This window comes from Primulina huaijiensis, chromosome 7 (genome assembly GCF_012295235.1).
Source record: "Primulina huaijiensis isolate GDHJ02 chromosome 7, ASM1229523v2, whole genome shotgun sequence".
Lineage (NCBI taxonomy): Eukaryota > Viridiplantae > Streptophyta > Magnoliopsida > Lamiales > Gesneriaceae > Primulina > Primulina huaijiensis.
Window position 1 is genome coordinate 16,066,632 of NC_133312.1, and position 72,089 is coordinate 16,138,720.

Consider the following 72,089-nt stretch of genomic DNA (forward strand, 5'->3'; position numbering starts at 1 on the left):
AATATAGTTCTCACTATAAAAAATATCGAATTAAACGATATTTTATATATGGTACCTATGATAATATATATAACTATGTAAATATAAAATTACATAAAATAAATGTTAAATTAAATCATTATATTTCATTTAGAACAACCGACAGAGCCACGCTATTGTCTAAATGAAATATATGATTTAATAAGTTAGTTGCCGTGAAGTAAAAGTTAGTTGCCGTAAATTAAAAGTTAGATACGAAAAATAAAAGTTAGTTGCGGGAAAGTAAAAGTTAGTTGCAGTAAAGTAAAAGTTAGATGAGGGAAAGTAAATGTTAGATTGTTTGATGTTGGTATTAAATCATAATATTTCATTTGGAACAACCGACAGAGCCACGCTATCGTCTAAATGAAATATATGATANGTTAGCTAAACGAAAAAATATAGAAAGAATATACAAAATATAAACAATCTTACTTCACCAAGAATTCATCCTCTTCACCTTGACATAGTAGATTTAGCTTGTCATGAGCTTACTTTTGATTCACACTAAAATCCTCACTCATAGTTGGGAAAGAAAATATATTAAACTTAGAAATTTTATACACATAAACTATATTTTACAATGGGATATGATGATTTTCAAGCTAGCACAAGGCCTCTATTTATAGGCCAAATGAGAGAAAATGTCAAAAATTTCATTAATGCCATGTAGTTGTAATAGTAGTTTTTGTCTCCTCTAACTTTAATTCTTTGGCCCTTCTTTGAATGTTATGTTCCACGACTTTAATCTCCGAATTGGACTTTGCTCTAAACAGCAAACATGTAGGGCATTGTCTGTAGATGAATATGGTTATTTGGTTCACCTCATTTGGTTGAGTATTGAATTTTTTATGATTTTTTTACTATAAGCTGGTCATAGTAAAAATTAATCTGTCCTCTATTTGATATTTGCACAATTTGATAATCTTAATAAACTTTTTAGGCAATCATGTCTTCTGCAAAGTTGTAGATAATTTTTAAAGATTCCAAATATGTTTGAATCACCTCCATTTGAATTTTGTAGCTTGAGTTATCATTATTTTACCAACACGTAGAAAACCTGAAAATAAAACATATTTAGTAAGACATTTAAATATAAACAAACAATACTAAAATAACATAATTTTATAATTTTAATGAAACTTAAAATTTTAAAATACATGATTTGACATATAATAAATTATTAATTTTAAGTTTCATCATTGAGTATGATATTTTTCACTGCTGTATGCTATGTATAGGTATTTGTTATTTATGGTACAGGTGTGTTGAGTCTTTAGACTAACTAGGTGTGTGTGATGCTGGTGAGTTCGATGTCGAGGGGACTGGAGGTGCTGAACTCTGAGTCGGCAGACCTGGTGGGCGACACGACCCGAGGACCTCATGATTTTCCGCACATTCAAGATTTGATGTTATTGAGAGGATGTGAGCATTTTTACGCTGTTTTATTTATTGTTTGATGTTAGGATTTTTACTCGTTTTGCTCCGTTATATTTTTATTGGTAATTACCTTTGATTATTTTGAAATGATATTTTTAAGTAGGACTGCATGCATGTAATTTATTTAAATGTTTATTTTCAAAATGTGAGCTTTATAAAAAAAATATATATTTCTGCACTTTTAAAACGGTAGACGTCAAAGTTGGTATTAGAGCAAGAGTCCTGTATATGGTTGTGCCGCCGCCAGCTTCTGCAGCTCAGTCTTCAAAGCCTCAAGTCTTTAAGTTTACATGTTTTAAATGTTTTGAAAGTTTTAATGCTATCACCTGTATGTTTACACGATACATGTTTTACAGCAATTTACGGTACATGTTTATCTGTCGTTATGTTTTGAGAATAGATGCTTTAAAATTTTTATGCATGTTACGACATGAAATGAGAAATTATATGATTTTCATGCATGCTGGCTTTGTGGTGGAATTGGACATGAATAAGAGTTTTGCTATTGGGCATTAGGAAAGATTGGAAATGTAACGTACCGTACTTTTTATTACTTAAATTTGCAGAAAAATTTAAAATTTTATTAAATACGAAAATGAACCATCAATTCGGTTAACTACTTGTTGTTCAACCAAACTATTTGAAATAAAAGATCACCAATAAAAATTTTGCTAAGATAAATGCTTCTTCAAAACATCATAACCAAAACATCAAATAAAAGTATTTTAAGCATTGCATGAAAACTTCAAAACATGGCGGTCCTCGGGTTTAGCCTCCCGCTCAGTCCAAGCCTGCTCCTGGGTCACCACCCCTAGTCTCCTCGAAATCATGCTCACCTGCATCGATCAAGTCTAGTGAGTCTAAAGACTCAACACGTATAAACTATAAGTAACGAGTAATACATAATAAAACCATATGCAACTTTAAAATAGGGCGTACATACTGAAAACTGAACATACATCAAAACTTGAACGTACATACATAGACGTGCCATCAACGTAGAACCTTTCATAAACATGATTGCTTCGTACATGCATGAGCATACATAACATAATTTTGCGTAGAGGCATGTTTCAAAACAAGTGACCCATACGTAATCGTCTGATCAGACTAAACCACAATACTGGGCTGACAGGGACGAATCCACTGCCACATACATGAGATCCCCGTTCATGCTTTAACGGGTGGATTGGTCCCCGTTCATGCTTTAACGCTTTCCAATCCTGATCTAAACCCGTTCATGCTTTAACGGGGTGGGTTGTTCCCCGTTCATGCTTTAACGCTTTCCAACTCCACACATAAATAGGTCACAAGACATTTAGCATACCTCAAAAACTTAAAAATATTTTCTTTGCACGTCAACATACTTACTTGGCGTCGTGGGATTCGTTGGATCTCGCTTGGGGCCATTGCTGCAATATACTAACATGGATTCAATACTTAACTTGCATAACTTAGACGTTGGTATTCGTGCTCACCATCGAAGTGTATAAATAGCTTATGACATTCTAGTTCGCTTGGGACTTGACCTCTTTTAATCATCGTACTAAACCATGAAGTAGAACTCCAAAACAATCAATATAATTTTCCCAAAAATGAGAGTACACAGACCCCGTGCACCCCTCCGGGTCAGGGTACGTGTAGGTACTGTAAAAGCCTACTCGAAAAGAAGTGAGGACACGGACCCTGTGCCTGGATCCGTGTGAGGGCCCGTGTAGACTCTGCAAATTGACACTCCGAAGAAAACAAAGGCACGGACCCCATGTGAGGGTCCGGCCCCAGGTCCGTGTACCTGCGGGAGGAACGCACCAACGAGAAATCCCATGCTTGTGACTTAATTTTTCTAACTCGATCATCCCGACCATGAAACGATTCCTCGAGACCTATCCTAGGACGCTATGGCAATGACTCAAGCCCCCACAAACACCCCAAAACAACTACGCCTTACAAACACCGCCACCCAAATCCGTGAATACGACATTCGACACCAAAACAAGTTTTACGACTTTTAATTCAATCAAAAGCCTAACGACACGAAATGAAAACCAATAATCACCCCCAACATCATTTTAGATATACCTAAACGCAGCAGCAATCACCCGTCAATCCCCAACGAAGCTTGCAACAATAAAACTTCAAAAACCTATCAATAACATATTTTCAGAAAACGCAGTTTGAGCAGCCCCACAAAAACAATCATAACTCACTCAATATTTATCCAAAAATTTTGAATTTTATATCAAATCGAAGATATCAAAAAGTTCTACGATTTTTATGTTGAACGTTTTCTCAAAATCACGACGGAAAAATCGCAGTTTTCAAAAGAACAGCAAAATTTTAGATCTAAAAACGTTTCAAAATTGATCCAACTTGTTTCTGCTCAAACTTCGTACATCACACATGGATTTTTTACGCATAAAACAATGCAACACATACTATGACATGATCGGCGCAGAAAAAAACATAATATACGTGCTTTTTGATAATTAAAAACTTACGATACGGCGATACCGAAGCGGAGATGATGCGAGAGACGATCCCAGATGATTTGGCTCGATTTTCTTTGAAGAAAACCAACGAAATTTTGCTGGAAATACAGAGGAGTGCGGCGGCTGCTACTAGAGACAAGAACCCTAGATTTCTTCTCTCTCAAAAATAAAAATCTGAATTGTGATGGTGTGTGTGTGTTTTACGTGGGTGTGTGAGTGTTTGAAAGTAATTAAAGGAAAAATATTACTTAAATGATAATTAGTCCCTAATTAAAAGTTAATTAAACACTAACCAAAATACTAACTACTCACAAAATAATAGCATTTTAAATTTTGAAATAAAATACACAAATGCTAACTTTAAAAGTTTCAAAATTCTAAAATCACTTAACAAAAAATTTAGGCTTTAAAATGCTAAACTTAATAAATTATTTAAAATGCCCCATCCTAACTTAAAATAAAATACCATCTTTTAAAATTGCCAAAAATCGTCGCCGGTCTTTTCTCCTCGATCCAGCATCGAATAATCGCCTGAAACATGAAACTTGAAAAACATTTTAACGTGCATCACACATATACCTAATTAATTTAAAATAATGCATTTAAATAAATCATACATGGCTAAAACTCATTTTAAATTTAAATAAATGAATTAACAATTAAATAAATGCATGGTTTTTACGTGTACTGAATTTTGGGCTCTACAGGAAATGATTTGTCTATATTGATTTTTGGTGAGTAAGTACTGATGTTCTACTCTTTGGGTCACAAGTTAGTCATGAAGATTATGGGTGCTTTTGGGACTTGTAGGTTTTCTGAGAAATTACAGATGGTTTGTGGTTACTAGTTGAGTTAATTTTTAGGATTCCATGTAAGGAATAATGATTCGAAGACTACGACGATCTTTGAAGTATAAAAAAAAAATAGTATTTATTTAGGATGCATGCTCTACCCGTTGGACTTAAGGATTGAATTGCATGAATTAAGAATTTTAAGGACCTAATTGTAATAACCAATAAATTGAGAACCTAAGTGAAAAAATAAAATTCTAAAGGACTGTTTTCGAATTTATCAAACTTTGGGATTAAATTCTGAGTTTCGGGAATTTTAAGGTTTAAGGAGGCTAAGTCGAAAATTTTATTGGGACAAAAAATGCAAATTTTGAAGAGTTATAAGGCCAAAATTGTAATCTTCGAGAATTTTAATGACCAAATTGCAAATTTCAAAATTTTTAAGGAAATTCGAACTTTTGAGGAACACTTAGGGTAAAATCAGCAATTTTTCGAGGTTATGACAATTGATTTTGGGTTTAATAAGCTTAAAATTATTGAAATTTATGTTACGGGAGACCTATAAATGGAATTAGGAACGCCAAGAACTTATGGGTAATTGTGGAATTTTCGAGGTTAAGGACAAATTGGATAATATTCGTGAAAAGTAAGAAGTAATGTTGCAATTTTAAGAAATTTAGGGAGCTAGTTTTGCAGTATGTGAGAATTGAATGGTTTAATCACCTCTTTCCTATTACGCATTTAATGATGTATCACCATCAGTGTTAAATGATCCACGTAAATTGCCGAAAAATTGTTTTGGTTGCCAGCAATCTCTTCTAAATCCAGGTAGTTACTCTTACCTACTTTCCACTTTAATCTTGTTTGTCACATTTAAAGCTGCTCTAAGTATGATAATGCACAAATGCTATCAGATGACTGGTTTGTCGAGTTGTCATGTTTTTCTTTTTCAATCTAGGCTCAATACGTTTTTTCTGTTCATGCATATGAGTTACGTGTTGGGTAAATTATTGGAACAGTATGCCTCCTAGACGCTTGATTAACCGGGAAGCAAGGGATGAGGACAGAGAGGCCCGAGATGAAGAGAGGGTCACTCCTCCTCGCCCACCCCCAGATAAGCAAGCACAGATGCTTGCATGTATGACGCAGTTCTTCGCACATTTTGTAAGGAACCAGGCTGTAGCGAATGCAAGGGCGAGGCCCTGACCAGAGGCAGTGTACGAGAGGTTCAGAAGGATGGATCCAAAAGAGTTCTCGGGGACGACTGATCCGATGGTGGCTGAGGGATGGATTAAATCCATCGAAGTGATCTTTGATTTTATGGAGCTGCAGGATGCGGACCGGGTCAGATGTGCCACATTCTTTCTATCAGGGGACGCCAGGCTGTGGTGGGAGAGTACGTCCGTATCGGTAAATGTGAAGACTTTGACTTGGAATGGGTTCAAAGAGGTGTTCTACTCCAAGTACTTCACTGAAGAAGTACGATCCATGCTAACCAGGGAATTCATGGCGCTGCGACAGGGAGACAGCAGCGTAGCAGAGTTTGTGAGGAAGTTTGAGAGGGGGTGTTATTTTGTACCCCTGATAGCTAATGATGTCCGGGAGAAACTGAGGCATTTCATGGATGGGTTGCGGCCGGTCTTGCGCCGTGACGTTCGAGTTGCTGGTCCTACTACTTACGCAGTTTCCGTGTCAAAAGCTTTGGCGGCAGAGCAGGATCAGAGAGACATTGAGAATGACAGACAGGGCAAGAAGCCCTATCAGGCTCCGTAGCAGCAGCAACAGCAGCGACCTCAGTTTAAGAGGCCGTACCAGGGGCCGCCAGAGAAGAAGCCATACCAGGGACCACCGAAAGGCAAGGGTCCTATGCCACAACAGAAGGCAACACAGAGGCCAGGTGAGCACCCAGTGTGCCCGAAGTGCAACCGCCAGCATCCGAGGCAGTGTTTATACGGATTAGGCAAATGCTTTAAATGTCGAACCAGTGACCACATGCTTAATGACTGCCCACAGTGGGTGCAGCCTACCCAGGGAAGAGTGTTCGCCATGCATGCTCAGGAAGCGAACCCAGACACGACATTATTGACCGGTAAACCTATTTAATTAATCATCGTGTTATTTTGCCATGCATGTCTTGATTTTAATTGGGATTATCAGTGTGTTAGTTAATATTTTGGTGACTTGGAATAGAATTTTCTGCTTGAGGGTAATATTAGAGTATTTGGGTTAATTTTTGTGTGTTGTGCCAACGTCTCTCAGGAAATATTTTCATAAAGAGATCAGCCACGAAGGCCCTGATAGATTCGGGAGCCATTCACTCCTTTATCTCGGAGACATTCGCTAATCATTTGGACATCAAGTCCATCGGCCTTGACGTGAATTATTCTGTAACAGTCCCCTCAGAGGAAGAGCTATTAGCTACTAGTGTGGTCAGAGCTATTGATCTAGAACTGCAGGGCCACCTAGTGTATGCAGATCTGATTGTATTGCCAATGCCGGAATTTGATATTATTTTGGGAATGGACTGGCTGACGAAGAACAGAGTTCTCATCGATTTACAGAAAAGGTCAGTGTTGGTAAGATCTTTGGGCATGGAACAGTTTCTCTTTGAGTTAGATAGATGGAGAAGTTTCCCTCGCATGATCTCATGCATGCAGGCACAGAGACTTATTCACACGGGTTGTCAGGCTTTCTTGGCCAGCATTGTTTCAGCGCCTGACACACCCACTCCGTCTATATTTGAGGTACCAGTAGTCCGAGATTTTCCTGACGTTTTTCCAGATGACGTCACGGGTCTTCCACCAGAGAGAGAGGTGGAGTGTGCAATCGATCTTATGCCAGGCACTGTGCCAATCTCTAAGGCACCATACCGATTAGCTCCAGCTGAGATGTTAGAGCTCAAACAGCAGATTCAGGAGCTTCTGGACAAAGAATTCATCCGCTCTATTTTCTCACATTGGGGCGCACCAGTGCTATTTGTGAAGAAGAAAGACGGGAGCATGAGACTGTGCATCGATTAACGATAGTTGAACAAGGTAACGATCAAGAACAAGTACCCACTACCAAGGATCGAGGATTTGTTTGATCAGTTGCAGGGAGCTACAGTGTTCTCTAAGATAGATCTTCGATCAGGGTATCACCTGCTGAAGGTAAAAGATGCAGATGTTTGTAAGACAGCCTTCAGAACCAGGTATGGGCATTACGAATTCTTAGTGATGCCGTTTGGACTGAAGAATGCTCCAGCAATATTCATGGACCTCATGAATCGAGTATTTCAGCCTTATCTTGATCAATTCGTCATAGTATTCATTGACGATATTCTTATTTACTTGAAGAGCCATGAGGAGCACAGCCAGCATTTGAGTACAGTCTTACAGGTCTTGCAGATTCGCAAGTTATTTGCGAAATTCAGTAAGTGTGAATTCTGGTTGGAGAAGGTAGCGTTTTTGGGACACATAGTATCTAGCAGTGGTATTGATGTGGATCTTGCAAAGGTGGCAGCCTTTAAAGAATGGGTTGAGCCGAAGAATGCATCAGAGATCCGCAGTTTTCTGGGTTTAGATGGTTACTACCGTAAGTTCATTCAGGGGTTTTCGTCGATAGCAGTGCCGCTCACTTCACTGACCAACAAGAATGCAAAATTTGTGTGGAGTGATGAATGTCAGAAGAGCTTTGACACTTTGAAGCAAGCTCTTATTACAGCGACAGTTTTAGCCATGCCATCAGGGCAAGGCAACTTTGTGTTATACACCGATGCATCTAAGCTCGGACTAGGCGCAGTATTAATGCAGCATGGTCGGGTATAGCTTATGCTTCCAAGCATTTGAAGGTGCATGAGAAGAACTACCCGACTCACGATCTGGAATTAGCCGCTGTTGTTTTTGCGTTGAAGATATGGAGACATTACTTGTACGGCGAGAAATGCCAGATATTCACATATCACAAGAGTCTCAAATATTTCTTAACGCAGAAAGAGCTGAATATGAGACAGAGACGGTGGTTAGAGCTGGTAAAAGAATACGACTGCGAAATTAGCTACCATCCGGGGAAAGCTAATGTTGTGGCAGATGCCTTGAGCAGAAAAGTTGTAGTCATAGCCCAGTTGTCAGTACAGAGAACCCTCCAGTCTGAGATTCTGAGGTTTGGTCTAGAGGTTTACCGTAAGGACAGAGCTCCTAAGCTGTCTAATATGACAGTCAAGTCTGAATTGCTAGACCGTATCCGTCAAGGACAGTCTTCAGATGAGCAACTGCAAAAATGGAGATTGAAGGATGAAGCCAAGGGCAGTGTACTTTATACAGTGTCTGATGGCATTGCGAGATACAGAGGTAGAATGTGGGTGCCTAGTGTGGATTCGATCAGAGAGGATATTCTGACAGAGGCACATGCATCTCCGTATTCTATTCATCCAGAAGGTACCAAAATGTACAAGGATCTGCAAATTTTGTATTGGTGGCCAGGGATGAAGCGAGACATCCGCAAATTTGTGTCTGAATTCCTCACTTGTCAGCAGGTGAAGGCAGAGCATCAGAGCCCAGCAGGGATGCTTAAGCCACTCCCTATCCCTGAGTGGAAATGGGTAAATATCACCATGGACTTCGTTGTTGGGTTGCCGAGGTCAGTCAAAGGATCCAATGCTATTTGGGTTATAGTGGATCGACTTACTAAGTCGGCACATTTCTCGCCAGTGAAGACGACTTTCTCCATGACGTAGTATGCGGAGCTCTATATCAAAGAGATAGTCCGAGTGCACGGAATCCCAGTTTCTATCGTGTCCGACAGGGACCCGAGGTTTACATCGTCCTTTTGGGAGAGTTTGCATGCAATCATGGGGACGAAGTTGCTATTCAGTACAACTTTTCACTCTCAGACAGATAGCCAGTCTGAGAGCGAGTGATTTAGATTTTGAAGGATTTATTGCGAGCCTGTATGATTGATTTCCATGGGACTTGGGAATCAAAGCTACCTCTAGTGGATTTTACCTACAACAACAATTTCCAAACATCTATAAGTATGGCTTCCTATGAGGCACTGTATGGAAGGAAGTGCAGATCACCAATTCATTGGGATGAGGTTGGTGAGAGAGCAGAACTTGGTCCAGATATAGTTCAGCAGACTGCAGACTGAAGTTGCACAGTAATTTGGTTATTTGAAGTTTCTTTGTTTTTTACATCGTTCTGTGCTTTATGCTTCGTTCATTGAATCTGTACAAGCAGGAAACTTGCCAGCTCCTTGTGTTTCTTGTCCAAAATGCAAGCAACATTTTTGCTTCAAATGTGATATTTATATTCATGAGAGCCTGCACAATTGTCCGGGTTGTGAGGGCTTCCGGCACTCCAAGTCCATGGATGCTATGCAAGGATGATAGAACTTGAAACTGTCATGGCAAGGACTTTCCTGGTGGAAACAGTTATTGTCTCGCATGGGTCTTCTCTTCATTCTTCAGGAAACAGAAAAATCACATGAGGCAGCATAAGAGGATTGCAGGATTCATTCGTACGCAGGAAGAGTGCGTTGTGTTTGGACGTATTTATAATGCAAGTTAGTGGAGGGGCAGCAGTATCGAGTGTTTCTATCAGTTCTTGAGACTGCAAATTTTGAAATTTTGGTTCATTTCACTGGGAGCATTTCAATGTGAGCATTTGATTATATAAATTCCATACTTTGTCCAATGATTTATGAATGAGAACATCTCAAACGACAGTGTTTAATTTCACCCAAGGCCTGTTCATGGGCATCCAAAAATCAAAGAAGGTCCAGAGTATTTGGTGGATGGAATTTGGATTCATTTTTGTAAAGGTTTGTTATACTTGAAAATTTGAGTAAAATTCTCATTTATCATTCCAAATCGAATTGAGTCGAATATTAAGAAAATTTTATGGTTTGAATTTGACTTGAATTAGATATATCCGATTTAAATTCGGTTTGATTTAAGACTCGAGTTCGCTCAAAATATTCAAATAATTTGGCGAGATACTCGAAATAAAAGTCGAAATATATTTATTTAGTATATAATTATATTATATTATATTAATAAAATATTAAAAATCACGAGCGGTTTGTGAACTTTCTAAAAAATAATATAGGCTCGAGTTCGATTAGAAAAAATGTTCAAATTCAACTCAAATTCGATAATTTCAAACACAAGTAAAATATTTTTCTAGTCGACTAATTTATTAACAAACACCTCAAAGTAAGGATATATAATATGTTGTGATAAGACATGTTTTGTTTGGTAAGATTTTAATGAGTATGATAAATTTTATATTTTATGTTGTTGAGACAAAATACCCTAAATTGGCATTTATGACAATTTGGTATATAAATTGATATTTGTAGCAGTGTTTTCAAAACAGTGTGTTCAGCTGTTAATAAATAAATATTTTATAAAATTTTAAAATTATAGATTATGTATTTATCTGACAATTTATTTTTTTTAATAAAAATTATTATGATTTTGCATTTTATCTCATTTTTTATATTGAGCCCAATTTCAAAACCCGACTTTAAAGCCCAAGTGCCCGAAAAAACATGAATTTTAATTTCAAAATATACAAAAAATAAAAGCAAAATAAATTAAATCCCAAGTACCAGAGAAAACACTCTTCTTAAAATTCTAGATCTCGCTTGTAGATACTTTCGGGGCTAAATTAGTAATTTATGTTATATTTTAGGAATTAGATTGGCAATCCTTCCAAAACAATGTGATGTTTTTTCACCCAAATAGGTTTTTTTTATCATGGACTTCTTAATTAATTGAGTCCATAAAAAAATGAGACAAACATGGGTTTATCAATCTATCATTTGCTTATCTCTCATACCAAACATACCCTTGATATACTATCATTGGCATACACCACAAAATAAAGTAAACCCTTGACTTTTAAAGATGTCATCACCCCTGAGCAATGGTTGTACAATTTTTTTTTTTTTTTAGCAACGATTGAATTTGCTAAAGTACACCCGGCCATCTTCGCCTACTTTAGTATAATTTCTTGAGAATTTTTATTCCATTCACACTTCGATTAAAAAATGTTTCTTGAAACAATTCCTTATTTACCGATATTGTAATTAATTATTTCCACATTTGAAAGCAACTGCTCAAAAAATAAGCATTTTATAATCATATTTTTATTTGTATCCTTGACTTTTCTCGATTTGATTTGATATTAAATTAAAATTTTGAATTTCAACGGGTTGAAATTTTATTTATAATTTTTAAAAAACTTGTTACGTCTTTGGTGGACCATATAACACCAATGCTCTATATAAAATTTTGGTTCGTCTATCCGAATCGAGAACATGCCTTCAGACAATCTATTGTCAGATAGATTGAAACGTCTGTTTATTCGTTTTCTTAAAAAGTACTAGAAATTTTTTTTTCCTCAAACTTTCGGCCATACATATACATATACATAAATTACCTTTGCACCATTTTAAAATAAAACCTCCAACTAGTATTTGAAAATCCCAAAGAAAATAGTCAAAACATGAAGTCGTTAATCATTTTACCAAACCTAAAAAGCCATAAATGTTGAAAAGTGTAGCCCATACTAAACCTCTCAAAAATCTCTCAAAAGCGTAAATAAACGTCGTAAAATATTTAATGTAAAATCATAAACTTAAATGCGGAAAATAGAAGCGCCGGTCCTCGGGTTATGTACACCGACAGTCCAGCAAGGTCACCCATCAAGTCCTCCAACATCATAATTATTAATATCACCTACATCATACACATCTAGTGAGTCTAAAGACTCAACACATCATATCCTTGATAACAACTAATACGTAATACAGTTCACTTACAACCGTGAAAAATATTTGTACTTAAAATAATATTTTCATCATGATGCATCAACTTTAATCATAAACATTTTCTTAAATATTTTTATATCAACATATTCATATCAACATTTTAACATATTCATATTCATATTCATATTCATATTCATATTCGTGTTTGTTGAATTCAGATCGAGATTGTGACTCGTATTCTAAATAGTATTGGGCGATGGATCCATCTATAAAAAAGTCAGTACTGGGCGTCGGAGACACCAGCGACACTCTCACCGGTCAACTGGGCCTTGGCCAAAGTATTAACATATTCGTATTCGTATTCGTATCCGTATCCAAGAAAACACGATCGTCGGGCTCCCACTGAGACCATAACCCTCACGATATCTCCAACATGTAGTAGTCACAATCCCTTCACATCATTCGACATGTTATCATCACTTAATAAAAATCATGCATATACATATCGTTTTATTTTTGAAACCAAGCATGCAACATATCTTTTAAATGTACAATTTAAAACTTAATAATTCATGAACATTTAAAAATCATATTTCCACATATAAAAATTCATAAACATTTATAATCATTGAAAATAATCATATTAGCATATAAAATAGCATTTAGAACACTGCCATGACGTTTACAGATTTGTCGGTGTAAAAAGACTGTTTTACCCCTGGACGTGACATTTTATTTTTTTGACTTTTCTTAGATTTCTTTGACTCTAACATGTCCCAAATAATTATTTAAGCTTAAATTAAAATTCTCATAATTTTATTTAGCTTAAAAACTAGGCTTTTTAATTAATTCGTAATTAATCGTTTTGAGGCATTTTAATCCCGAAAAATTCTAAACTTTAATATAAAATTCCTAAATTCCAAATTTAGCCTTTTCATATTATTTTAGCCCCCATGAACCCCGATTAGACCCCCCCCCCCCTCGTGAGCCGTTTTTCAATTATTTAAGTTTAGAAACCCTAATATGACACCTAAACTTTGACCCCGAGCCATCTTTCGATTTTCTCAAGTGACCCCCAAACCATGTTGATCCAAACTCTGACCAACACACTAGAGTACCCTACTGGACCCTTGGATCCCATAGAAACCAGACCAAATAAAAAAACGAAACCCCCAACTCCAACCCCATGCTTGGCCGAGAACTTTTCTAGTTTTAGGACTCTTCTTTAGTTGAGCTTAGGGCCAAGAACCGTGACCTAGCCCTTGAACCCGACCCATGTGTACTCACCTAGGACTCTAAGGACTCACTCAAACCCAACCCAGGCCCCGTGGACCAAGCCCACAAGCCTTCGCAAAACACAGAACCTGCGCGTCCCTCCCTAGCATCTCTTGGGTAGGAGTCCTTGCTGTCAAGGACTCCTCCCAAGATCCTTAGCTCGAGTCCTAGCATGGCTAGGACTCTTCCCTTGACTCCTCCACAGGCCCTGGCTAGCCCTAGAACCAAGCCAACACTAAGCCCAGCCGTGAAGACAAAAACCAAACCCCTTGTTTTCCCATGACAGCAACATGCTTCAAGCTTTGTGTGTTCGGTTTTGTGCTTTGTTTGTGGCTTATTTTAGGACTCTAAACTCCTGTAAAACAATTTCTAAACCTGTCTTGATCATGTCAGCCCTTTTAACACATACAAAACATGGTTTTGGAAATTACAAACACCGATTTAGAACACATAAGCATGTAGTTACGAAAATTTAACTTGTGCTATGTTTTTCCTTAAAAATCATGCATAAACAAATAATATGGTGTGATGATGTTTTGAAAGAAAGAATAGGCGTGCCTTTGCGTATTTAACGCACGATTATTCGTTGACGACGTCGAAGAACGGGGCAAGACCTTTAGCGTTGAATTCTCCTTAAGCTTTGCTCGATTTTCTTCTTCCAATTTTTTTTTTTGGTGTGTTGGGTGCCGTGTATGAAGTGTTTTGGGAGGACAAAATTCAGAAAAGTAGGCGTGTACAAGTGATGGTGTGGGGAGGGTTTTATGTATAATCAATACTAATTAAACACTAACAAGGCTTTAGGCCTATTAGGCCAAAAATTTAGGTCCATTAGTCTTAATTATGATTTAATTAAAATATTTAAATAGTTTTAGTAAAAATAAGTTTGTGAATTTAATATCCGGATTGCCAAAAGTTCATATTTTTTTTGAAAAACCAACACCGATAAAATTTATGTCCTGGCGTATAAAATCACCTCAAAACTCATTATTTTCAAAAATAAGAAAAACCATAAATAATATTTTAAACAATTAAAAATAATTATTTAATAAAAATATTATACGTTTTTCAGCCCTCGGTCTCCGTTCTTCGGCCGCAACTTGAATAATCCTTAAAAATAATGTTTTATGCATCATGACAATTAAATCCTATTTAACATATAATCATGCATGTCACATAATCAATTAAGCAATTAAATCATTTAATTACTTATTTTTCATATTTCTTAGATTTGCATGTTGTTGGGTTACGTCGTCCTAATTTTGGACCTTACAATTCCTCCCCCCTTAAATAAAATTTCGTCCTCGAAATTAGAACTTACCGAATTGTTATGGATAGCGATTCTTCAAGTATCTCGGTTTCCCAAGTGGCTTCTTCTTTCGAGTGATTCAGCCACTTGACCTTGACCATTGAAATGACTTTGTTTCGGAGTCTTCTTTCTTGCCTTGCCAGGATTTGAACAGGTCTTTCTTCATATGTCATATTTGGAGTCAATTGTAGAGGTTCATAGTTTAGCACATGTGACGGGTTTGACATGTACTTCCGCAGCATCGAAATATGAAACATATCGTGAACTGCTGATAGCATTGGTGGCAATGCCACTCTATAAGCTAGTGTCCCAATCCTCTCTAAAATCTCGAATGAACCAATAAATCTTGGACTAAGCTTGTCTTTCTTGCCAAAACGCATAACACCTTTCATAGGTGCTATTTTCACAAACACATGGTCTACCACTGCAAACTCTAAGTCCCGTCGTCTTTTATCCGCATAACTTTTTTGTCTGCTTTGCGTCGTCTTCATTCGGTCACGAATTTTGACCACGAGCTCGGTAGTCTCTTCAATCACATCTGGACCAATCTCTCTTCTTTCACCAACCTCGTCCCAATGAATAGGAGATCTACATTTTCTTCCATAAAGTTCCTTGAAAGGAGCCATCCCAATAGATGATTGGAAGCTATTGTTGTAGGTAAACTCCACTAGAGGTAATTTCGGTTCCCAACTGCCTTGGAACACAATAACACAAGCTCGCAATAGATCTTCTAGAATCTGTATAACTCTCTCAGACTGACCATCGGTTTGATGATGAAATGTTGTACTGAATAATAACTTGGTCCCCATTGCTGCATGTAAGTTCTTCCAAAAAGATGATGTGAATCTCGGATCTCTGTCAGACACAATAGATACAGGAATTCCATGTAGACGTACTATCTCTCGAATATATAAGTCAGCGTACTGAATCATGGTGAATGTCGTCTTAATAGGTAGAAAATGGGCTGATTTCGTAAGACGATCAACTATCACCCATATAGCATTGAATCCCTAAATAGTCTTTGGTAATCCCACAACAAAGTCCATAGTGATGTTTTCCCATTTCCACCCGGGGATGGGAAGTGGCTTAAGTTTTCCCGCTGGTCTTTGATGCTCTGCTTTAACTTGTTGACATGTCAAACACTCGGATACAAATTTCAGAATGTCTCTCTTCATGCCTGGCCACCAATATAACAACTGCAAATCTTTGTATATTTTCGTTCTACCCTGGTGAATGGAATAAGGTGTGTCATGAGCTTCCTTCATAATAAGATATCTCAAAGAATCGTCACTAGGAACCCGTAACCAATCTCGATAACGAACTATATCATCCACCTCTAAATATAATTTCTGCCCCTTGGCTTCATCTCTGGCTTTCCACTTTTGCAATTGCTCATTGGTAGACTGTCCATCACGAATTCTGTCTCTCAAAGTCGACTGTACTGATAATGTGGAAAGATTAGGGGCCTCGCCCCTATCATAGACTGTAAGCTCAAACCGCTGTATTTCGGACTGCAACGGTCTTTGAAGTGATAACTGCTGCTTTTCTACTTAGTGCGTCTGCCACAATATTAGCTTTCCCCGGATGATAGCTAATATCACAGTCGTAGTCCTTTACTAACTCAAGTCATCTGCGTTGTCTCATATTCAGTTCTTTTTGGGTGAAGAAGTATTTCAGACTTTTATGATCGGTGAATATTTTGCACTTCTCCCCATAAAGATAGTGTCTTCAAATCTTCAATGTAAAAACTACTGCTGCAAGCTCAAGATCATGAGTAGAGTAGTTTTTCTCGTGAATTTTCAACTGTCTCGACGCATAAGCTATAACTCGGTCATTTTGCATCAGAACTGCGCCCAAACCAAGTTTACAAGCGTCGCTATATAGAACATATTCCCCTTTCTCTGATGGCATAGATAAAACTGGCGCTGATATCAAGGCCTGTTTCAATTTGTCAAAACTGTCTTGACACTCAGATCCCCAAATAAACTTTGCATTCTTCTTAGTCAAGGATGTCAATGGTACTGCAATGGATGAGAATCCCTTGATAAATTTGCAATAATAGCAAGCTAGTCCCAAGAAACTGCGAATCTCGGTAACACTCTTCGGTACTGGCCACTCTTTCACTGCCTCTACTTTACTTGGATCAACTTCGACGTCATCACTAGAAATTATGTGGCCTAAGAAATCCACTCTATCAAGCCAAAACTCGCACGTGCTGAACTTTGCATATAGTTTCTGTCTTGTAGTACTTGCAGTGCTGTCTTCAAATGACGGCTATGCTCCTCTTTGCTCTTGGAATAGATCAATATATCATCAATGAAGACTATAATAAACTTATCCAGATACGACTGAAATACACTATTCATGAGATCCATGAACATCGCTGGCGCATTGGTCAACCCAAATGGCATGACCATAAACTCATAGTGTCCATATCTCGTACGAATTGCCGTCTTGTGAACATCCGACTCTCTCACTTTTAACTGATGGTACCCGGATCGAAGATCAATCTTAGAAAATATCGACGCTCCTTGCAACTGATCAAATAAATATTCAATTCTAGGCAGTTGATACTTATTTTTTATAGTGACCTTGTTAAGTTCTCGATAATAAATGCATAGACGCATACTACCATCTTTCTTTTTCACAAATAATACCGGTGCGCCCCATGGAAAATAACTATGGTGAATGAAACCTTTGTCCAACAACTCTTGGATTTGATCTTTTAATTCTTTCATTTCAGCGGGTGCTAGACGATAGGGTGCTTTAGATATAGGAACAGTGCTCGGCATTATATCAATTGAGAATTCTACTTCACGATCGGGTGGGACTCCGAAAACGTCTTCGAGAAAGACGCTAGGAAAATCTCTAACAATATCTACATCTTCCAACTTCTGACTGATAGGTGCCTGTCCAGTGGTAACACACGCTAGAAAAGCTTGGCATTCGTGTTTAATAAGCTTCCTCGCATGTAGACAAGAGATAACATGCGGCATTTGCTTGTTTCTCGCCGCCTCAAAAACAAAAGATTTACCACTAGGCGGTCGAATAGACATTGATCTCTGATGAAAATCAATCGTAGCTCCATTTGCTGATAACCAATCCATCCCAAGTATGATATCAAATTCGGGCATAGGAAGCACAATAAGATCTGCCCGAACCACATCTTTGCAGAAACGAAGCTTCAGATCTTTGACAATTCTAGATGTGAGCATTTGATCACCGGAAGGAATAGAAATTTTGAAACCCAAACCCATATCTTGAGGAGTAATATTCAGTCTTTTGATGAAGGTTTCAGATATGAGTGAATGTGTAGCTCCGGAATCTAGCAAAGCATACGTAGCTACTCCTTGAATGATGATTCCTGCGGTGAAAATATCTTTTAAATCTTTTCATGATGAAGCTTAAGGATTTACTATCATTAGTTTTCCAAAGGCTAGGTGAAGATTTCATGTTGAACTTAAGCATTTCTTGAAAAATTGCATTTTAGCCCTTTAATTTTTCGAAACTCACATTCTAGTCCTTTTTTTAATATTTACAATTTAACCCTTATATTATTTCGAAAATTCTGATTTTAGCCCCTTATGTTCCGAGAATTACATTTTTGACCCTTAAAAATTCAGAAATTGCACTTAGGTCCCTTATATTTCGAATGATTGCATTTCGGTCTCTTAAATTTTTGAAATTGCCTAATTTACCCCTCATAAATTCGAAACCCTCAAAAGATTCCCTAATTATGATTCTCTTTTAATATTTTTTTTTTGACCCCAAGCTTTTTATTTGAAATTATTTCGTCCTTTACATAATTTAAGGCTCCAAATTAAATATCGTTCTAGGGTTTTCTAAATTCGTAACTTAAATCAAACTAGGGTAGAACATGTAACCTAAATTCCACTAGTTTAGATCTTGTTCTCAATTTAATTCTGATAACCAATTTAACATTTCATGCAAATAAAAGCATTATAAAAATGTTAAATATCTAGGTTACCCGTGATGAGCGTAGTGTCTGCCTCCTCTTCAGCTTCCTCGGCATTCATAACGTATGCTCGTCCCATAGTAGGTGCATTCTTCTTTGGGCAGTCAGCTGCTTTGTGCCCTTCTTCCTTGCATATGAAAAACCTAGAAGTGGGGACACATGGTCCATAGTGTAGTCGATTGCACTTCTTACATGGTTGTCCTTCTGACGTCTTTGGGGATGCAGGTGGTGGCTTTGACGGTGCTTGCTTCTTGACTTGACCTTGGGGTTTTTGAGGCCCTTGAGGTCTAGGAGGACCCGTATATGACTTCTTATTTGGTTTATTGTTGTTCTGATGTTGCTGCATCTTGCGCTGTAACTCAAACTCAATGTCCTTCAAGGATTGCTCAGACTGGAATGCATAAGTGACTGCATTGGCATAATCCGAAAGACGCATCATCATAACATTATTCCGTATGGTAGGTCGTAGGCCATCCATGAAGTGTCTAAGCTTTTCTTCGGTATCCCTAGCAATAAGGGGTACAAAGTGACAACCCCTATCGAATTTCTTCACAAATTCCGCAACAGTAGCGTCTCCCTGATGGAGAGTCATAAATTCCCTCTTTAATCGGGTTCTAACATCAGCAGTAAAATATTTATCGTAAAATATAGTTTTGAATTGATGCCAAGTAAGTGTGGCAAGGTTAACACCCTGCTCTGCTCCTTCCCACCATAAAGAAGCGTCATCCCTAAACAGATAAGTAGTACACCTCACACGGTCAGCATCCCCCATATCCAGATAGCGAAAGTGTACCTCAAGTGAACGAATCCAACCCTCCGCAGAAAAAGGATCGGTAGTGCCAGAAAATTCCTTCGGCGCTAGCCTCCGAAACTGATCATATATATCATGTTGTGGCCTCGGTGCCTGCTGCATCTGCTATAACTGCTGTCGCTGTTGTAACTGTTGCTCAAAGAGACGAGCCATCCTCTCTAAAGCACGAGCAGCAGCATCCCCTGGAGGAGGTGGTATTGGTGGTGCATTCCCTTGATGATTCACGCTGTTCTCGGCTTGATTCTCATTAACAGGGGCACGTCTAGGAGGCATTTTATCTGAATGTTTTTCAAATTCTAACGTAACCAACATGCATTTAAATCTAATTTTTCTAATCATGTGACATATCCTACTTCATTTTTAGCAATGTAAGCACGCAAAGCATAAATACTCAGAAAGCTAGTAAACATGTAACGTAAACATATTATTCATGTCAATATGCCGGTAACATCATATCAAATCATATAAAGCATGTAAAACTTACAAATTGAGGCTTGACGACTGATCTTTCCGGCGCTGATGGTGGCACAACCCTTTACAGGACCTTTGCTCTGATACCAACTGAAACGTCTGCTTATTCGTTTTCTTAAAAAGTACTAGAAATTTTTTTTCCTCAAACTTTCGGCCTATACATATACATAAATTAACTTTGCACCATTTTAAAATAAAACCTCCAACTAATATTTGAAAATCCCAAAGAAAATAGTCAAAACATGAAGTTGTTAATCATTTTACCAAACCTAAAAAGCCATAAATGTTGAAAAGTGTAGCTCATACTAAACCTCTTAAAAATCTCTCAAAAGCGTAAATAAACTTCGTAAAAATCTTTAATGTAAAATCATGAACTTACATGCGGAAAATAGAAGCGCCGGTCCTCGGGTTATGTACACCGACAGTCCAGCAAGGTCACCCATCAAGTCCTCCAACATCATAATTATTAATATCACCTGCATCATACACATCTAGTGAGTCTAAAGACTTAACACATCCTATCCTTGATAACAAGTAATACGTAATACAGTTCACATACAACCGTGAAAAATACTTGTACTTAAAATAATATTTTTATCATGATGAATAAACTTTAATCATAAACATTTTTTTAAATATTTTCATATCAACATATTCATATCAACATTTAATTTTAACATATTTATATTCATATTCATATTCGTATACGTGTTTGTTGAATTCAGGTCGTGATTGTGACTCGTATTCTTAATCGTATTGGGCGATGGATCCATCTATAAAAACCACAGTACTAGGCGACGGGGACACCAGCGACACTCTCACTGGTCAACTGGTCCTTGGCCAACGTATTAACATATTCGTATCCGTATCCGTATCCGTATCCAAGGAAACACGATCGTCGGGCTCCCACTGAGACCATAATCCTCACGATATCTCCAACAAGTAGTAGTCACAATCCCTTCACATCCTTCGACATGTTATCATCAATTAATAAAAATCATGCATATACATATCTTTTTATTTTTCAAACCAAGCATGCAACATATCTTTTAAATATTCAATTTAAAACTTAATAATTCATGAACATTTAAAAATCATATTTCAACATATAAAAATTCATAAACATCCATAATCATTGAAAATAATCATATTAGCATATAAAATAGCATTTAGGACACTGCCATGACGTTTACAGATTTCTCGGTATAAAAAGACCGTTTTACCCCTGGACGTGACATTTTACTTTTTTGACTTTTCTTAGATTTCTTTGACTCTAACATGTCCCAAATAATTATTTAAGCTTAAATTAAAATTCTCATAATTTTATTTAGCTTAAAAACTAGGCTTTTTAATTAATTCGTAATTAATCGTTTTGATGGCGTTTTAATCCTGAAAAATTCCAAACTTTAATATAAAATTCCTAAATTCCAAATTTAGCCTTTTATATTATTTTAGCCCCCATGAACCCCGACTCGACCCCCCCGTGAGCTGTTTTTCAATTATTTAAGTTTAGAAACCCTAATATGACACCTAAACTTCGACCCCGAGCCATCTTTCGATTTTCTCGAGTCACCCCCGAACCATGTTGATCCAAACTCTGACCAACACACTAGAGTACCCTACTGGACCCTTGGACCCCATAGATACCAGCCCAAATAAAAAAACGAAACCCCCAACTCCAACCCCATGCTTGGCCGAGAACTTTTCTAGTTTTAGGACTCTTCTTTAGTTGAGCTTAGGGCCAAGAACCGTGACCCAGCCCTTGAACCCAACCCATGTGTACTCACCTAGGACCCTAAGGACTCACTCAAACCCAGCCCAGGCCCCCTGGACCGAGCCCACAAGCCTGCGCAAAACACAGAACTTGCGCCCCTCCCTAGCATCTCTCGGGTAGGAGTCCTTGTTGTCAAGGACTCCTCCCAAGCCCCTTAACTCGAGTCCTAGCATGGCTAGGACTCTTCCCTTGACTCTCCCACGGCCCTGTCTAGCCCTGGAGCCAAGCCAACACTAAGCCCAACCGTGAAGACAAAAACAGAACCCCTTGTTTTCCCATGACAGCAACATGCTTCAAGCTTTGTGTGTTCGGTTTTGTGCTTTGTTTGTGGCTTATTTTAGGACTCTAAACTCCTGTAAAACAATTTCTAAACCTGTCTTGATCATGTCAGCCCTTTTAACACATACAAAACATGGTTTTGGAAATTACAAACACCGATTTAGAACACATAAGCATGTAGTTACGAAAATTTAACTTGTGCTATGTTTTTCCTTAAAAATCATGCATTAACAAATAATATGGTGTGATGATGTTTTGAAAGAAAGAATAGCCATGCCTTTGCGTATTTAATGCACGATTATTCGTTGACGACGTTGAAGAACGGGGGCAAGACCTTTAGCTTTGAATTCTCCTTAAGCTTTGCTCGATTTTCTTCTTCCATTTTTTTTTTTTGGTGTGTTGTGTGCCGTGTATGAAGTGTTTTGGGAGGACAAAATTCAGAAAAGTAGGCGTGTACAAGTGATGGTGTGGGGAGGGTTTTATGTATAATCAATACTAATTAAACACTAACAAGGCTTTAGGCCTATTAGGCCAACAATTTAGGTCCATTAGTCTTAATTATGATTTAATTAAAATATTTAAATAGTTTTAGTAAAAATAAGTTTGTGAATTTAATATCCGGATTGCCAAAAGTTCATATTTTTTTTTGAAAAACCAACACCGATAAAATTTATGTCCCGGCGTTTAAAATCACCTCAAAACCCCTTATTTTCAAAAATAAGAAAAACCATCAATCATATTTTAAACAATTAAAAATAATTATTTAATAAAAATATTTTACGTTTTTCAGCCCTCGGTCTCCGTTCTTCGGCCGCAACTTGAATAATCCTTAAAAATAACGTTTTATGCATCATGACAATTAAATCCTATTTAACATATAATCATGTATGTCACATAATCAATTAAGCAATTAAATCATTTAATTACTTATTTTTCATATTTCTTAGATTTGCATGCCGTTGCGTTACGTCGTCTTAATTTTGGACCTTACATAGATAATCCAATTGGTCCTTGTCACTTAACAATGCTATAGCGTTCTTCAGCGATTTTTGTACTAACATTTTTTCGTATTAATTTCGTAGATTTGCTCGTCGGTGTGATCTTCCAGCGTTACGTGGATCTGCATATCTTCGTGCACGTCAGGTTTTTAAAGCGTTTTCTTTATAGAAAATTTAATATTTAATTTTAATTTTTGCGTAGTAGTTTATTTATGAATTTTAACGTAGTATTTTATTTATGAATTTTAGCGTAATAGATTATTTATTTTGTAAATCATGCATGAGTTTTTTTACTAGATAATTAAGTAATGTTATTTTTGTAGTTACTTATTTAACTTTTCGTTTTATAGTTTTTCATAATAGATTTTAAATAAATTAATATTTAAACACTTGTAGGCTTCAATGGATAATACATATAGAAATTGGATGTATCGTAGGTTGGAGAATGTGTTCTTAAGTAGTGAATTTTGTGTTGGTGTTGAGACATTTGTGTCATTTGCACTAAGTCATCATGAGTTTTTATTGGATGGGAAATTACGATGTCCATGCAACCATAAGAAGTGTCGAAACAAATGTTTTGAGGATGTCGAGACTGTAAAGTTTCATTAAGGTAGATATAGTTTTGTACCGAACTATTATTGTTGGCAGTTTCACGGTGATCAGTACGTCCCTCCTATGTTTCCAAACTTCAATATGTAGGCTCCTTCTTCATCTACTTGTTTCGTAAACAGATCAACTCAACAAAAATTCATTGAACCGATTTAATCTGATCAATACTTCTGTAATACTGAACATGGAAACCAATACTTCGATGACACATTAAACGACCTCGATTTTTTTTTCTAATCATAAATCATAAGTTCTAAAATACTAACCTAAATAAAATAACTTAACATAATCAACAATCATAATAATTTAGCATATGAATCTCAAGAGCATAAAATAAATATTAGATCATCACCTAACCAAAACTTCCTAAATTGACCTTTAAAAATATCAACTAACAATAAATAAAGCATAAAAATATCTCTAATAAAAATCCTTAACATAATCTTTAAATCTTAAATATATCTAGCTAGTGCGGAAACATAAATGCTCTTGGGTGTGTATTGCTGCACTTGATCGACTCAATCGTCACTGTCTCCAAAAATCATCAAATCCTGCATCATACAAACCTAGGGAGTCTAAAGACTCAGCACGTTCTAAACATGGATAGCAAATAATACATATACATCAACATGCATTAAAATCATATTTTTATTTAAAACAATCTTTTGAACATAAATAAACCATTTAAAAATCATTTAAGCATAAATAAATCATACTTAGTAAAATCATTTTAAAAATAACTTTAAGCATAAATAAATCATTTTAAAAATCATTTAAAAATAGCTTTAATCATCATCATAAAACAAATATCATAAAAATCATTTTTATCATAAGCTTTCAATCATATATCATTTTGGGTGAAGTTTGATCATTGAAAGTGACTAGTTTTTATCATTTGGTCGACTGCAGTCTTAGCCCCACATGGTCCATGGGGGTGTGCACTTGGTTCCACCGTGAAAATACGATCGTCGAGGTCCCTCTGGGACCTTTTCCCATACACGGGGTCCCTCTGGGGCCTTGGCCCTCACGTCATTCCCACAAAAATCATATATCATATCTTTTGTCATAGTCAATTCACATCCCTCATTTTCTTCAATTCATCATTGGGATAAAATGGATCAATTAAATAAACTAGGTCGAAATATTTTTTTTAAAACTGTGCACCTCATAAACAAGTGTCCAAAATACTACAACAAGTTATGCTCCATCTTATTCAATTTACAAGATCAAGTTCAATATCTACAACATGATCAAAGATGCAAAACTTGTTCAAAATAAAGTCATAACAAACTAGTGCTTATCAACCACATAGCAATTGGTGAACAACTAGATCTATGTCTAAGCCCGGATCACCACTCTAATCTCGATCTTTCATCCTCTTCTCGACCCTGATCATGTCCCACCTGTTGTCATGCACATATACAAACACAACAACAGCCGGATAACTCCGGTAAGAAATATATTTCCGAGTATAAACAATGTATACATGCATTTCATACAAGCATATACAAAGGCATAAACCATTTGTCAAACAACATGTATCATAATATAAGAAAACATAAATCGATACACAGTTTTAAATCAAACTTTTAACTCTTAATCTTTGACTCGACTTTTATCTAGGGATCTCGGTTTGAATAAAAACGTAACAAGTCTCCTACCTACTCTCCCCGGACTCCAGGTAGCTTCTTCTATGCCATGACGACTCCACTACACTTTCACAAGCGGAATAGTCTTCGTTCTGAGCTGCTTTTCTTTACGATCGAGAATCTGAAGTGGTTTTTCAAAATAACTCAGAGTTTCATCGGGTTCGGCCTCATCAGGCTGAAGAACATGAGAAGCATCAGGAAGATATTTCCGCAGTATGGATACATGAAAGATGTCATGTATTCCAGATAGAGACGGAGGAAGAACGAGTCGATATGCACGATTACCTATCTTCTCAAGAATCTCATACGGACCGATATAACGTGGAGACAACTCCCTCATTTGCCAAATTTGACTACGCCTCTAAAAGGAGAAATCTTCAGAAATACTCTGTCTCCTTGCTCAAATTTTAAAGGTCGACGTCGAATATTTGCATATTTGGCCTGTCTATCCTGAGCTGTCTTCATTCTTTGCTGAATCAGCTTTACTTTTTCAGTCATATCTCGAATCATGGCAGGCCCAAATTCAGGTACCTCTGAGATATCATCCCATTAGAGAGGAGATCTGCACTTCTTGCCATACAATGCTTCAAACGGTGCCATCTCTATACTCGTCTGATAGCTGTTGTTGTATGAGAATTCACAAAGTGGTAAGGAATCTTGCCAACTAGTGCCAAAATCTAGCACTACAGCTCTATGCATATCTTCCAATGTCTGGATAGTTCTTTCTGATTGTCCGTCTGTCTGAAGATTGATATGCAGTACTCAGGTGTAATTTTGTACCTAGAGCTTGTTGCAAACTGTGCCAAAAGTGCGAAGTAAATCGAGGGTCACGATCTGATACGATAGACTTTGGCACGCCATGCAATCTAACCACTTCTCTAACATAAATTTCTGCCATCTGATCGTGTCTGTACGTAATTTGGTATGGAATGAAACACGCTGATTTTGTTAATGTGTCAATAAAGACCCAAATCGCATCACAACCTCGGGAAGATCGTGGTAGCTTCGTAACAAAATCCATGGAAATGTGATCCCATTTCCATTCTGGAATAGATAAACTATGCAGTAGACCTTCTGGTTTCTTATTTTCGGCTTTCACCTATTGGCAATTCAAACATCCAAACACAAAATCGGCGATATCTGATTTCATCTGTTTCCACCAAAACTATTTCTTCAGATCATTGTACATCGTTCTGCCACCAGGATGAATACTAAAACGACTACAGTGTGCTTCTGTCAAAATCTATTGTCTCAACTCTGAAACATCTGGCACAACAAGACGATTATGCACATATAACACATTATCACGAACCTGATATTCTGATTGATGCCCTGATCTGACCATCGCAATCGAATTCTGAATATTCTGATCGACTTTCTGTGTTTCTTTGATTTTTAAAATCAGCTCTGATTCAACTTGAATGGTGCAAAGTCTCAGAGGTTTACAATCTGTCTCAAATATCAATCCAGAAAGACATCAATATTCAATCAAATTTGAGACACCAATCGTCGATAGGGATAAAGAACATACCTTTCGACTCAGTGCATCAGCTGCTGCATTTGATTTTCCTGGGTAATATTTGATTTCACAATCAAAATCTTTCAGCAAATCAAGCCATCTCTGTTGCCTCATATTCAGTTCAGACTGTGAAAATAGATATTTCAAACTCTTGTGAAGAATAAATTTCAAACTTCTCACCATAGAGATAGTGTCGCCAGATTTTCAATGCAAACACGATGGCAGCTAATTCAAGATCATGAATCGGATAGCGCGTCTCATGTGGTTTTAATTGTCTCGAGGCATAAGCAATAACATGTCCTCGTTGCATCAAAACACAACCTAGTCCCCTGTGAGAAGCATTACAATAAACAAAAAAATAACCAGTACATGACAGAATAGTCAACACCAGAGCACTGATTAATCTCTTTTTCAACTCCAGAAAATTGGATTCACATGTCTCTGACCAAACAAAAAGGCATTCTTCTGGGTCAACTGGGTAATCGGCTTAGCAATACTAGAGAAATCTTTGATGAATCGACGATAATAGCCCGCTAAACCCATAAAACTGCGTATCTCTGGCACTGATGTCGGTCTAGGCCAATTGATCACAGCTTCAACTTTTCTAGGATCAACAGAAATACCATCTCTTGATATAATGTGCCCCAGAAATACAACTTGTTTCAGCCAAAATTCACATTTCGATAGATTTGCATATAGTTTCTCAGCTCTCAGAGTCTTTAATACAATTCTCAGATGCTCAGCATGATCAATCAGATTCTTTGAATAAATCAGAATATCGTCAATAAAGATAATGACAAAATCATCAAGATATTTCTGAAATATACGATTCATCAAACCCATAAATACAACTGGAGTATTCGTTAAACCAAACGGCATGACTATAAACTCATAGTGGCAATACCTGGTTCTGAAGCTGTCTTTGATATATCAGAATCTTTAACTCTCAACTGATGATATCCAGATCTCAGATCGATCTTGGAATAAACAGAAAAACCCCATAACTGATCAAATTGGTCATCAATATGAGGCAAAGGGTATTTATTCTTTATCATAGCTTTGTTCAATTGCCGATAGTCAATGCAGAGTCTCATTGAACCGTCTTTCTTTCTGACAAACAGTACTGGAGCGTCCCAAGGAGAAACACTTGGTCTGATGTAACCCTTGGCTTGTAAATCCTCTAGTTGATCTTTCAATTCTTTCAGTTCAACTGGTGTTATTATGTATGGAGCTTTAGAAATATGTATTGTACCTGGTATCAATTCAATGCTGAAGTCTATTTCTCGGATTGGAGGCAAACTCGGAATCTCATCTGAGAAGATGTTAGCAAACTCACATACCACTGGCAAATCTGCCAATGAAGGGCTCGACTTCAATACATCTACTGAATACACAAGGAATCCCTATGCTCTCTTCTGCAATAATCGAGTCATAGACAAAGCAGATACTAAAAGAATTCGAGCTCTGGAACCCTTATCGTAAAATTTCCATTCATCAGCCATCTCAGGCCTGAATCTTACAATTTTCTGAAAACAGTCTACGGTAGCTCTGTACTTGGTCAGCATACCAATACCAATAATGCAGTCAAAATCAGACAAACCGAGTACAATACAATTTAATTCTATCTCATTACCGTCATACTGCAGCATACAATGTCTAACAGAATTCACTGATATAAGACCTCTCCTCAAAGTTGAACAGACAGATACTACAGTAGATAAAGACTCAACAGGCAAAACATGTATCAATGCAAATTGCTCAGAGATAAAAGTATGGGGTGCACCAGTATCTATCAACACATAAGCATGATAACCACAAAGAGAACAGTTACCTGCAACCACATCATCAGGTGCTTCTTGGGCCTGTTTCTCGGTCAAGGCAAACACTCTGGCCTGCTGTCTCGGAGGCTGGCTAACAGTCGGGCTTCCTCCTGACCTCAGCTGTGACTGGGTAGGTGGTGGCTAGAAAGAGTGAACAGAAGATGGTCGTCTATCAGCCTGAGCCACTGATCCAGATGATCCTGCTCCCTGGGATCGTTGAAAACCTCGCTGTGGACAGACTTTGGCAAAGTGTCCTGGCTGTCGACAGATGTTGCAACTACCAAACACTCCTTGTCATTGCTCTGTTGGATGTCTTCCTCAACTTGTTCTGCAATAAACCCCAGTATAATTGGAACTCTGGCCAGAACCAGTCTGTCGTGAGCCACTGGAGCTAGATGAACTACTTCTAGATTTATTAAACTGTTTCCCTCGGGCTTTCAGATTATCCTTCTTCCCACTGCTGCTACCGCCACTATCAAATCTGGGAGGTGGTTGGTGGAACTGGGCTGGAGGTTGTTGCTGTTTTTGTGTTTGAGCAACATAGGAAGTTCCTCGCTGCTTGATCAAGCCCGCTTCAACTCTTTTTGCTCTGTTTAAGGAATCAGCAAAATTATTTGGTCGCCCCATATTTACCAGTGTAAAAATATCAGGATTCAGCCCATTGATGAACCGATCAGCCACGGCTTCATCATTATCAGCAACATGAGGAGTAAAACGTAGCAAAGTAGAGAATTTGGCCACGTATTCTTCAATATTCAAACGACCCTATTTCAGGTTAGTAAACTCTACACCCTTGTCCTTTCTGTACGATACTGGGAAAAATCATCGATAAAATTCGGCCTTAAAGATCTTCCAAGTAATCACCGTACCTCGATGCTCCAAAGCTCTCTTTGTTGTGAGCCACCAACTTTTTACAACATCATGTAACTGGTGCCCAATCAGTCTGACTCTATGCTCATCTGTATAGTCAAGTGAATCAAACAACATCTCAGTATCATCAAGACAGCTCTCGCAGTCGATAGACGTCTCAGTGCCTTTCAAAGTCGAAGGTTTGAATGACTGAAATCTCTTTAACAGTGTTTCCATGGGTGTCACTGTAACATCCATCGGATTATTTGAAATACTACCCTGTTCTGGGGCTCTTCGAGGAGGCATATTTGATTATCAAAATGGTTAGTAATCAAATCTAGCAAATCTGTCGTAGTCCTCCTCTAATCATCAGACTTCTGATCAAGAATCGGTTCTGATTCATTCTCCAATAATACATGTTTCCAATCAAATCAGATAATCAGGTAAACATGTAAGTTCGAAAGCAGTAAAACAGGCTGTTATACTAGCATATAACGTTTTAATAAATCTCATGCTAGTACCACAGAAGCAAGAAAAAAGACTCAATGTACCCCGCTCACTCACTTCTATTTCAGTCTAAGGAACATACAGCTCTGACACCACCTGTTGTGGGGACCCGGACGCTAACTCATTTTCTTCAATTCATCATTAGGATTAAATGGATCAATTAAATAAACTAGATCGAAATTTTTCTTTTAAATCGCGCACCTCAGAAACAAGTGTCCAAAAGACTACAACAAGTTATGCTCAATCTTATTCAATTTACAAGATCAAGTTCAATGTCTACAACATGATCAAAGATGCAAAACTTGTTCAAAATAAAGTCATAACAAACTAGTGTTTATCAACCACATAGCAATTGGTGAACAACTAGATCTATGTCTAAGCCCGGATCATCACTCTAATCTCGATCTTTCATCCTCTTCTCGACCCTGATCATGTCCCACCTATTGTCATGCACACACACAAACACAACAACAGCTGGATAACTCCGGTGAGAAATATATTTCCCAGTATAAACAATGTATACATGCATTTCATACAAGCATATACAAAGGCATAAACCATTTGTCAAACAACATGTATCATAATATAAGAAAACATAATCGATACACAGTTTTAAATCAAACTTTTAACTCTTAATCTTTGACTCGACTTTTATCTAGGGATCCCGGTTTGAATAAGAACGTAACAAGTCTCCCACCTACTCTCCCATTCGAGGTGGTGGTACGTCCCTATTCTCGGACTTCGGCACAATATATCGAGTGTTTGCAATAGGTGTCGATCTTTCTCCTAAGTGCATCGATATAAACCAAACGTCCAGTGACTTGGCACCTCTACCAAAGACTCATCCAAGATGTCTATCTCATAATATATGCTTTTCTATAACTCAATAGACTAAGCATATTAATCTCAAGAATTTCAAACACATCAAAGCAATAACAATTTAGTATGTGGTTTTGGGAACTCAAGTTATATCCTACTCGAGTTATCTATCCCGATTAAACATTGATTTATACCTTTCTTTTTCGTAGTTCTTGGTTGTGTCAAATTGATCTAAGTCGTGCTCAACAACCTCGCACTCTTCAAGGTATAAAAGCTTGGCAACTTTGATCTTTCTTCTATCAGTTTCGAAGTTGAATTCTCGAGTTCGAAGCCTTCAATACCAAATCTGGAATGACATATTCGAGAGGCATAACATCAATATACAGCTCAAAGCAAGACATGGTAAGATCAATCTCAATCTAATTACGTTTCGACGGCATAACGGCGTAATTTCGAGATTCCCTGCAACTCAAACTTCAATAGATACAAACCACAACTCATAACCAATAACAATTACAGCCCACAATTTCAAAAATCTGCACAGCCCCATTCGAACATAAGCTGGAAAAACTATAATAATTGCATACGTTGTCCGTTATTCGATCCGGTTGCGATTATATGCTTACCATAATCTCAAGAACACATAATATCGCTCAAAGTATGATTTCTCCAACACCAAATTTTCGAACCATGCAGGAAAGAAATAAAACTTACATCCCTTCGAAGCTCTTGACGAGAGAAGCACAGAATTATGCTCGGATCGAAAATTGGATGGCCGGATCTTGCACAATCAAATTGCTAAAATATGAAAAGCTTGAGAATTTCCATGGAAGTCTCGGTTCTTGGCTGAAAATTCTGAATGGAATGGAGGTTGGTTACATGTTAATATGCATGGCAAGACATGTGTCACATTTTTCATTTAGCACTTCTCGCGCATATGCGCGTCCAATGCTCGCGCATATGCGCGAGACTTCCTGTCTCGGCGCTTAGAAATACACCTGCTCGCGCATATGCGCGCCTGCGCGAGACTTTCTGTCTCGGCGTTTGGCTGCTCGCGCATATGCGCGTCTCGTCTCCGCGCATGTGCGCGACATCTTCTGGCCTCCACACGTATCCCATGCTTTCCCATGTCTTCCTCGGAGCTTGTCCTTCCATGATAACATCAATTCATCAATTAAATAAGGTGAGTACAATGATATAATCTCGGGCCTTACAAGCCACCACCAAGCCCAGCCGACCCTAACCAGCCCAGACCCAGCCCAGACTAGACCAGGCCCTTGAACCCCCCACGCGAGCCACCTGAATCATGATACACAAGTTTTTGTTATTTAACATGACTGCTAAATCTGACGTCCGGACAAAACCAACAAAATTTTATTATCGTGTAGATAAATATAATGATTATATGGAGATAATTCTACATTTCGCTTTTCCTTTTATACCACGTGTCAATTTAGAGTATACTTTCGAATTGGTTCTCTATTTTTCGTTTATTTCTCAGATTTGGTGTTTAACATTCACTCTAGTTAAAATGTTGAGATTCGGTCTATTTTATTTCCAAAAATAAAATATTTGGCCTTTTTTTTGTTCTTTTCCGATTACTATAATTATATAAAATTAAGAAAGACCAACCCTAGCTTCAGCGCAGGGGAGCTTCAAGCCTGGAAAGGGGCTTGGAAGGGTGTATATTATCGTTTATTCCGGAAAATGAGCTGTTCTAGAAATAATCATACATACTATTTTGGACACAATCAATTGCAGATTTGTGTGAAATTGTAATCTTTCTGCATATACCCTGATTTCCTTTTGTTTTGTTTTGTAAAAATAAAGCAGCATGTCGCACAATGAAACAAATGGTGAAGATATACGATTTAACAGGGAAGAGGACGATGATGATGAAGAAGAAGGAGATGGTAGGGGGCTTGATGCATGGGAAAGGGCATATGCAGATGAGAGATCTTGGGAGTTTCTTCAAGAGGATGAATCTGGGCTTCTCCGCCCTATTGACAACAAAACCCTTCAACATGCTCAATATCGTCGACGTCTTCGCGCTGCGACATCTGTCCGAATTCAGAAAGGCCTGATTCGTTATTTGTACATTGTTCTTGATCTATCTCGGGTATGTTATTTTAACAGTTTTCCATCATGAAAGTAATCTCTTCTTGATAGTTTGCTGTAAACCCACATTTTATCATCCAATTGAGGTTGTGGAGTGTGTTGCGCTCGGGAAAAAGATCACCCACCCTCTTTTGATAGTGTAATTGAAATTAACTGTTATGTTGGAGTTTGTCTTTTAATTAGCTAGTCAGAGTGGGAATTGTTCACAGAAGAGACTTGTGGATGCAGGATAAAGAATTTCCTTGAATGCGCATGAGTAGTTCCTATGTGTTAATTTTTATGAAATGTTGGTTTGCTTGTTGAACTTAAATTAATGTGTTTGGCAACATGTATATCTTGCGAGTTTGATCGGCTGTTAGGCCTGCCTTGCACATCTGGTGGCACTGGTTAAAATTTTATTTTAAGTGTATCATTTTTAAAACCATATGCAGTTGCCCAAAATTATAGAAGTCGACTTCTGTCTTTGAATAAAATATGAATAACATGCAGTGGAGTTATCTGAGAAAGCAGAGCCCGATGTGATCATTTTCTGTTTGTATCTTATTCATCTTTTAAAAAATTATTTTTTATTAAGCTTTAGACCGTTTTAACAGCACTAGTGAGATAAGAAATCTCTTGAAGTATTTCCCTGTATACGTGCATATAATTTTTTTAGTTGTTCTGTAGCAGCAATGATTAAATTAGAATTTGACACGCAGGCCGCGTCAGAGATGGATTATAAACCAAGTCGAATGGTTGTTGTTGCTCGACAAGTGGAGGCTTTCATCAGGGAGTTCTTCGACCAAAATCCTTTAAGTCAAATTGGTTTAGTGACATTAAAAGATGGAGTTGCACATAGTCTTACAGATCTTGGCGGAAGTCCTGAGTCCCATATCAAAGTGTTGATGGGTAAGTTGGAATGCTCTGGCGACGCGTCTCTCCAAAATGGTCTTGATCTTGTACACAGCCTCTTGAATCAAATCCCAACATACGGTCACCGTGAAGTTCTTATTTTGTATTCTGCTCTTAGCACTTGTGATCCTGGTGATGTAAATGAAGCCATCGAAAAGTGCAAGAGTTCTAAAATCAGGTGCTCAGTTATTGGTCTCTCTGCGGAGCTTTACGTGTGCAAATGTCTTTGCCAAAAAACTGGTGGATCATATTACGTTGCCCTAGATGAGGTGCGTTTCATTTGATAATGAATTTTTGAACATGCGAGAGTGGCAGTGAAAAGCTAGATTTTCTTAAAAAGAATCCTAAAGGTGTTGTTCTTTATGATTGATACGGTAAGGAAAAATCACACCCTCGAAAGTACGGGTAATATTTATCTTCAATGTTATTACTGATTTCTGAATTGCTTCCATGACAGGCTCACTTAAAAGAGTTAATCCTTGAGCATGCACCGCCGCCCCCAGCTATAGCGGAATTTGCGATTCCAAATCTGATCAAGATGGGTTTTCCACAAAGAGCGGCAGAAGGTGTGATCTCAATTTGTTCTTGTCATAAGGAGGCTAAGAGTGGTGGGGGATATATTTGCCCGAGATGCAGAGCACGCATCTGTGAACTTCCAAGTGAATGTCGAATATGTGGACTGACACTTGTTTCATCACCCCATTTGGCAAGATCTTACCATCACCTCTTTCCTATTACGCCATTTAATGATGTATCACCATCAGTGTTAAATGATCCACGCAAATTGCCGAAAAATTGTTTTGGTTGCCAGCAATCTCTTCTGAATCCAGGTAGTTACTCTTACCTACTTTCCACTTTAATCTTGTTTGTCAAATTTAAAGCTGCTCTAAGTATGATAATGCACAAATGCTATCAGATGACTGGTTTGTCGAGTTGTCATGTTTTTCTTTTTCATCTAAGCTCAATCCGTTTTTCCGAGTATCATTTTTCTGTTTCTATCCCCAGTGTTAAGCAAGGCGATTCTAATGGAGCTTTATATGAAATATGTCTTCCCTTGACAAATATTTCTGGTTCGTGATAACGGAAACCATAATATTGTCTGAATAATGTTTCTGAAGTTGCACAGTAATTTGGTTATTTGAAGTTTCTCTGTTGTTTACATCGTTCTGTGCTTTATGCTTCGTTCATTGAATCTGTACAAGCAGGAAACTTGCCAGCTCCTTGTGTTTCTTGTCCAAAATGCAAGCAACATTTTTGCTTCGAATGTGATATTTATATTCACGAGAGCCTGCACAATTGCCCAGGTTGTGAGGGCTTCCGGCACTCCAAGTCCATGGATGCTATGCAAGGATGATAGAACTGGAAACTGTCATGGCAAGGACTTTCCCGGTGGAAGCAGTTATTGTCTCGCATGGTTCTTCTCTTCATTCTTCAGGAAACTGAAAAATCACATGAGGAAGCATCAGAGGATTGCAGGATTCATTCGTACGCAGGAAGATTGCGTTGTGTTTGGACGTTTTTATAATGCAAGTTAGTGGAGGGGCAGCAGTATCGAGTGTTTCTATCAGTTCTTGAGACTGCAAATTTTGAAATTTTGGTTCATTTCACTGTGAGCATTTCAATGTGAGCATTTGATTGTATAAATTCCATACTTTGTCCAATGATTTATGAATGAGAACATCTCAAACGACAGTGTTGAATTTCACCCAAGGCCTGTTCATGGGCATCCAAAAATCAAAGAAGGTCCATAGTATTTGGTGGATGGAATTTGGATTCATTTTAAGGTTTGTTATACTTGAAAATTTGAGTAAAATTCTCATCTATCATTCTAAATCGAATTGAGTCGAATATTAAGAAAATTTTATGGTTTGAATTCGACTTGAATTAGATATATCCGAGTTCGAATTCGGTTTGAATTAAGACTCGAGTTCGCTTAAAATATTCAAACAAGTTGGCGAGATACTCGAAATAAAAGTCGAAATATATTTATTTAGTATATAATTATATTATATTAATAAAATATTAAAAATAACGAGCGGTTTGTGAACTTTCTAAAAAATAATATGGGCTCAAGTTCGACTAGAAAAAATGTTCGAATTCAACTCAAATTCGATAATTTCAAACACAAGTAAAATATTTTTCTAGTCGACTAATTTATTGACAAACACCTCAAGTTCTCAACAACGTCCATATTAGTGTGTCGTTCTAGTCGACTAATTTATTAACAAACACCTCAAGTTTTCAACCACGAAAAGCCAACAGAATTCGAGTTTTAGATCCAAAAATTATTTCAAAACCAATCCAAAAAATTTTTTGCTCAAACTTTGTACATCAAACATGGATTTTTACGCATAATAAACAACAAAACATATAATATGGCGAGATTGATGCAGAAACAATAGATTATACATGCCTTTTGATAATTAAAATTACCGAACCGACGATACCGAAGCGGAAACGGTGCGAGGATTGATCCGGGATGATCGTGGAACGATTTTCTTGCAACTAAAATCAACGAAAACTTGCTGGAAAATGACGGGAAAGGGGCGACTGCTCTTTCTTCTATGAACCCTAGAATTTGCTCTCAAAAATGAAATGAAGGTGAAATGAAAATTGTGTGTGTGTGTAACTGTGTAAGTGTGTGTGAGGAGGTGTGTGTGTGTGTGCGTGTGTTTTGATTATTAGGGAGAGAGAAATTATTTAATTACATAATTAACAAGGTAATTAAAATACTAACTCCCCACTAACCTATAATAAAAGTTTCTAATTTAAAATAAAATGCACAAGTGCTAAATCTTTAAAAGTTTAAAATCATGAAAATCACCTAATAAATAAATTAGGCTTTTAAAAAAAATGCGAACAACTTAATAAATCATTTAAAATGCTCCATCCTTAACTTAAAATAAAATACCACATTTTAAAATCGTCAAAATCGTCGCCGGTCTCTTTTCCTCGATCTCGCATCGAATAATCGCCTGAAACATGAAACTCGAGAAAATATTTTAACGTGCGTCACGTAAACATAAATAATTTAAAATAATGTAAATAAATAAATCATGCCTCGCTAAACAAATCGTTTTAAACTTGAATAAATAATTTAAATAAATGCATGGGTTTTACGTGTACTGATTTTATGCTCTACAAAACCTATCATTGAGATAGAAAGAGTGACGTAGGAGTATTTGAAGTCTCCAAATATCCAGAAAAATACTTGTGTTCATTTTTCCTATTTACTATTTCGTAACTATCTTTCAAACCTTCAGTTTTACAGTATCCAAGCCAAAATATTCAAATCTATCACTTAGTTTATTTCTGCATTATTTTTAGTTAACTAATTGATATTGACATATAAGATTTCGAGATCAGTTCCTCAAATAACTGACCCACATTCGAAAAAAACTTAACAAGTATAAAGTGTTTATTCAACCCCATGCTAAACACTTTACCTATTTAACTGATCCTAACACCTTTGCTCATGTGGACTGAGTCATATGAGAATTAAATTGTATCAAATAGATAAGAAAAGCGTGTTTTTGAATGACATATTGAATGAAGAAACTTATATAAATCAACCAAAAGCATTTGAGGATCCACATCACTTGGACTATGTTTACAAGCTAAAGAAAGCTATCTATGGACTGAAACAAGCTCCACGAACATGGTATGATAGGTTGACAAAATATTTGCATAACATTGGCTTCAAACGAGGTAAGATTGATAAAAACCTTTTTATTCAAAGGTTAAAGCATAATATTTTGATTTGACAAATTTATGTGAATGATATAATATTTTTTTCTTATTCACAAAAGCTTGTGGATAATTTTGTTGAATGCATGTCTTCACAATTTGAAACGAGCATGGTAGATGAATTAAGTTTTTTCTTGGATTGAAAAATAAATAGTTGAATGATCGTATCTTTATGTGTTAATCAAAGTATGCCAAGAATTTGGTCAAAATTTTTTCAAATGAGAACACTAAGTACATGAAAACTCCCATGAGGTCTAGTGAAAAGCTGTATAGGGATGATATTGTCGAAGGTGTTGACAACACCTTGTCCTGCATCATCATTGGTAGTCTTCTTTATTTGAGTGCTAGTCGCCTTGATATAATGTTCATTGTATGTTTTATGCTAGATATCAAGCTGATTCTAGGATCACTCACCTAAAAGCTGTCAAGCAAATTCTGAGAAATATTGTAGGGATTGTTGATATAGGTTTATGGTACACCAAAGAAACAAATACCAATTTAGTGAGATTTAGTGACGCTGGCTAGGCTGGTGACCTTGATGATAAGAAGGGTACAACTGGAGGGTGTTTCTATCTAGGAAATAATCCGGTGTCATTGTACAATAGAAAACAAAATTGTGTGTTTTTTTCTACTGCTGAATCTGAATATGTGACAACTGGTAGTTGCTGTTAACAATTTTCATAGTGAGACCTTGATTGTTTACTGTGACAACTCAAGTGCTATTGATAATTGAAAAAATCCAGTACAACACTGTTGAACAAAACACATTGACATAACACATCATTTTATTCGAGATTTGGTTGAGAGGAGTATAATTCAAGTAAAATTTGTTGGAACTGAGAACCAAATGACTGATATTCAGGGATTGGCCGGTTACTACCATAAGTTTATTCAGGGGTTACTACCGTAAGTTTATTCAGGGGTTTTCGTCGATAGCAGTGCCGCTCACTTCACTGACCAAGAAGAATGCTAAATTCGTGTGGAGTGATGAATGTCAAAAGAGCTTTGACACTTTGAAGCAAGCTCTCATTTCAGCGCTAGTGTTAGCCATGCCATCAGGTCAAGGGAACTTTGTGCTATACACCGATGCATCTAAGCTCGGGTTAGACGCAGTGTTGATGCAGCATGGTCTGGTTATAGCTTATGCTTCCAGGCAGTTGAAGGTGCAAGAGAAGAACTACCCGACTCATGATCTTGAGTTGGCCGCCGTTGTCTTTGCATTGAAGATTTGGAGACATTACTTGTACGGCGAGAAATGTCAGATATTTACGGATCACAAGAGTCTCAAGTATTTCTTTCACGCAGAAAGAGTTGAATATGAGACAGAGGCGGTGGTTTGAGTTAATGAAAGACTATGACTGCGAAATTAGCTACCATCCGGGAAAGGCTAATGTTGTCGCAGACGCCTTGAGTAGAAAAGTGGCAGTTGTAGAACAGTTGTCAGTACAAAGACCTCTTCAGTCTGAGATTTAGAGGTTTGGTTTAGAAGTTTATCGTAAGGGCAGAGCTCCTAGGCTGTCTAATCTGACAGTCCAATCTTCGTTGTTTGACCGAATCCGTAAAAGTCAGTCTTCAGATGAGCAGTTGCAGAAATGGAGACTGAAGGATGAGGCCAAGGGCAGTTTACTCTACACAGTGTCTGATGGTATTATGAGATACAGATGTAGAATGTGGGTGCCTAGCGTTGATTCGATCAATGAGGATATTCTGACTGAGGCACATGCATCTCCGTATTCCATTCACCCAGGAGCTACTAAGATGTACGCAAGGGGTGTCAGGCTTTCTTGGCCAGCATTATTTCAACACACGATGTGCCCACTCCATCTATATCTGATGTACCAGTAGTCAGGGATTTTCCTGACGTATTTCCAGATGACGTCACAGACATTCCACCAGAGAGATTGGTGGAGTTTGCGATTGATCTCATGCCAAGCACAGTGCCAATCTCTAAGGCACCGTACCGATTGGCTCCAGCTGAGATGTTGGAACTCAAACTGCAGATTCAGGAGCTTCTTGACAAGGAATTCATTCGCCCTAGTTTCTCATCATGGGGCGCACCAGTACTCTTCGTAAAGAAGAAGGATGGGAGCATGAGGCTTTGTATCGATTACCGAGAATTGAACAAGGTAAAGATCAAGAATAAATACCCACTTCCAAGGATCGAGGACTTGTTTGATCAGTTGCAAGGAGCCACAGTGTTCTCAAAAATAGATCTTCGCTCGGGGTATCATCAGTTGAAGGTGAAGGACGCGGATGTGCACAAGATAGCCTTCAGAACCAGGTATGGGCATTATGAGTTTCTAGTGATGCCGTTTGGACTGACGAATGATCCAGCAATTTTCATGGACCTCATGAATCGAGTATTTCAGCCTTACCTAGATCAGTTCGTCATAGTGTTCATTGACGACATTTTCATATACTCGAAGAACCATGAAGAGCACCGTCAGCATTTGGGGACCGTTTTACAGATCTTGCAGAGTCGCAAGTTATTTGCGAAGTTCAGTAAATGTGAGTTTTGGTTGGAGAAGGTAGCCTTCTTGGGGCACATAGTATCTAGCAGTGGTATTGAGGTGGATCCAGCTAAAGTAACAGCAGTGAAGGAATGGGTTGAACCGAAGAATGCGTCAGAGATCCGCAGTTTCCTAGGCTTTACCGGTTACTACCGTATGTTTATTCAGGGATTTTCGTCGATAGCAGTGCCACTCACTTCACTGACCAAAAAGAATGCTAAATTCGTGTGGAGTGATGAATGTCAAAAGAGCTTTGACACTTTGAAGCAAGCTCTCATTTCAGCGCCAGTGTTAGCCATGCCATCAGGGCAAGGGAACTTTGTGCTATACATCGATGCATCTAATCTCGGGTTAGACGCAGTGTTGATGCAGCATGGTCGGGTTATAGCTTATGCTTCCAGGCAGTTGAAGGTGCACGAGAAGAACTACCCGACTCATGATCTTGAGTTGGCCGCCGTTGTCTTTGCATTGAAGATTTGAAGACATTACTTGTACGGCGAGAAATGTAAGATATTTACGGATCACAAGAGTCTCAAGTATTTCTTCACGCAGAAAGAGTTGAATATGAGACAGAGACGGTGGTTGGAGTTAGTGAAAGACTATGACTGAGCTACCATCTGAGAAAGGCTAATGTTGTCGCAGACGCCTTGACCAGAAAAGTGGCAGTTGTAGCACAGTTGTCAGCGCAGAGACCTATTCAGTTTGAGATTCAGAGGTTTGGTTTAGAAGTTTATCGTAAGGGCAGAGCACCTAGGCTGTCTAATCTGGCAGTCCAGTCTTCGTTGTTTGTCCGAATCCATAAAAGTCAGTCTTCAGATGAGCAGTTGCAGAAATGGAGACTGAAGGATGAGGCCAAGGGCAGCGTACTCTACACAGTGTCTGATGGTATTGTGAGAAACAGAGGTAGAATGTGGGTGCCTAGCATTGATTCGATCAAAGAGGATATTCTGACTGAGGCATATGCATTTCCGTACTCCATTCACCCAGGAGGTACTAAGATGTACAAAGACCTGCAGATTTTGTATTGGTGGCCAGAGATGAAGCGAGACATCCGCCGATTCGTGTCTGAATGTCTCACTTGTCAACAGGTGAAGGCAGAGCATCAGAGGCCAGCAGGATTGCTTAAGCCGCTCCCTATTCCCGAGTGGAAATGGGAGAATATTACCATGGATTTTGTCATTGGGTTGCCAAAGTCAGTCAGAGGGTTCAACGCCATTTGGGTTATAATTGATCGACTCACTAAATCAGCGCATTTCTTGCCAGTGAAGACGACTTTCTCCATGACGCAGTATGCGTAGCTCTATATCAGGGAGATAGTCTGGTTTCACGGAATCCCAGTTTCTATTGTGTCCGACAGGGACCCGAGGTTGACATCGTCCTTCTGGAAGAGCCTACATGCAGCCATGAGGACGAAGTTGCTTTTCAGTACATCATTTCACCCGCAGACAGATGGCCAGTCTGAGCGAGTGATTTAGATTTTGGAGGATTTATTGCGAGCCTGTATAATAGATTTCCATGGGACTTGGGAATCTAAGCTACCTCTTGTGGAGTTTACCTACAACAACAGTTTTCAATTGTCCATAGGTATGGTTTCCTACGAGGCATTGTATGGAAGGAAGTGCAGATCGCCGATTCATTGGGATAAAGTTAGTGAGAGATCAGAACTTGGTCCAGAGATAGTTCAGCAGACTGCAGATGTGGTGGTCAAGATTCGAGACAGAATGAAAACCGCCCAGAGTCGTCAGAAGAGCTATGATGATAAGAGGAGAAGGGATCTAGATTTTGCCGTAAGTGATCACGTTTTTATAAAGATAGCACCTATGAAAGGTGTTATGAGATTAGGGAAGAGAGGCAAGCTGAGTCCGAGATTCATTGGACAGTTCGAAATTCTTGACAGAGTTGGGACACTAGCTTATCGTGTAGCCTTACCGCTGAATCTGGCCGGGGTACACTATGTGTTCCACTCGATGTTGAGGAAGTACCTTGCTAATCCTTCGCACGTTTTGAGTTATGAGCCGTTACAGCTTGCTCCAGATCTGTCATATGAGGAAAGACCTGTCCAAATCCTAGACAGACAGGAGCGCAGACTTCGGAACAAGGTGACGAAGCTAGTCAAAGTCCGGTGGCTAAACCAATCAGTGGAAGAGGCCACTTGGGAGACTGAAGCAGATATGAAGATTCGCTACCCGGAGTTGTGTGGTAAGATTTAATTTCGAGGACGAAATTTATATAAGTGCAGGAGGAACTGTAGAGCCCAAAAATCAGTACACGTATAACCCATACAATCATTTAATTGTCAAAGCATTTATTTAATTTTAAAATGAGTCTTAGTGGTGCATGAATTATTTAAATGCATTATTTTAAATTATTTATGTTATGGATGCACGTTAAAGTGTTTTCTCGAGTTTCATGTTTCAGACCATTATTCGAGGCGGGATCGAAGAAAAGAGACCGAAGACGAGTTTGGCAATTTAAAAACGTGGTATTTTACATTAAGTTGAGATTGGGGCATTTCAAATGATTTATAATTTTTTAGTATTTTTAAAAGCCTAATTTGTTTATTAAGTGATTTTAAAGTTTCAGAATTTTAAAAGGTTTATCAATTGTGTGTGTTATTTCAATTTTAAAGATGCTAGTATCTTGAGGGGAATTAGTGTTTTAGTTAGAATATTAAGTGCTTATTAATATTTTAATCAGAATGCTAATTATCATTTAAGAAATATTTTTCCCTTAATTACTATCTAAACTCACACTAAACACACACACACTTACACGTTTTACACACACTGAAACCGTTCAAGACACACACACTTATTCCAATTCAGATTTATTTATTTTTTTGAGAGATCAAACCTTAGGGTTCTTGAGAGGAAAGCAGCCGCCCCTTGCCCTCATCTTTTCCAGCAAATTTTCGTTGGTTTTATTGCAAGGAAATCGCGCCACGTTCGTCCCGGATCGTCTCTCGCATCCTTCCCGCGTCGGTATCGTCGTTTCGGTATTTTTAATTATCAAAAGGCACAGATATTCTTTCGTTTACGCATCGATCTCATCATATTATGCGTTGTGTTATTTATTATGCGTAAAAATACATGTGATGTGTAAAGTTTGAGCAGAAATTGTTTAGATCTCATTTTGAGCGTTTTTGGATCTAAAAATCTCGTTTTTGCTGTTCTTTTAAAAACTGCGATTTTTTGATCGTGATTTTTAGAAAACTTTCAACATTAAAATCATAGAACTTTTTGATACCTGCGATTTGACAGTAAATTCAAAATATTTTGATAAGAAATGAGTGAGTTATGATTGTTTTAGTGGGACTGCTCAAACTGCGTTTTTCTGAAAAATGCGTTTTTGAAGTTTTATTGTTGCAGGCTTCGTTGGGGATTAACAGGTAGTCGCTGCTGCGGTTAAGTATGTTGTTAATAATGTTGGGATGGTCATTGACGTTTTGTTTTGCGTCGTTAGGCACTTGGGAGAACGAGTAGTCGTAAAAACTATTTTGGTGTCAAAATTTGAGTTTATGGGTTTTATTGCGTTGCGTGTGGTGCGTCGTTTCTTTGGGAACATTTGGGACGTTTTTATGGGATCGAGTCAGTGTCATAGTTTCTTAGGATGAGTCTCGATGGATTGGTTCACGAATCGTGTAGGAGTATTAAGCTTTTAAGTCGCGGAGTCCAGAAGACTCGGCGCCCAAGCGGTAATGTTTTACCGCCTGAGCGCCTCTCCTTCTGTCCGAGGGTAGGCTTCCAGTAGACATGGCGATCGAACGATAATATATTACCGCCCGAGCGCGGCCCCATCTGTGAGATTATTTTGGTTTCCACTTACTTTCAAGTTCAAATAGTGAGTTCATATCTTTTACTGTTTGGGAAATGTTCGCACGTCATTTTAGATTTTGTTTCGGGGTTTGATGTCATAGTTAGTATGATTAAATGAGATCAAGTCCCGGGAGATTTAGAATGTCATAAGCTATTTAATTGATTCGGTGGTGAGCACAAATACCTACGTCTAAATTATGCTAGTTAAATGTTGAAATTCATGTTAGTATGTGCAGCATTGGCCCCAAAGCGATATCCAACGAATCCCTCCACGCCAAGTAAGTATGTTCGACGTGCAAAGAAAATACTTTTAAGTTTTGGAGGTATGCTAAATGTCTTGTGACCAATTTATGTATGTGTTTGGAAGTCGGTGAACGTGGCCGAGGACCTCTCCACCCCGTTAAAGAATGACGGGTTTAGATCAGGATTGGAAAGCGGTAAAGCATGACCAGGAACCAATCCACCCGTTAAAGCATGAACAGGGATCTCATGTACGTGGCAGTGGATTTTCCCTGTCAGCCCAGTACTATGGTTTAGTCTTATCAGGCGTATTTATGTATGGGTCACTCGCTTTGAAACATGCATCTACGCAAAATTATAATATGTATGCTCATGTATGTACGATGCAAGTATGTTTACGAAAGTTTTATGACCACGGCACGTCTATGTTACGCTATTATGTTCATGTTCCAAGTATGTTCAAGTTCATGTTTCCATTATGTACACTCTACTTTGAAGATGCATGTGGTTTTATTACGTAGTACTTGTTATCTCAAGTTTATACGTGTTGAGTCTTTAGACTCACTAGACTTGATCGATGCAGGTGAGGATGATGTTGAGGAGACGAGAGATGTGGACCAGTGAGCTGGCTTGGACTGAGCGGGAGGCTAAACCCGAGGACCGCTATGTTTTAAGTTTTATGAATGTTTAAAAATACTTTGAGTTACGTTACGGGTTTTGAGATTTTAAGCAAATATTTTGGTAAACTTTACTTTGGAGATCTTTTGTTTCAATGGTTGTGGGATGAACAGTTTACTTTATCAAAATTTTGAAGGTTCATTTCTTATTTAAGAAAATTTTTAATTTTTCCGCAAATTTTAAATAGTTAAAATATACGGTGCGTTACAAGAAGAGTCATATGAAAACCGTTTTTCTAGTGTGGGAGCTATCACTTCTAAAAGAAAATACAAATGAAAAAAACTATCTAGAAGAGTCTATTGGAGACCATTCTTCTAGTGTGAAGCTAACATTTCTGAATCAAAAGAAAGTTCATGAAAATTTGACTCAAAATCAAGAGTGTTGCCAGGAGATGTTATCGACACCAATTACAGACAGACTACAATTTGATCATTGTCTGACACTTTCTTATTATATCATATTTGAGGCATAATTGGAAGATGTATTCTAATTGTTTTGTGACTTTATCTTGCTCAGTGAGCTATCAACTTTTAGCCTATAACATTTGAAGAAATCCCTAATCTTCTTGATTTTTATACTAAGTGAGTTAAATCTACGTGGCATTAAACATTGATGTTTTCTTGAAATAAAGATTGCACTGATTCAGATTTTTTTAAAATGTTGGATGAGGGAGTAATCTTTATCGGTAAGAAACATTTGTTACCGTTGGAAGAAATCACATTTAAATTATTGCCTTAATTACTCAGTTGTGTTGCTTCCAATCGAGTTATCATCCCGCTCGATTTCTCTTTGCTCTTATTGCACTTGATTTTCTGCGCGACATCTTACTGTGTTCATCGCAATTTCTCTATGTATTCAAATTCTTTACAATTTACTTCTTGTGACGATATTACAGATGGCTGGAAATGGATACGATCCATTGAATATTCGAAGCGAGATGACTGCTAGTGCAGGTGTTGCGACCCCAGAGACAACACCACCCAGAGCTGATGCAAAAATAGGTAAGTCTGGCGATCATGATGGCGATACTATTGGAGATGCTCCATAGTTTGTCTAGTTTTTCTTTGATCGTGTTATCTCTGCATTTTTAGTACTGTTTTCTTAGTTGTCTTGTTCTGTTAATGAAATTTCTGAGTCTTCAGATTTACGTGTTACAACACCTATTTCACAACACTGAACTAACATGCTTGAATTCATGAGAGATAACTATCTAACTCAGGGGCAGTTATTATACAAGTTGAGATAATGCATATAAGATGAATGTTTTAACCAGTAAGACAAAAATAAGGAGATTTAAAGGAATATTTTATTCCTTAATTAAATTTTTTTGCCTATAATATTGTGATATTAACATATGTTGTTTTGCTTTTCTAGACTAATAAGATTTTTCTAGAATATCTATATTTATCTCTAGATATCATACTATTATTCAAAAAAGTTTATTTTCTAATGAAATTTTTGTTTTCATATTTGTGTAACACTCTATACAAAAAAAACTATATCACAAATGAAGTCTATATGACAAATGAAGTCTATAAATAAGTGATCATCAGTACTGTGTGCGACGATTTTTTGAGTTGAAAGAGAACAATAAACACATCACGAAGAGTAAGGAATTACGTCACTGAATTAATAAAAACCTCAAGCCAAGGCGTATTGAAACGTTACAAAAAACATATAAATCACAACACATAATCACTATTTTGATTAACGTGTCAATATTTGAGAAGTTCGGCTTCACGTTTGCTGCATCCGTAATTTTGGTTATAAGGTTTGATATATATGTTTTGAATACACTTTGTTACCTCACTTGTTAAGGGAGTTAGCATTTATTTGTTTACTAATATTTATTTTTGTAAATTGATAATTTTTCTAATGAATCGTTTTACCCTGAAGCACCGTACAATTTTTTATACTTGTACATGAATTATTCTATCTTATTTTTTTAATTAAAATTTATTTGTATGTTTAATTAATATATTTCACTGCATGTTATAAATATGTGTTACAACACATGCACACAACACCTAAATCTACCTAAATCAAATACACACAATCTTAGTATTTTTATATTTTTATGTTAAAACAGCAAAAGCAACTTTGACAGAAACCAAGTTTGTAAAATTTAAAAATTTTGAGCCGCAAAATTCGCTTCATTAGCAATAAAAATAATTTCTATATCACAAGTGTTTCTACCCTTACGTGGTGAAATTTTAGCTCTTGGTTCACGACACATTAATGTCGATTTAGGTTAATTTTCATTAAAATGTGAAAAACTTACGTGATCTAATGATGATGGATACGGGGAGAATTCCTCCGGTGTGAAGGATATACCAACTCTAAGAAAAATTCCACTTGTAATGTGATGAAAGCATACGTTACCTTAAAATATTAAATGAAATGCCAATTACAACAAAATATTTCGCACCTAACATGGACAACACAACCATGGCAGGAAAATGATCCAAGTAAAGAATACAATTCCAAGAACATATATGGAGTAAGAAGGTGAGCTACCTTATTAATGATTCATGCTTCCACAAAGTAGGCTCTGAGACCGTTTTCGTGGTCGAAAATTACCTGAAGGAAATTCCTTATCCTCTGCATGAGGAGAAACTGCATGCAACAGGGACTTGGAGAAAGGTTCACTTATGGTCCGCATGAAGAGGTTCAGATTTCGTTGATACTTCTCAATTAGAAGATCGTTTTTGTTTGATTTATCTCCTGAAATTTGCGAAATTGCATGGTTGAAGAAATTCGATTTGTTAAACTCCACATCTTCGTCAGACATGTATAGACTCTCTGGAAAATTTTGCATAGCAAGATCATCATATTCCTCATCCGACTTGGTGAATTCCTCGTCCACAGATCCTTCGATCTGCCAGTCAGCAAACAAACCTTAATCCCAAACTAGTAAGGTACATACAATGGAAATTTTGTGCGCTTTTGTTGTTACTTGAGATCTGATTTTAACATTTAGAGGCACACAATACCGAAAGAAAATATATTCAACTGGTTAATTATCAAGTATGGATGTAAACCACCCACACGGACAAACTTTGAAAGCATGTCGTGGCATGTTATATGAAATTTTTCCAACTGTACCACGTGTTTGTACCTCTTCTTCGAGATGTTCCTTTCCATCACTAAGATCCTCATCACTGTCCCCCTCAGGAGGATCAACCTCTTCATCACTGCCTTGTACAGATCGGTCTTCCTTAGGCTGAAAAAAGAAGCGGCATATGGTAAAAGGGACCCCAAATAGATAAAAAAAAATTAAAAAAAATACCTTAGTTTTCCGAAGACGTACTGAAGCTTAAAGTTTCAGTACAATTTAACCCAATTTTCTCATTAATTTCCTAAACCAGTGTATGTAGATGGGGTAGATGGTTTTGTAACTCACCTCCTTAGAAGGTCCATTGGAGATCCTAGGAGAGCTACAGTATGATGAAAAGTGTCTACTACTATTTTCAGTTAGGAAACCTCTTGATTCATCCATGCTGCTGGCGCTACTCGTGCATCCGGTGTCATTGGGCCAAGAGCTAATTCCGAAGTGACCAAACTGCAAATTGACCGGTTCAGCTTTACCTATCTGCAATGGCCCATACATAGGTGTTCCTACTCTGTTTCCCTTTGCATGACACGCAGTGGGGTTGCCATTATCATCCGTTACTCCAACAGGCCATGCCTTTGCCACAGAACCATCATCATTCAAAAGTGCCATGAGTTGATGACTAGAACCTTTCCTTTGGATCAACTGAAACATTCCCTTGGAGCTCAAGGAATTGGCAGTAAGCTGATTCCTGTACTCCTCATCAACAATGGCAACCGTGTTTGTGATTGGATCATAAAGCTGCTCTCCTGCCTGACGCCTTCTTAAGCAGCTGAAAACAGTGGCATGAATGGCGGCTACACTTTTATCAACATTTGTATTGTTTATTTTTGGCACCAAATGCTTATCTGCTCTATCACAAAGATATTCTTGAATTCGTCTGATATTCCGTATATATTTTACATACTTGTTTTTAGCAGGATCCAGTGTCATGTACTTCGCCCGAACTGCAAATCTTTCCAAGTGCTTATCCTCATTAGAGATATATATCATGAATGGTATAATTGATGGGTGCTTCTTCATGAGCCCCATCTGCATGAAAATATCAAATTGTGATCAAATTTTAATTCCTGAAATGCAAAACATAATTCTTTTTAAACCTGAAAATCTTAAAACTGATCACATGAATTATTACCACGAAATTGAGACTCAAGTGAACGCCTTCCACCACCACTGATTCTTTCCGATCTTCCCATGATGTAATTAAACGGTCAAGGCTATCAATTACCATTTCACTTTGTGCCTTGAATCCTTCAATCGCCATCTGTTTCGAACTGATCAAATCACTGGTGTTCGAATTCCCTTCAGATTTTCCAGCTGTGGAATTTCTAAATGCCTCATCCTTAGTTGTTGAAGTGGCTGAAATGCCAGCAGATTTCTTTGCTTTCCTTTTGCTCTTAGCTTCTGCAACAGCCACGGGGTCTAAATGTTCCCCAGCATGGTAGGTTGAAGCCCATAGTAACGGATTCTGTTTCTCATCAACAAAGCTCCTCATCATATGCCGAATTGAATCCGTAGATATAACTGTCGTTAAACCCAATCTGCTACCCTGTAATCATGCTCTACTTGAATAAGTCTTTATGAACTCGTGTGACAATTCAAAAAGTAAAATTACCATGTGTAAAAAGGGATGTATCAACATGGTAACAAACATCAATATAAAATTCTCAAATAAAAAATCTGAAAACAGAAACCTGTGATATTTGATCCCATACCACCGTAAGACCAATTTCACAAGAAAAAAATTACCATAAGAAAGCTTATGAGCAGGGAACAATGTTATCATTAAACAAAGCATATAACAACCAGATGCTCGAAAAATTACTCAAAATGAGTAATATAAACAACTCAATGAAAGAAACTAAGCAAGCATCAATTTGAAACCAAATACAATTTCCTAAGAAATTTTGGCACCAGAACAACATACCAGCAAGGCAGATAATGTAGATTTTCCACAGCCACTAGTGCCACACAACAACACTGTCATAGATTCTTTCCTTTCTTTGATTCTGAAATAATCGAACAACAACTAAGAGAGGAAAAAAGGGAGGACTAATATAAATATGAAGTTTTAAAAATAGAGTAAAGAACTACAATTGGAAGCAGGAAGGAAAAAGCAGTAATTCGATCATACATGTTGATAAAAGTACACCGACTATCAACCAAACACTCAACACGAGCTTCAAAAAATGTTCTTTCTAAATGTAACCGTCAGATTAGCACTCTGAACCTTACAAGTGTATAGTTTAGATGAACATGTACCTGCAAGCTAAAAACAAATCAGCCCGTTGATACGGCCCCACATACTTGTATTCAGAAAGAGTTTCACAGACCAAATCTAGAAAACGATTTCTTTTAACAACGACAGTGGTGCGTCTTTTGTACAATTCAAATGGTACGCTTTTACTCCTATCTTCCTCTACATCTAATTGATCAACATCTGCTTTGTCCAACCAGTCATCACAGCACTCAGTATCCCTTGGGTTATGGAATCCAGAATCTTGTGACATCATAAAACGCGCAGAAGCCAACTTGTCTACCATTGCATCACGCCTCAATATTTCAAACACACTTTGGCTAATCTGACAAAACAAGAATTGTATCACCATATAATAAACCAAGAGCTGGTGGAGGTATAATACGCATGCTATGAAATCCCTCTAAAGAAACCTTAAAACACTATTTTGAATTGAATACAAGGTACCCAGACATAATTTGGAAACAAGGCATGATTGAAAAACTACGCTCTATAAGAAAAAGATACATCTAACTTTGACATGCATCAGGTCGTCCAAAATCGCCTATCCAGAATTACATCAAGCCTACTAACCAATTTGGCTTGATCTTGTGCAGTTTTTACTTATGTTGACCCAGAAATTCGCCTACCACAAATATATTTCAAACTAATGTCAAAACAAAAAGATAAAACAACTGATTAGTTTCACAAAATTCAGTTGATCATGAATCAAGAAAGTGGAAAAAATCTGGCACTACAAGTCTGCTTGGGGAAAAAACATATTGCAGCTACGGAACGAACAGACCAAAATTCAGTTCTCATAAATTGTCATATTAGTTTATCGATTTCGTCGTTGGCACATTACCCGCACGAATACTGATCCATGCAGACCACAGAAGTAGCAATACAAGGAAAAGCAGTGACCTTAAAGGCATGTCGAGGTTTGCAACCCATGAGTTGCAGAGTGCTCTGGAGAACCGACCGCGTGTACCGAAAAGACGACGCCACGTCATTGTCCACCACCACTACGTACAGCAGGTTTGCTACACCCTCCGCCCCCGCCATTCGTCAGGCCTATTCCACCGCATGCACAACACAAATACGTCAAAATTCAGAAGGAAATCAAAAATAGAAAGCATTTCCCTTATTCTTAATCCCAAACCACGATTCAGAAATCAATTATCATCACAATGCAGGTACGTATACACAAGAAGGAATCGAATTAACCTCCAGAAGAATTCTCAGGAGCTAGGGTTCGATACCCTCGTGGATATCGATGCGATCACCATGTAAATGGAGATTCATTGCCACCTGTTTCCACGCATCGTAGCTCCAAAGCCTCCACGAATCAATCACCTCTCTCGTATATAAACCACGACGGACTTTCGAAATGACAATTTTTTTCAGAAATGACAATTTTGGGTCTGCCCATTATTTTTTTATTTTTATTTTTTTATAAGTTGCTTTTGTTGGATGGTCTCGTATTTTTATATTATATTCATGACAAAATAAATATTATTATATTAAAATTAATATTTTTTATGGAGTGGGTCTCATGTCAGACCGTCTCACGGATCTTAATTTGTGAGACTGGTCAACCCTACCGATATTCACTATAAAAAGTAATACTTTTAGCATNTATACGGTGCGTTACAAGAAGAGTCATATGAAAACCGTTTTTCTAGTGTGGGAGCTATCACTTCTAAAAGAAAATACAAATGAAAAAAACTATCTAGAAGAGTCTATTGGAGACCATTCTTCTAGTGTGAAGCTAACATTTCTGAATCAAAAGAAAGTTCATGAAAATTTGACTCAAAATCAAGAGTGTTGCCAGGAGATGTTATCGACACCAATTACAGACAGACTACAATTTGATCATTGTCTGACACTTTCTTATTATATCATATTTGAGGCATAATTGGAAGATGTATTCTAATTGTTTTGTGACTTTATCTTGCTCAGTGAGCTATCAACTTTTAGCCTATAACATTTGAAGAAATCCCTAATCTTCTTGATTTTTATACTAAGTGAGTTAAATCTACGTGGCATTAAACATTGATGTTTTCTTGAAATAAAGATTGCACTGATTCAGATTTTTTTAAAATGTTGGATGAGGGAGTAATCTTTATCGGTAAGAAACATTTGTTACCGTTGGAAGAAATCACATTTAAATTATTGCCTTAATTACTCAGTTGTGTTGCTTCCAATCGAGTTATCATCCCGCTCGATTTCTCTTTGCTCTTATTGCACTTGATTTTCTGCGCGACATCTTACTGTGTTCATCGCAATTTCTCTATGTATTCAAATTCTTTACAATTTACTTCTTGTGACGATATTACAGATGGCTGGAAATGGATACGATCCATTGAATATTCGAAGCGAGATGACTGCTAGTGCAGGTGTTGCGACCCCAGAGACAACACCACCCAGAGCTGATGCAAAAATAGGTAAGTCTGGCGATCATGATGGCGATACTATTGGAGATGCTCCATAGTTTGTCTAGTTTTTCTTTGATCGTGTTATCTCTGCATTTTTAGTACTGTTTTCTTAGTTGTCTTGTTCTGTTAATGAAATTTCTGAGTCTTCAGATTTACGTGTTACAACACCTATTTCACAACACTGAACTAACATGCTTGAATTCATGAGAGATAACTATCTAACTCAGGGGCAGTTATTATACAAGTTGAGATAATGCATATAAGATGAATGTTTTAACCAGTAAGACAAAAATAAGGAGATTTAAAGGAATATTTTATTCCTTAATTAAATTTTTTTGCCTATAATATTGTGATATTAACATATGTTGTTTTGCTTTTCTAGACTAATAAGATTTTTCTAGAATATCTATATTTATCTCTAGATATCATACTATTATTCAAAAAAGTTTATTTTCTAATGAAATTTTTGTTTTCATATTTGTGTAACACTCTATACAAAAAAAACTATATCACAAATGAAGTCTATATGACAAATGAAGTCTATAAATAAGTGATCATCAGTACTGTGTGCGACGATTTTTTGAGTTGAAAGAGAACAATAAACACATCACGAAGAGTAAGGAATTACGTCACTGAATTAATAAAAACCTCAAGCCAAGGCGTATTGAAACGTTACAAAAAACATATAAATCACAACACATAATCACTATTTTGATTAACGTGTCAATATTTGAGAAGTTCGGCTTCACGTTTGCTGCATCCGTAATTTTGGTTATAAGGTTTGATATATATGTTTTGAATACACTTTGTTACCTCACTTGTTAAGGGAGTTAGCATTTATTTGTTTACTAATATTTATTTTTGTAAATTGATAATTTTTCTAATGAATCGTTTTACCCTGAAGCACCGTACAATTTTTTATACTTGTACATGAATTATTCTATCTTATTTTTTTAATTAAAATTTATTTGTATGTTTAATTAATATATTTCACTGCATGTTATAAATATGTGTTACAACACATGCACACAACACCTAAATCTACCTAAATCAAATACACACAATCTTAGTATTTTTATATTTTTATGTTAAAACAGCAAAAGCAACTTTGACAGAAACCAAGTTTGTAAAATTTAAAAATTTTGAGCCGCAAAATTCGCTTCATTAGCAATAAAAATAATTTCTATATCACAAGTGTTTCTACCCTTACGTGGTGAAATTTTAGCTCTTGGTTCACGACACATTAATGTCGATTTAGGTTAATTTTCATTAAAATGTGAAAAACTTACGTGATCTAATGATGATGGATACGGGGAGAATTCCTCCGGTGTGAAGGATATACCAACTCTAAGAAAAATTCCACTTGTAATGTGATGAAAGCATACGTTACCTTAAAATATTAAATGAAATGCCAATTACAACAAAATATTTCGCACCTAACATGGACAACACAACCATGGCAGGAAAATGATCCAAGTAAAGAATACAATTCCAAGAACATATATGGAGTAAGAAGGTGAGCTACCTTATTAATGATTCATGCTTCCACAAAGTAGGCTCTGAGACCGTTTTCGTGGTCGAAAATTACCTGAAGGAAATTCCTTATCCTCTGCATGAGGAGAAACTGCATGCAACAGGGACTTGGAGAAAGGTTCACTTATGGTCCGCATGAAGAGGTTCAGATTTCGTTGATACTTCTCAATTAGAAGATCGTTTTTGTTTGATTTATCTCCTGAAATTTGCGAAATTGCATGGTTGAAGAAATTCGATTTGTTAAACTCCACATCTTCGTCAGACATGTATAGACTCTCTGGAAAATTTTGCATAGCAAGATCATCATATTCCTCATCCGACTTGGTGAATTCCTCGTCCACAGATCCTTCGATCTGCCAGTCAGCAAACAAACCTTAATCCCAAACTAGTAAGGTACATACAATGGAAATTTTGTGCGCTTTTGTTGTTACTTGAGATCTGATTTTAACATTTAGAGGCACACAATACCGAAAGAAAATATATTCAACTGGTTAATTATCAAGTATGGATGTAAACCACCCACACGGACAAACTTTGAAAGCATGTCGTGGCATGTTATATGAAATTTTTCCAACTGTACCACGTGTTTGTACCTCTTCTTCGAGATGTTCCTTTCCATCACTAAGATCCTCATCACTGTCCCCCTCAGGAGGATCAACCTCTTCATCACTGCCTTGTACAGATCGGTCTTCCTTAGGCTGAAAAAAGAAGCGGCATATGGTAAAAGGGACCCCAAATAGATAAAAAAAAATTAAAAAAAATACCTTAGTTTTCCGAAGACGTACTGAAGCTTAAAGTTTCAGTACAATTTAACCCAATTTTCTCATTAATTTCCTAAACCAGTGTATGTAGATGGGGTAGATGGTTTTGTAACTCACCTCCTTAGAAGGTCCATTGGAGATCCTAGGAGAGCTACAGTATGATGAAAAGTGTCTACTACTATTTTCAGTTAGGAAACCTCTTGATTCATCCATGCTGCTGGCGCTACTCGTGCATCCGGTGTCATTGGGCCAAGAGCTAATTCCGAAGTGACCAAACTGCAAATTGACCGGTTCAGCTTTACCTATCTGCAATGGCCCATACATAGGTGTTCCTACTCTGTTTCCCTTTGCATGACACGCAGTGGGGTTGCCATTATCATCCGTTACTCCAACAGGCCATGCCTTTGCCACAGAACCATCATCATTCAAAAGTGCCATGAGTTGATGACTAGAACCTTTCCTTTGGATCAACTGAAACATTCCCTTGGAGCTCAAGGAATTGGCAGTAAGCTGATTCCTGTACTCCTCATCAACAATGGCAACCGTGTTTGTGATTGGATCATAAAGCTGCTCTCCTGCCTGACGCCTTCTTAAGCAGCTGAAAACAGTGGCATGAATGGCGGCTACACTTTTATCAACATTTGTATTGTTTATTTTTGGCACCAAATGCTTATCTGCTCTATCACAAAGATATTCTTGAATTCGTCTGATATTCCGTATATATTTTACATACTTGTTTTTAGCAGGATCCAGTGTCATGTACTTCGCCCGAACTGCAAATCTTTCCAAGTGCTTATCCTCATTAGAGATATATATCATGAATGGTATAATTGATGGGTGCTTCTTCATGAGCCCCATCTGCATGAAAATATCAAATTGTGATCAAATTTTAATTCCTGAAATGCAAAACATAATTCTTTTTAAACCTGAAAATCTTAAAACTGATCACATGAATTATTACCACGAAATTGAGACTCAAGTGAACGCCTTCCACCACCACTGATTCTTTCCGATCTTCCCATGATGTAATTAAACGGTCAAGGCTATCAATTACCATTTCACTTTGTGCCTTGAATCCTTCAATCGCCATCTGTTTCGAACTGATCAAATCACTGGTGTTCGAATTCCCTTCAGATTTTCCAGCTGTGGAATTTCTAAATGCCTCATCCTTAGTTGTTGAAGTGGCTGAAATGCCAGCAGATTTCTTTGCTTTCCTTTTGCTCTTAGCTTCTGCAACAGCCACGGGGTCTAAATGTTCCCCAGCATGGTAGGTTGAAGCCCATAGTAACGGATTCTGTTTCTCATCAACAAAGCTCCTCATCATATGCCGAATTGAATCCGTAGATATAACTGTCGTTAAACCCAATCTGCTACCCTGTAATCATGCTCTACTTGAATAAGTCTTTATGAACTCGTGTGACAATTCAAAAAGTAAAATTACCATGTGTAAAAAGGGATGTATCAACATGGTAACAAACATCAATATAAAATTCTCAAATAAAAAATCTGAAAACAGAAACCTGTGATATTTGATCCCATACCACCGTAAGACCAATTTCACAAGAAAAAAATTACCATAAGAAAGCTTATGAGCAGGGAACAATGTTATCATTAAACAAAGCATATAACAACCAGATGCTCGAAAAATTACTCAAAATGAGTAATATAAACAACTCAATGAAAGAAACTAAGCAAGCATCAATTTGAAACCAAATACAATTTCCTAAGAAATTTTGGCACCAGAACAACATACCAGCAAGGCAGATAATGTAGATTTTCCACAGCCACTAGTGCCACACAACAACACTGTCATAGATTCTTTCCTTTCTTTGATTCTGAAATAATCGAACAACAACTAAGAGAGGAAAAAAGGGAGGACTAATATAAATATGAAGTTTTAAAAATAGAGTAAAGAACTACAATTGGAAGCAGGAAGGAAAAAGCAGTAATTCGATCATACATGTTGATAAAAGTACACCGACTATCAACCAAACACTCAACACGAGCTTCAAAAAATGTTCTTTCTAAATGTAACCGTCAGATTAGCACTCTGAACCTTACAAGTGTATAGTTTAGATGAACATGTACCTGCAAGCTAAAAACAAATCAGCCCGTTGATACGGCCCCACATACTTGTATTCAGAAAGAGTTTCACAGACCAAATCTAGAAAACGATTTCTTTTAACAACGACAGTGGTGCGTCTTTTGTACAATTCAAATGGTACGCTTTTACTCCTATCTTCCTCTACATCTAATTGATCAACATCTGCTTTGTCCAACCAGTCATCACAGCACTCAGTATCCCTTGGGTTATGGAATCCAGAATCTTGTGACATCATAAAACGCGCAGAAGCCAACTTGTCTACCATTGCATCACGCCTCAATATTTCAAACACACTTTGGCTAATCTGACAAAACAAGAATTGTATCACCATATAATAAACCAAGAGCTGGTGGAGGTATAATACGCATGCTATGAAATCCCTCTAAAGAAACCTTAAAACACTATTTTGAATTGAATACAAGGTACCCAGACATAATTTGGAAACAAGGCATGATTGAAAAACTACGCTCTATAAGAAAAAGATACATCTAACTTTGACATGCATCAGGTCGTCCAAAATCGCCTATCCAGAATTACATCAAGCCTACTAACCAATTTGGCTTGATCTTGTGCAGTTTTTACTTATGTTGACCCAGAAATTCGCCTACCACAAATATATTTCAAACTAATGTCAAAACAAAAAGATAAAACAACTGATTAGTTTCACAAAATTCAGTTGATCATGAATCAAGAAAGTGGAAAAAATCTGGCACTACAAGTCTGCTTGGGGAAAAAACATATTGCAGCTACGGAACGAACAGACCAAAATTCAGTTCTCATAAATTGTCATATTAGTTTATCGATTTCGTCGTTGGCACATTACCCGCACGAATACTGATCCATGCAGACCACAGAAGTAGCAATACAAGGAAAAGCAGTGACCTTAAAGGCATGTCGAGGTTTGCAACCCATGAGTTGCAGAGTGCTCTGGAGAACCGACCGCGTGTACCGAAAAGACGACGCCACGTCATTGTCCACCACCACTACGTACAGCAGGTTTGCTACACCCTCCGCCCCCGCCATTCGTCAGGCCTATTCCACCGCATGCACAACACAAATACGTCAAAATTCAGAAGGAAATCAAAAATAGAAAGCATTTCCCTTATTCTTAATCCCAAACCACGATTCAGAAATCAATTATCATCACAATGCAGGTACGTATACACAAGAAGGAATCGAATTAACCTCCAGAAGAATTCTCAGGAGCTAGGGTTCGATACCCTCGTGGATATCGATGCGATCACCATGTAAATGGAGATTCATTGCCACCTGTTTCCACGCATCGTAGCTCCAAAGCCTCCACGAATCAATCACCTCTCTCGTATATAAACCACGACGGACTTTCGAAATGACAATTTTTTTCAGAAATGACAATTTTGGGTCTGCCCATTATTTTTTTATTTTTATTTTTTTATAAGTTGCTTTTGTTGGATGGTCTCGTATTTTTATATTATATTCATGACAAAATAAATATTATTATATTAAAATTAATATTTTTTATGGAGTGGGTCTCATGTCAGACCGTCTCACGGATCTTAATTTGTGAGACTGGTCAACCCTACCGATATTCACTATAAAAAGTAATACTTTTAGCATAAAAAAATAATATTTTTTCATGGATGATCAAAATAAGAGATTCGTCTCACAAATACGAACCATGAGACCGTCTCACACAAGTTTTTGCCTTTTTTATGAGTTATTATGTAAGTTGATATCTTTATATTCATGACAAAATAAATATTATTATATTAAAATTAATATTTTTTATGAGTTATGTAAGTTGATATCCTTATTACAAAATTAACGTGCAAGACAATATTACATAAATTTTTGTATGTTTTATACAAAAATATTATTTAAATTTTGTAACCTTATCTTTGTCACTAGATTAAAAAACATTTCCGGTAATTAACTATTTTTTATATATAAATTCTTTTCTCAATTTAAATCTAAATTATGATCGGTGATATACTATAAATTTAACGTATATATCTTAAGAGATGGTCTTACGGATTTATATTCATGAGACGAGTTGACTCGATCTATATTTAAAATTAAAATTAATATTTTTGACATTAAAATAATATATTTTTATTAAATAGATTAGTTCAAAAATTAATATATAAAATTGATATATGAAACCGTCTCATATAAATTTTATTTGATAAATTTATGTGTGACGATTGTTGGATTCGGAAAGAGAAAATAGTATTTTTAAAAAAGTTAGAAAAAGAATTTAGTGGATAGTTAATATATAGGTTGATTAAATTTTCATTAATACAAGTAATTATATATGCGAACAGGGCCAAAATGGATAGCTTTACAAGTACTAGTGATCTAATGCACATATATACTGCTTACTTTTATAATTGTTTTTTGTGTGTTAACATTTTTTTGGGAAAATTTGAAATTTGACGACCTGAATAAAATTTGACAATAAAATAAAATGTCCTTATAATTCTCTGAATTTTTCAAATATATCCCTAGCTTTAGATGGAGCCAAATTGGTGCCTAAATTTGTTTGTTTTTTTAATAAATAATTTAAAATATACATATATTTTCAAAATTAATGTGTGGCAGTGTACCGAAGAGGACGATCTTTTGCAGCTTTCACTGCCAGTTATCTTTTTTTTTTTTTTGATTATTATGATTTTTATTTTAGAACTTGATCACATCTCAAACCAAACCTTAAAATTAGTATTTTTTTTCAAAAACAACATAAACGTCATAATCCTCTCCAAAACCACTTTTACTTCCTAAAATCATCAAAATCTTTAAATTAATGTAAAAATATAACTGTGCGGAAAAACTAGCAATGCATAGGTCATCGGGTTAGTGCATCATCCGTCCAGCCAGTTTAGTCATTCAACCCTCTTGTCTCAACATCAAAATCCTCACCTGCATCATTCACATTTAGTGAGTCTATTGACTCAGCAAGCCTTAGCCATAGTAACAAGTAATACGTATACATCCACATGCAACAATGAAAATAATTTCAATAAAAATAAGGTTTTTTTATAATTAATTTAAATTTTAAATTTTATTTCAAAAATAATTAAAATTTTTTTTTTGCACTTTTATTGCAATCCGTGCTTACGAAGCATGGACCATGCTCACGTGGAGCAGCGTCCGTGCTTCGTAAGCACGGACCATGCTCCACGTACAAAACGCGGACGCTCCAACGTGGAGGCGTCCGTGCTTACGAAGCACGGACGTTGCTCCACGTGAGCACGGACTCTATAAATTATATTATTTTTTTCCTTTCTCTTTTTTCGATTTTTATTATCCATTCGTTTTTTCGCTTTTCTTTATTATCCATTCATTTCCTCAGTTGAAGTCTCCTTCCACCTTCCTTTACCCATCCATTTTTCCTTTATCTGTTGTTCATAATTTCTGCTTTTGTCGGAAAAATTTTTCGACATCGTTGCTTACCATAGATCGAATTTTAAAAAATCGACAACATATTTCAGAATGGCAGAGAATCGAGGTACCGAAGATCCAGTGTCCTCTATTTACAAGCGACACATATGTCATCAACAATTTCTTCCTTGACCATTGATGATATTATCAAAGTGAAGAGGTCAGACAATTTGATTTGGAAGTTATATACTGATAATTATATACACAATCGTGTGCTTGCATTTTTGAATCATATGGGTTTCTATGGAGTTTTAGAATGTGGATCACAAGTTTTTGATAATCATTTGATTACTGCTCTTGTTGAACGTTGGCGACGCGAGACACACACGTTTCATTTTCCATGTAGTGAAGCAACTATCACGTTACAAGATGTTTCAATAATTTGAAGTCTAACAATTGATCATGAACCAGTCACTGGAATAGATGTGTCACATAAAGTTGAGGAATGACAACACATCTATTTGGATTTGTTGAGATTTTTTCCATCATCAAAACATTTGAAAGGTGATCATCTGTCTATGACTGCACTATACGATCATTGTATGTCTACTGATGATACTTCAGAAGTAAGTAGTAGATGTTGTGAAATTTACCCGTTGTGTAGCGTTAATTATTATTGGAGGAATAATGCTCCGTGACTATCAAGGAAGGTTTGCTAGACTAATTTTTTTTCAATTACTAAGGGATATTGATAACGTGAAGTCTTATAGTTGGGGTAGTGCAGTTTTAGCATTTCTATACCGTGAGTTGTGTAACACGTCACGTATAGAGAAGACAACAATGGCTGGACCTTTATATATCCTGCAGGTATCGTTAATATAATGTTATTATTTAACAAAAATTTTGTTGCTAATTTTGTTGAACAATTTTTATTAATGTAACCAAAAATGGGCATGGAACAGGATTAAATGTGTTAACCCCAACCGAGATAAGTTAACATTAGGTGTACCTCCCGTTGATCCAGATGCTATTATTCCAGTTTCTCCGTATGATGCACGGTAATATTTAAAAACTATTGTGGTAATATCATATATATCTCGTATAAATTTTTGATATGTAATTTTTTTTAAATTGTAGGTAGAAAATTGAATTTAGTTACACACATTCGTCAATACATGCTGTAAGAATAATAAAGGATTTTCTAGATCGTATGAATAATAACGAGGTATTATATAATTTTAATATTTAATAGTGATTAAATGAAGATTAATTTGTTTTGAATAGATGAATTTCTAATTTGAACATTTTTATTTTTTACAGTTTAATTGGGTCGTTTACCAGAAGAATTACATAGATATGAAGACGATTATTGATTTATACGACAACAAAATATGACGATGTGTTTGTCCTCTTATATGCTTTCACATTGTGGAGATGCATCGACCTAATCGGGTGATGCGACAATTTCGAAGACGACAATCAATTCCAGAGTCTGTCGTCGACAATGATGATATGCATAATATCACCAGAATAGGACATCGAAACACAGATTGGAGAGATTATCATAGAAATTCAATTGACTTGTGGAATAATAGGCTGAGATATGTTGCTAAAAGTGTGTGACATGGGCGATCAATGCAAACTGACGAAGACTACTTCCAATGGTATAATCGAATAACTGTGCGCACCATATCACCTGCTGTTTCTGTCGTTGGTTTTCAATTATATCCGTACAATACTTTAGTCGGACATTTTAATTTTCAACAAAATTTCATTACGCCTTCTCCATTTTCACATCAGTCATCATTCGGGTGGGGAGGTGACATGGTTACACAATCAACTGGGTTTGCAGGAACCTCTACTATTATTCCATCAACCGAATCGAATGTTGCAGGAACATCAACTGCTCAACCTGGATTTTTCAGTGATTCAAGGTTTGTTGACTTTCGTTCGTTTGATCAGCCGAATTTTCAGACTCCGTATTAGTCGAACACACAGAGTTTTACGAATATGCTTAATGGTAGTCCTCAGCATCTTGTGCATGACACTCGACTACAGAAGAATGTTATTTCACCTATCACTTTTCCAGGTTACTCAAATGAGGAAAATCCTGAAGATGTAGGATTGCGTAGAGGGACGAGAAGATGCAATCCACCTGATTGTGGGACCGGGAGCCACTTGTATCATTATAATTATGACGATGATTCTTCTCCTTAATTGTAACTATATAATTTTTGTTATTGTATCGTTTGCATTGTTGCATCGTCTAAATTGTATTATTGATACAATATAGTGATCATAAGCGAAAGATAAGCAAAATATCAGATGAAAAAAATCATAAGTGCTTACTAAAAACAAACATACATAATTAAACAAACACGTCCAAAAAAATGCTTTAACACTTACATGTCTAAACACTAGAAAATACACGAACGAAAGATTAGATGAAAAAAACACAGGTGATGTCTCTGTCCTGAAATTTGACGTTCTTCGTTTCGTGCTCATCTGCGAGAAGGAAATTAAATTTAAAGAACCCCAAACTTTAGTACATGCAATGTCTGAAATGTAAATTAATAAACAAATAAAAGTATGAGATAACATACCTCATTCAGCTTGAATCAGGAATCGTTGATCATGGGTGATCCTCGTCATTTTCTAGTGGTACACATCTTGATTTTGCTGAAGGTGTTTTTATCAAGTGTTTTGTAGAGAATATCCTTCGCAACATTGTCTAAATTTGCTTTCTTCTTGTCCTTACTTGTCCATTCACTTCTTTGCTTTCAAAGCATCTGTGGTGCACCTTCAGTAACAGCAATAGCTATATTTGAGACGTCAACTAATTTTAAAAGTGCGGAAATATTTTTTTTTTACAAATTCATTTTTCGAAAATAAAAATTTAAATATTTTGCATGCAGAAAAATATTACATTTAAAAATGATCTTAAACACTTGACTGTAAAAATAGCGCAGTTTAAAAATGACTAACGTCATCCAAAATCAACGTAAACGTAAACGTGTAAAAATCGTAATATTATCAACATATAAAAATGTGTAACTCCTCTCAAAACACATAAATCAATATGCGGAAAAATAATGGTTCTCGGGTCGTGTCACCGCACATCTCGTCTGCCTACTCAGTTTTCGGCACCTCCGGTCCCCTGATCAAAATGCTCACGTGCATCACACACGCCTAATGAGTTTAAATACTCAACACACTTGTACCAGTAATAAAAAGTACATATACATAGCACACATCAGTGAAAAATAGCATAATCAGCATACATTGAGCTTAAAAACATGAACATAAGCATGTCGTGCAAAATCGTAACGTGTCACAACCTATCTCATCATGTTATCATATCGTATGCGTAACCGTGACCTAACAAAACATAGTAATAGCATGTATCATCGTATCAGCATATACGTGTTAAAACCTTAATTTGAATTCCGTTCATTAGCTGTGACTTTCGTATCATCATGTCAGTCGATGGATCCATCTACGTGTAACCACGGTACCGGGCGGCGAGGGACATCAGCGACACTCTCACCCGTCAACTGAGCCCGACCCTATAATATCATCATATCATGTCAATGGAAATACGATTGTCGGGCTCCATCTGGGGCTTTCTTCCGTAAACGGGCTCTTTCTAGGGCCTTTTCCCTCACGATATCTCCAATCATATCATCGTGTCATCGTATTAGTCACAACTAAATCACTTCCTTCAAAACGTGTCATCATATTCATCACTTAATAAAAGCAAGCATATACGTAATTTTTCTTTTAAACCAAGCATGCACCGTATTTATCATAATTTCAAAAAAATCATAAACGCGATGCATGAACATTTAAAAATATCATAATTTGTGCTCAGGACGCTGCCAGGACCAAAATCTCACCTCAGGTGCATAAATGACCATTTTGCCAATGAAACCCAAAAATTATCGTTTCACCCCTGAACATCTAAAATTGAGCCGAAGTTTCCTCAATAATTATCCAATTTGTCCTTAATTTTAAAAATTCCACGATCACCCATAAGTTGTTGGCGTTCCTAATTCCATTTTATAAGTTCCTCGAAACATAAAGTTCAATAATTTTAAGCTTCTCAGACCCAAAATCAATTCCCATAACCTCGAAAATTACTGATTTAACCCAAGTGTTCCTCTAAAGTTCGAATTTAATCCTCAAAAATTTGAAATTTGCAATTTGGCCCTTAAAGTTATAGAAATTACATTTTTGGCCTACAACTCTCTAAATTTGCATTTTTGTCCCCATAAAATTTTCGATTTTTAGCCTCATTAAACCTTAAAATTCTCAAAACTCAGACTTTAACCCCAAAATTTAGTAAATTTGAAAATAGTCCCTTAGAATTTTATTTTTGCACTTTGGTCCTCAATTATTGGTTATTACAATTAGGTCCTTGAAATTCTCAATCCATGCAATTAAATCCTTAGATCCAACTAGGTAGAGCATGCGTCCTAAATAAATTTTACGTTTTTATACTTCCAAAAATCGTCGTAGTCTTCGAATCATTTATCCTTACAAGAAATCCTGAAAAATTCACTCGGCTAGCAACTATGAACCATCAGTAATTTCTTAGAAATCTACAAGTCCCAAAGGCATTCATAATTTTCAAGTTTAACTTATGACCCACGAGTAGAATATCAGTACTACTAACCGAAATTAATATATTCAAATTGTTAGGATCGGTTTGTTGGATGGAAAGTGTTTAGAAGGGGGTTGAATAAACACTTAGAGATTATCAAATCTTTTCGTAGTAAAGTATCAGTTTGGTGACAAACTAATACAAGAATCTTGTCGGTCAATAACAATCAGTTTAACTGATAAAAATTGCGGAAAAATAAACTGATTGAAAGATAGAATAACTAACTGAAATGATAACACACAGAGATTTATGGATGTTCGGAGAATTAAATACTCCTACGTCACCCCTTCTATCACAAGGATAGGATATGCACTAAAAGACTTTGATCGATACAAAAATTGTACAGACCCACTTCAGCTTGGACTTAAGACTACCAAAACTGAAACTCTTAGATAACCACAATTTCACAGTTCTACGACAGATCTTAGCACAACTGATCTAGTCAAAGATCGAATGTAATACAAAAATAGGTTGTGCTAGTTAGCTCGAAAAGTAGCCTCAACTGCTACAGATGAATCGTTTAAGCGTGAGCTTTTATACTTTGAGTGTGAATAAATCTCAGCAGGGTAACAGCAAGGTTTTCGAAAATAGTTCGTGTCTCTTCTTTTCTCGACTGCTTTTCTCGCCTATTTATAGGCTTCTCTTCCAACGGTAATTTTAAATAATATTTGAATCTTATATCCGTTGATTGCCACGTCAATATTCCTCTGACATTCGTACACTGTAGTCTCTTAAATGCGATGTTCCACTATGAGTTGCAGTCTGCTTTGTACTGTTGTCGGTTGAACGGTTGAGTGTCCTTTTCAACTGATGACGTGTACAGCTGAATGATCAACTGATAAGCAGTAGCTGATAAGCTCACAACTGAATGAATCAACTTATCAGTTTCCAACTGATCAGTCAGTTGTCTTCGAAAGTCCAGATAGGCTCAACTGACCAGTTTTCAACTGATCAGTCAGTTCTCTTCGTCAGTTCAGTTCAGCTGGATTCAGTTGCCTTTGATAATATACGCGATACTCTTCAGTTAGGCAAACTTTCAGTTGAATTGTGTAGTTCGATCTCTTGATCAGTTAGTCCAGTAAATATATGATTTGTCAAACAGCCGAAATTATGTTTTCAACACAAATCATTTCCGACCTCTCATAATGCCCAATAGCAAAATTCTTATTCATGTCCAATTCCACCAAAAAACCAGCATGCATGAAAATCATATAATTTCTCATTTCATGTCGTAACATGCATAAAATTTTTATAAATTATCTAATCTCAAAACATAACGACAGTTAAACATGTCTCGTAAAACGTATATCATGTAAACATGCAGGTGATAACAGTAAATCATTTAAAACATTTAAATCATTAAGGCTTAAAGACTTGAGACTTGAAGACTGAGCTGCAGAAGCTGGCGGCGGCATAACCCTATACAAAATCCTTGCTCTGATACCAACTGAAACGCCCTAAATTCGACGACTGTCCTCACTGTAACAATACGAGTCTTTCCAGCGTGCTTATGTCCTCACTCACACGCACCCTAGGAAACTTTCTACGAGGTCACTCATCCCAGAATTGCCCCAAGTCAAGCACGCTTAATTTTAGAGTTTTTATGTGATGACCTACTGGAAAAAAAAAGATCCATCTTATTGGTAGGAGTAGTACATATCAAATCTTTTAAGCCCTATTCAACTGTACAGTCCATTTCATTGTACAGTTTCGAAATCCCCCTCCTTCCGGTGTAAGATCGGTTCATTCTTGTTCCCTCCGCCTAGAAGCCTGCCAGGAGCCGCTCATTGTCCGTGCAACCTCATGGCACCAGCGATCACCCCCTGCCCTCCTCGTCCCCGGACCTCACATGCCCACCAGCTTCCGCTTGGTTCGTCCCCGAACCACACTGTACTAGGAGAGGTCGGCTCTGATATCAACTAAGACGTCTACTAATTTAAAAAGTGCGAAAATATACAAGATCATTTTTCGAAAATAAACATTTAAATATTTTGCATGCAGAAAAATATTACATTTAAAAATGATCTTAAACACTTGACTGTAAAAATAGTGCAGTTTAAAAATGACTAACGTCATCCAAAATCAACGTAAACGTAAACAAGTAAAAATCGTAATATCATCAACATATAAAAATGTGTAACTCCTCTCAAAACACATAAATCAATATGCGGAAAAATAATGGTCCTCGGGTCGTGTCACCGCACATCCCGCCTGCCTACTCGGTCTTCGGCATCTCCGGTACCCTGATCAAAATGCTCACCTGCATCATACACGCCTAGTGAGTCTAAAGACTCAACACACCTGTACCAGTAATAACAAGTACATATACGTAGCAAACAGCAGTGAAAAATAGCATAATTAGCATACATTTCATGAGCTTAAAAACATGAACATAAGCGTGTCGTGCAAAATCGTAACGTGTCAAAATCTGTCTCATCATGCTATCATATCGTATGCGTAACCGTGACCTGTCAAAACATAATAATACCATGTATCATCGTATCAGCATATACGTGTTAAAATCTTAATTTGAATTTCGTTCATTAGCTGTGACTTTCGTATCATCGTGTCATCATGTCAGTCGATGGATCCATCTACGTGTAACCACAGTACTGGGCGGCGAAGAACATCAGCGACACTCTCACCCGTCAAATGAACCCGGGCCTATAATATCATCATATCATGTCAATGGAAATACGATCGTCGGGCTCCCTTTGGGGCCTTCTCCCGTAAACAGGCTCCCTCTGGGGTCTTTTCCCTCACGATATATCCAATCATATCATCGTGTTAGTCACAACTAAATCACTTCTTTCAAAACGTGTCATCATATTTATCACTTAATAAAAGCAGGCATATACGTAATTTTTCTTTTAAACCAAGCATGCAACGTATTTATCATAATTTCATAAAAATCATAAACGTGATGCATGAACATTTAAAAATTTCATAATTTGTGCTCAGGAAGCTGCCAAGACCAAAATCTCACCTCGGGTGCAAAATGACCATTTTGCCCCTGAAACGTAAAAATTATCGTTTCACCCCTGGACCTCTAAAATTGACCCGAATTTTACCAAACTCCTTAAAATATCCCAAAACATTTTTGAAGTGTTCCTAGACGTAACTCGAGCCAAAGTCACAACATAACCGATTCGTTTTAAAACTTAGACCGGGGTCCCGGTTTTAACTCGAATCGACCCGAAACTTATCCAAAACTTTGCCAACTTTTTACCATATATCACAAACACTAAAATATCCTAAAATAACAATATGGGACCTAAAATTTCTCGGCGGAAAATTTCAGCAAGCAACTAAATCCTCGGCCATTTCCTAAATCTCTCCTTGAACACTCTTTTTTTTTTTCCAAAACTCACGCCACTTCCCACATTTGTTTTCACTCTTAAGCACTCATTACAGCCCTTAAATCCTTCAAATTAAACTCCTAATCCTCTGCCAACCCTCTGTCCCCAACAATAATCGGCCACCCTCACCTGCACCATTATTTATCCAACACATGGCTCCACCCCTTCATTCGTTCGGTCCACCCTTCTACCACCAAATGTCATCCTTTATGACTCACCAAGGACCTCCATGAACCTCCTAAACCAAGCCTAAATGTAGCACAAAGCTGCTGTGCGACCAAACGCAGAGATCGTGCGAGCCTCTCCAAGGACACTACCCGAGTCCTCTTAAACTAAACCCCCCTTCGATCTGCTCCTGGACTGAGACCAGCTGTTCCAGCCCCCTCCCAGCCCTTCTACTAACCCAAGAAGGTCGGCTACAAGACCCGTACTGAGCCATGCACAGCTGCCCACCGAATCTCTCGATCTAGAACTCAAACACCCTCACATGCGATTGACCGAACCAATTCCCCTCGAGCTGGGCAACCCGAATTTCCAGCACCTAAACATCCTTAAACACAGCCTGCACAGCCCTCTAACATTACTAACTTGACAGCCCCTTGGACGAAAATGGGAAAGACGTGAGTGTTGAAGCAAAAAAATATGTATTGCTCGCATAAAACCAAGAAACTCACGCACACCTTGTTGGATCAGAAGTTTCATGAACAAACAAGCATATATCAGCGTATATAAATCGTGTATGATGCATGAAGAAAGATACAAATGCGTGCCTTATAGATGCTTGAAGTACAAACAAGTAGTGGGACACATCGGGTGAAATTCTCCTAAGCAAGAAATGAAGGCCGAAGGTTTTCCTTGAGCTGCTGAGTTATGAAATCGAGGGTGAGAAATTCTGAATGGGGTGTCGGCTAATGACTTTTAGGTTTAGAGTAAATGGTGCTTTAGGTAGTAATTAAATAGATAAATAATAGGTGATGGGCTTTAAAATAACAATTAAAGGTTTAAAAGATAATTAAGCCCCATAAGCTTAAAAGTAGGCCCATTAAATCCATAAGCACTCCCGAAAAATAATTCGTGTTAGAAAGATTTTGAAAATATTAGCCGAACCCTTAAAAAGTTCCCGATTCGCTAAAATTTACGTACCTTTAAAAATAAAATCATACGGGTAAAAATACCTAGAAAAATCTCATTTTTGAAAAGTGGCCTAAAAACACCTTATATTAATTAATAAAAATTAATTATGTAATAAAATAATTTTTCTGAAAATTCTCCAGTCTCCGTTCCTCGTTCGGGCGTGAAATGAATCTAAAAATCCTAATGCATGAACTTTTAAAATTTAATGAAATAAATTCTATCATGGAATAATTATGCATAAAATGCATAAAAATAATTAATCGCCAATTAATAAAATAAACATGTATTTTATGCTTTAAAAGAATTTAATAAAATACCAAAAAAATTTAATTACTTGCATGCATGTGGTTCACGTGGACTTTTAAATTTTCGGGATGTTACAATCTACTCCCCTTAAATTGAATTGTCCCCGAAATTCACTTATCCTTGATGAACAAAAAATTTAGACTCTTAATTCTAGTATCCCAATACACACGCTTGCGTTGCGCTACTATGGTAAAATAAGTGATAAATTGTCCTTACGTCTCCTCAATCCTAATTAAATTTGCCCACCAAAATCCTCGTCTGCGAGTCGTAACTTAAAATGACTTTTGGTTACTTACTTCTATTTTTCTATGTCCTCAAATTTATGACCTTCTCGCAGTTCCTCATACTAGAAATGGATGTCCAAACCTATTGCACCTTATTTTTATTATACTGCACTCATAATGTCTAGCGTCCTATTACATTAGCATTTAGGTAGTTCAACTCAGGAAACCTTAACCCCAAAATTTAATGATTGACTGCTATCCTCGGTGATTCACTAAAAGTTAAACCATATCTTAACCCCATAACAAAATTAGCCTAAGATCATTGGATCGAATCTTTATATTACGGCACCAAACTTACGTAACTTAACTATTTACAAGTATACTCAAAATATAAAATTGTTGCAAATCTTAAATTCGAGTAACGTTAATCCATAAAACCCAAAATTTATAATATCGATCTTCTACCTTAATAATAAAACCCTTCTAGTATCAATTAAATGATTAACTATTCTCTTCCCAATTACAATATAGTTGAGGCCTAAGACTCTGGACTTTCCTCATTGAAACAAATGTCGCATTCTTGCGTATCCTCGAAGCTTAATTAATTCTAGCGTATAAAACTTAATAAGTTCTCCCGTGATAATGATAGACTAATTCTAATAAATCAACTTCACTTATAACCCATAGAGTTCTAGAATTCCTATATCACGATTTTAGATTTCTTACTCGATAAAAATCTTAACATTCGTTAATTGGTAACCTATGTTGAACACCACTAATTCCCTTCTGTTTTTATTTCACCCAAAATTTCCGTATGAACAAATATCCCATAAATTTGAAATTCAAACTTATCCAATCCAAATAGCTTTGGATAAAATAATTCAAACACACATATCCGCTTAGCCCCAAGTTTCTTAATGACTTTCAAAATTCCTCAAGATAAGGTGTCTACCTCACCTCTTACATGCGTCTATCAAATGACCAAACCATCAATCATACCCAACTTTCTAGAAAAATTTAATTCCAACAAAGGTATAATCTTAACTGTTAAGATCATGATTAAAACTTATTATACATAAAACTTAAGTTCTCAAAAATTTGCTAACTCAATGTCTAATCTTATAACTTAACTAACCGATCAAGTTTACTTTAGATGGCCATCACTTTAAATTCTTGATTTGCCACAACATTATTTCACTAACGCTTACATTTTTTAAGCCCACGATTGATTTATCCTACAATGCCCTTGATTACCATTCCTTATGACATTATAACTCAGATATCTAAAGGTTCTAAATATCCTTCAAGTCTAAATCACCGAAAATTTCTATCATTTAAACCATTCAATTCTCACTTACTGCTAAACTAATCCACCAATTTCTTAAAATTGCAACATTAATTCTTAATTTCCTCAATAATTATCCAATTTGTCCTTAATTTTGAAAATTCCACGATCAGCCATAAGTTGTTGGCGTTCCTAATTCCATTTTATAAGTTACTCGAAACATAAATTTCAATAATTTTAAGCTTCTCAGACCAAAAATCAATTCCCATAACCTCGAAAATTACTGATTTAACCCAAGTGTTCCTCTAAAGTTCGAATTTAATCCTCAAAAATTCAAAATTTGCAATTTGGCCTTTAAAGTTATAGAAAATTACATTTTTGGCCTACAACTCTTCGAAATTTGCATTTTTGTCCCTATAA

The 72,089-nt window shown here is 36.9% G+C and overlaps 3 protein-coding genes across 7 annotated transcripts; 1 reads left to right on the forward strand and 2 right to left on the reverse strand.

Annotated features, from left to right (window-relative positions):
* Nucleotides 1–23,474: 23,474 nt before the first annotated feature.
* LOC140981160 (general transcription factor IIH subunit 2) lies at nt 23,475–35,832 on the forward strand. 3 transcript variants are annotated; one of them, XM_073447460.1, is made up of 5 exons: nt 23,475–23,528; nt 32,989–33,274; nt 33,972–34,433; nt 34,622–34,994; nt 35,370–35,832. In XM_073447460.1, exons 2-5 carry the CDS (start codon nt 32,990–32,992, stop codon nt 35,516–35,518), a joined length of 1,269 nt encoding a protein of 422 aa, XP_073303561.1. In that variant the 5' UTR covers nt 23,475–23,528; nt 32,989; the 3' UTR covers nt 35,519–35,832. The 3 variants fall into 3 exon arrangements, with proteins under 3 accessions (XP_073303561.1, XP_073303560.1, XP_073303562.1); XM_073447459.1 differs by lacking the exon at nt 23,475–23,528 and adding an exon at nt 32,691–32,836; XM_073447461.1 differs by lacking the exon at nt 23,475–23,528 and adding an exon at nt 32,818–32,836 and having other exon boundaries at nt 32,986–33,274.
* Nucleotides 35,833–47,510: 11,678 nt separating this feature from the next.
* On the reverse strand, nt 47,511–51,852 carry LOC140980473 (P-loop NTPase domain-containing protein LPA1 homolog 1-like). Of its 2 annotated transcripts, none has more exons than XM_073446302.1 (8): nt 51,730–51,852; nt 51,427–51,576; nt 50,529–50,843; nt 50,194–50,275; nt 49,402–49,815; nt 48,558–49,298; nt 48,273–48,377; nt 47,511–48,032 (listed from the first exon to the last, which is right to left on the reverse strand). In XM_073446302.1, the coding sequence occupies exons 2-8, from the start codon at nt 51,513–51,515 to the stop codon at nt 47,676–47,678; spliced, it is 2,103 nt and encodes a 700-aa protein (XP_073302403.1). In that variant the 5' UTR covers nt 51,516–51,576; nt 51,730–51,852; the 3' UTR covers nt 47,511–47,675. The 2 variants fall into 2 exon arrangements, with proteins under 2 accessions (XP_073302403.1, XP_073302402.1); XM_073446301.1 differs by having other exon boundaries at nt 50,529–50,848.
* A 2,452-nt stretch (nt 51,853–54,304) lies between these two features.
* Nucleotides 54,305–58,646, reverse strand: LOC140980474 (P-loop NTPase domain-containing protein LPA1 homolog 1-like). 2 transcript variants are annotated; one of them, XM_073446304.1, is made up of 8 exons: nt 58,524–58,646; nt 58,221–58,370; nt 57,323–57,637; nt 56,988–57,069; nt 56,196–56,609; nt 55,352–56,092; nt 55,067–55,171; nt 54,305–54,826 (listed from the first exon to the last, which is right to left on the reverse strand). In XM_073446304.1, the coding sequence occupies exons 2-8, from the start codon at nt 58,307–58,309 to the stop codon at nt 54,470–54,472; spliced, it is 2,103 nt and encodes a 700-aa protein (XP_073302405.1). In that variant the 5' UTR covers nt 58,310–58,370; nt 58,524–58,646; the 3' UTR covers nt 54,305–54,469. The 2 variants fall into 2 exon arrangements, with proteins under 2 accessions (XP_073302405.1, XP_073302404.1); XM_073446303.1 differs by having other exon boundaries at nt 57,323–57,642.
* Nucleotides 58,647–72,089: the final 13,443 nt, after the last annotated feature.

What these genes read in the sequence shown, in the direction of transcription:
- LOC140980474 (XM_073446303.1), bottom strand. Translation starts at nt 58,361, where the DNA reads ATGGCGGGGGCGGAGGGTGTAGCAAACCTGCTGTACGTAGTGGTGGTG. An exon ending in CTACATTATCTGCCTTGCTG is followed by an intron (nt 56,610 to 56,987) that starts GTATGTTGTTCT and finishes GCATGATTACAG; the next exon opens with GGTAGCAGATTGGGTTTAAC. An exon ending in ACTTGAGTCTCAATTTCGTG is followed by an intron (nt 56,093 to 56,195) that starts GTAATAATTCAT and finishes ATTTTCATGCAG; the next exon opens with ATGGGGCTCATGAAGAAGCA.
- LOC140981160 (XM_073447460.1), top strand. Translation starts at nt 32,990, where the DNA reads ATGTCGCACAATGAAACAAATGGTGAAGATATACGATTTAACAGGGAA. An exon ending in TTGTTCTTGATCTATCTCGG is followed by an intron (nt 33,275 to 33,971) that starts GTATGTTATTTT and finishes TTTGACACGCAG; the next exon opens with GCCGCGTCAGAGATGGATTA. An exon ending in GCAATCTCTTCTGAATCCAG is followed by an intron (nt 34,995 to 35,369) that starts GTAGTTACTCTT and finishes CTGTACAAGCAG; the next exon opens with GAAACTTGCCAGCTCCTTGT.
- LOC140980473 (XM_073446301.1), bottom strand. Translation starts at nt 51,567, where the DNA reads ATGGCGGGGGCGGAGGGTGTAGCAAACCTGCTGTACGTAGTGGTGGTG. An exon ending in CTACATTATCTGCCTTGCTG is followed by an intron (nt 49,816 to 50,193) that starts GTATGTTGTTCT and finishes GCATGATTACAG; the next exon opens with GGTAGCAGATTGGGTTTAAC. An exon ending in CCAATGGACCTTCTAAGGAG is followed by an intron (nt 48,378 to 48,557) that starts GTGAGTTACAAA and finishes TTCTTTTTTCAG; the next exon opens with CCTAAGGAAGACCGATCTGT.